Consider the following 72,089-nt stretch of genomic DNA (forward strand, 5'->3'; position numbering starts at 1 on the left):
AAAAAATATTATAGTACAAATATGAGTCAACTAATAATGTAAATAATGTTGTCTTATAGCTTTAAAAACGCTTTGCCAACATGCAAGCTCATAGACCAAGTCCGGACTCGAGTATTTCAGCTCTAACTTTAGTAAAAATTATGCCTTCAAATGGGCGCTCTACAATTTGATACTTTTTAAATGACTGATTATAGGAAGAAATCGTGAAGAGGACCAATTGCTGATACAAGCCTAGTATAAAACATATAAATATTGTCTTTATTTTAAATGCTTTATTTGACAATCAATGGATGATGTCGATTAAATGAACAATATGACTAGGATTACAACCGCGTCATTGAATTATTATTTGCTACTTAAAGCAAATTGGTACTAAAAACGTCAAAACATGGGTATTTACAATGATGTAACAATGGTTATTACTGGATCTTTGTATACACTACACGTCCTGTCATATCAAATAAAGTAATTTTTTTTTTATTACTTATTTGAAAATATCAAATATATTAGTGGTGTCTAAAACATTATGCAAATATGTTTTGATGATTTGGTTGTCATAGTCACAAAATCATATTTATGGCTAGATATCTTACTAAAGTGTGGTATAAATTAAAAATAAATAAACATATGTTACGTTTCAAAACACAAAAGGCCATTAGAATAACTTTTTTTTTAAATTGAGTGTGGATTGCATATTTTGTATTTTGAGTCCGTTTATAGGGACAATTCATCTGATTAATCTATTGGATACGCAAAAAAAACACTTAAAGTAGCACACATTCCTCATCAAAATCAAATAAATATAAACATTGTATTTGAAAGATCATATCAGGGTCAAATTGACTTTATTATACTTCAAATAAAAGTATCTTAATTCATCCCAGAAATTAAGAAAAAAGATCAAATTTGCCTATATAAATCTACTTTTAAAAATATCACCCTTTAAAAAAAATGTATTGGAATTTTTTCATTGTCTTGATTTTTGCTCAAGATTGTTTTTGTGTTCACTCACCCCATAGCAATGTAATAATATGTGTAAGAAAGCTTAAAACAAAATGTACAAAATATCTTTAGTTCCATTGCAAAAGGAATATATCTAAACACTAGTGTTAGGCTTTATATTTGGATATCTTAGACCAGTCTGAAACTACTTTAGTTTTTATAGAAAGAACTAATTCAATCCCTTTAATAAGTTGGTGTTGATTGATCATGTATAATAATTTGGTCTAAATAGATCTGTTCTATAAAAAAACCCGGTCTTGATCAGACTTATTTAAAATTTGCTATAAAAAAACTTTATAGATGAATTTTTAATTATCTCAAGAGGGTTTCCAAATTGTAAACATGATTAAAATGATGTCATATGAACTTTCAAGTTTTTCATATTTGTACGAGTCCTTTAATTTGGATGGGGAAAAATCAGTCCACGATTGTAATACCAATTAATTAGGTAATAGTCGGTCATAGTCTAGTATGACAAAGTCCGTTCTTTTTTCCGGAGAGGTTTACTCTTTAGATCTTCTCCAAAGCCTCTGGTTACATTTTAAAAACTCATTAAATGCTTATTCTTATGACAAATAAATGATTCATGTTAAAAATACACTTGAATAGAAAATAATATTGATATAAAAAAGAATATTAAAGTCCAAAATATTTTTTAAAAGAACCTTTTGTCAAAAAAATCAAAACATTTTTATTTAAGCAATATCTTTTCTTATTCTTAAATTTACTTATGTTAAAATATTTACACTCTCCCCCAGAGGCAAATGTCCTCTTCTTTGGAAATAAAAAATGATCGATCAACTTACCTTGTCGGTCCAGAAAAAACAAAACACTTAAGACAGAACTAAAATACTAAATATTAATGTAGGGAACAAAAACATATATAGTGCATTTTGTTCAAAGCCGTCGATGTTTCTGCTTTGTCCCTCCTAATCACTGTTCTGAACATTGATTGGTTGAACTAGTACTAGCTAAATTGTTAAGTTGTTAACAATTCACAACAAGTTTTGTATCATAACTCCACAGTTAGGAAGAATTTATTGTCTAACTAATATCAACTTTTTTTCTATATATTTTTGGAGGAAAGGTTGCAAGATACAATAAATGTAACATCAGGCTATGAGAAATATATATTACTTAAGCCCGAATCGAACTCGGACCAAGTAGCAACACTATTATATATATAATACATATATTTTAGCCCATATTGTGTAAAAAAATACATTCTACTTTTTGAAGGTCAAATCATAAGAATTCAAACTTAGCCCCAATATTAATAAGAAAAAGAAAAATTGCAATGTCCATACGCCCATCATCACAAACTTACTTACTCGTTAATTCTTCTCTCTCTCTCTTTCTTTCCTTCTCTTTCTCTCTCGGTTAAGTATTTTTCTTTCTTCTTCGTCAAGTGGAAGGTCACCACCTCTTTACTTTTCTCTCCTCTCCTTTTTCTTAATAATATTATGTTAAGTGTACATTTCTTATACTAAATAGTATTACTTTTTTGAAGCATTCCATTATGAATGACTTTGTTAAGAGATTCATTAGTAGAATCACCCCCAACCCCCGCTTTAATCCCCCCCATCCATAATCCTCTATCTCTCAGCTCTTTTTAGTGACCTTTTCAACGTGGCTTTTAACCCCTTATTTAGATCTTATTCAAGTTTCATTACATTACAATTATTAGTGATGTGTATATAGCAGAAACAAAAACTCGGTTTGGGTTCTATATAATTAAGAATAAACGTAAAAAACCCTGGTGGTTTCCATTCAGTATATTCGGATCTCGAATAGTGTTGTGTAGGTCCTTATCTATTCGGTACAAATCAGTCTTAAGACCGGTCATATCGGTCCTTGGGACTTTGGGTCCTTGAGACCGGTCTTTAGGACTGTCAGTCCTTGGGACGGATCCTTAATGGTCTCTCCTTGAAATTTTATATAAAAATATCGATGATATATAAACTCAAATAAGATATATGAGATATATATTAAGAACATTGTACATATCCTGCAAAAAATATTCAGTTTTTCATTATAATGCAAAATACAAAGAATATATTATACTTTTACTTAGTCATATAGTTTATTTTATTATATATCAGAGTAATAAAATATAAAGAACACCATAACGACATCACGAGAGATCAATTTTCTATTCTTTAATGATAGTCAAGTGGTACTGAACTGGATGGGATTAGAACAGACACAACATTAATCTGCACCTGAAAAATGGAAAGAACAGTTTAAAATAAAAAACTTTGCTCCAAGTTGTGAGCTTACGTAGAGTTTTTAAGGTGAGTACCGAGTTAGAGTCGACATTCTTAAGTCTAGTCTTTGTCGATTTACTGATACTTAACACGAGTCAATTAGGAAAAGGAACCTAAGATTAGAACCAAGAATATAAATGAAAATATTATTTTATCGATCCTGGCTCTGCTAACCGAAAAAAGATAAAAATTACATGAATAAATATTAAAGAAGAACCAAAATGTCCTTGTTCTCAAATTCAATTTCAAAATCCATCAAAAATATTTATATAAGTGAGCAATCAATACAAAATCAAGCTAGAATAAATTTTTCCTCAAATTGAGTACGGATTTCATTTGTACTCTTGGACGAATATTCGTCAATTTCTATCAACAAAATTATTCTGATTAACCCTTTAGGTGGGTTACAAATTGTAGTCTAAGTAGCCAAAATTGACCATCACACAAAAAAAGAATGATAACTTGAAAGATGTTATTTGAAAAAAGGTAATATCGGGGACTATATAAGTATCTTAAATCAAATAAAGGTTTTAATCTATACCTAAAGTACTTGGATACCTTAAATCATCCCACCAATTTGAATATAATCTCTATAATTGACTCGAATATGTTTATTAAATATTGTCCTGTATGTAAATATGAATTCAAAGAGTAAATTGGGGGTCTCTCTTTTTCTTGATTTTTGTACAAGATTGTTTTGATGTTGATGCATCACATATATACTAATAATACATTCATAAAAGAGGATACTTTAAGCCGATTTGGGCCACCCGGTAAAGACGCATGATGATGCCCAAAGTAGCGCCCTTTCAGTAAAAGAGAGCGCCCGTTGTGTCTGTGTGTGAATGTTTAAGTGTGTGTGTGTTTGCTTTGAAATATATGTACATGCAGCAGTTAAGATCCAAAGATTGGGAACAATAAACTGAAGAAAAGGAAATACATAATATCAAGACACTCTTGGAGTACAAGAAGAAGATAAAAAATATATCATTACACTCAATACATTTGTCTTGAGAGAGAAGGAATAGTACAGATTCATTGTGAAATCTTTGCAAAGGTGTTTGATTCTGTTAGGCAGCTGTGACATCATTTGACAATTGGTTGAACAAAAAAAAATGCAAACTTGAAGACACGGTAAGTTAAAAGTTGTAAATAATATTTCATTGTTTTTTTTTTAAATGTATAACATTTTAATACAATATAAACTTATTTACGGACTGCCAAGAAATTTAATCTTTGGCATCGTTGCCCATCAAATAAGTCCAAATATATTATTTGATATTTCTGTACCTAGATACTACTTTAACTTTTCTTAGTTATAGAACATTTCTTTGTGCATTATTAATTTTTCAAAAATCAGTAATTATAAATTTAATACATATTTCAAATCTCATTATAAATCTAAAATATCACCTCATAAGGGAGTCTAAGTTTATAAGCTATGCTTGCTATTTTTATCAGGGTAAAATTAGTTATTAGTCTTAATGAGGGTCAATATATTTATTTCGTATACAATATCTCTGACACTCTTTAAGCCTTTCAGCACCCTTACATTTTGAGAAAAAATGGTCAAGGATCTCTTTTTTAATTTTACAGAAGAACATTGCCTCTTTCTTTCAGAGTTTTTCCATAAATGTTTCCAAAAGGATAAATATTTGTTATGGTTTGCAAAATGAACCTATGTCAAAAATCTAGTCTTGTACAATATTTTCGTACTAAAACCTTATTCAAATAAATTTTACTAATAATAGTTTCTAAAAACTGGAAATGATTTTTTTAATATGAGTTAAGGACAGTTAGAGCCCCGGGAATTGAAACACAAATTTGTTCTGGGAGGAACTTTGAAAAGAGATTAATTTTCAATTTTTGAATCAGTTGATTTTTAATAAATTTTCATATGCCTAAAAAATAACAGATTGCAGATTATTAGTCCGTTCTCAACCATAAAACTTTTAACACCTTACATTATTTTTTTTTTGTATATAAAAATCTAAGAAAAATGTGTTTTGAATAAGAGTGTCGCTATTCTTTTTTTTCAAAAACGGGGATATTCGGTCTTATCATTGACGATTGTAGGGGTTCCAAAGGGAAAGGTGTCAATATTTTAACATTTATAAAGTTTAAAAATACCAAAAGTATTGTTTTGCTCCTAATTAATTTTGTATTTGACTTCTATTTTAAATCAGCTAAACCCCTAAAAAATCAAACATGTTTTGAATTTATAAAGGAAGCCTCCAGACGCTCCGGATAGGATGTAAAACTCTGATATTATTGAAGTGATTATTTTAAATTATCTAAATTAATGTTCTAACTCAAACTTCATGTCTGAGAAATGAGCAGGGCCATTATCTAAAATGAGAACACTATTGAGTGGCATATGATTTGTATCCTGATATATTACAATATTTGCAGCTAGTAACATGAGAATAAAGCAGAGATAGGGACTCCAGTTGATTTTTAAGACTTGTGAATTGTACACTTAATTTGTTTGAGATTTGACTTGAACATGAGATTTTATTACTCTTACTTGACTTAAAACCTATATCCAGAGATTTCTTGGGATTTAACCCAAGATCATGTATATTGACGTTACCTAAGGGATGGCTTGTATCAAAATGTGGAAATCTTAGGATTTTATACCTACAAGCAGCTATAATTTATTAATTTCGTTTGATTATATTAATATCCTCAAACCTTGTTTGTCTAAAGGGTTAAGAGTCATTTTCAGCTTCTTTAGAACTCGTTGACGTTTCGTCTGGTTTTAACTGCGACTGAATAATATATTAGAAAGAACGATGTAGCATGTTCAAACTGGAAGCCTCCTATAGCCTTTACAACGAAACTTGAAATGGGGAATGTTCCTCAATAATACAATGGTAGACTTATAACGCATACAAAAAATGATTTTAAACACTTATTAGCAGATTTAAGAGAAGGTGAAGCAAAGAATATGAAATACAACTGATTCAAGGTGAATGACAAATTGTATTGATATTCTGTAAAATATAATCATTTCTTGGGATTTTTTTGTGCTGATTCTTGAGATTTTTAGGGAGAATATACGGATATTATAAGATTCTGAGTTTCATCCACACATACATTCTACAGAGATACACTGGACAGTTATAAGCTTTTTCTCATAAGATTCCGATTAATCGAATTCTTACTTAACCATACTTGTCTAAGAAAATATACTTCCAACTAAAACATGAGTGACTTGGACCATTGTCTGAACCAAAGCACTCTATTTTGCTAACTAAAGTCGAGTGAGTTGTATTTCAAAATTTGGTTTGAGTTCCGATTGAAACTTCTCAAGCAACTTTGCGTCGAACCCCAAATACAGAGTGCTAAGATAAAATCGCTCCATTTTTTCAAAAATCTTAATATTTTGACAAGGTTCAAATTTTTGTTGGACTTACTTGAAAATTAGCTTGAATTGTACATATGAATATAGCTTATTTGATGTATTTGTCTCTAGCATCAATAATATCCTTGATCCTGGCCAGGAAGGAAGAGCAGGTCAATCAGTGAGTCTTTGATGACCTCAGATGTTCAATTTGTTTTAGATTCAACGTATCCCTAGTCGAAATGATCTATTGGATTAAGATCCAGACTGCTGGGGCAATATTTCTTTCCCAATAAAGTTACAGAAGATATTACTCCGCCACTTAATATGACCTGTCTGAGACATGACAAGATGATCAATCTTTTGCACAGTCCAGATTGGGACACCAGTCACATTTGAGACCTCCCCATTTGAAATTTTCAGGTTGTTGTGGATACAAACCATCGTCACGGCAGAATGCCGTTCTTCCACTATAAATTCAATCTTTTTTATATATCTGAAGCAGCTATGATATTCAAAAGTGCAATTGATACAATGAAAGTTGAATGAATGAAAGATACGTTGATACAACAACATTTCTGCCTGAAAAAATGAGACACCATCTGACAACTGCTTCAAGTGCTGATTTGATCTTCAACCCCTGTATATGACAAGTAACTCAAGAGGTCGAGTTCTGGGGTTCTACTGTATATATGAGTATAAATATTTTTTGTACACCATAATTTATACTTACAAAAATTCCCTGAGTTATTTTTAGGTATGTGGCTTATGTCTTTTAAAGGTAAAGTATGTATATAGAAATGCACTAATGATCTTCATAGATAGACTTGTGCAATATATTTACAGCCTTTAATTTGGTGTTGTTCCTTAATTATTAGTATAGAGTAACTCTTTAATAGAGTCTATCCAAAAGTATATTCAAATAGTAATTCCTTGTATTTTTAACATGTAAAATATATTACTTTTCGTAAATTATAATATATTTTATAACTATGGTGACTAATTAACCTTTACCTAGAATTTTACACCTTTATTGTCTGTACGTACATATGAAAGTAGTAAAGTGTTATTTAGTATACTAAAAACCGGGAAACTGACGCATTTAATACTAGAACTAAGAATATATACTAAATAGAAAATTTGTAAGAAATATGGGCACAACTTAAATAAAAAAAGCTTGGCTTTTCCTAAAAAATAGTCATTATAAAAATAAAATAAAGCATTCATTTGATAAAAATTATTTATAAGTTCACTAAAAAGGAGACTATTTCTTCTTTTTTTTTTAGAAAAAAATGTTGTTAAAAAATTATTTATAAATAGTTTCAAAAATCAAATTTAAAAAAAGAAAAGGTCCACTGCACATTTATCCTTACCCCGCTTACTCTAATGCCATATCTACACCCCTCTTCCTCCATCTCAACAAAGTTTTATTGTATACAAACTTCATCAAGTTTCAAAGCTATATCCCTCCATCCTAAACCCTTAGCAACCAATATAAGTCCCTTTATTATGTGTGTGTGAATAAGGCCGGTACCACGGGCGGGCGGTAACAATCCCCATGGATTTAGTAAGTCGAGGAAAAGCAGATCTCAGTTGCAAAATGGGATTATCTATGCATTTAATGTCGATCCTTAAAAAAATTTTTATATTTGAGTGGAACAAAATAAAAAAAAATGGGAAGGCCTTAAAAATTAGTCATAAAATGAAATATTGACACAATTTATTAGAAAAGGTCCCAAAAAGAATTGGTCCTTTAAAAAAAGGCCAATCAAATAAATCATTATTTCCTAAAAAAAAAAAAAAAAAAAAAAAAAAAAAAAAAACAGTCTCTCCGTAATTATTCTGTAAAGGTTAAAGAGCCACAAATTTTATTTTCCAAAAAAAGTCATGTAGTATTAGTGTCTGGAAATTATTTTCATATCAGTCGAATAAGATGGTAATTCCTAGCATCGATTTTCATGTGCACGACAATTTATTTTTAGGAGTAAAAAAGGTAAAAATATCAATTTGAGTACTCGAAAGTGGTACGAGAATAATATTATTACCGCGTCAAAATTAATATGTACGTACTTAATTGACTTTTCTGTTATTATGACTTATTTTTTGATTACATTTTGACATAAATTGTCAAAATAATAACTTTACAAAATGAACTCATCAAAATTACATAGTACAACATATACCTAATAAAAAATATAATAGGTAGACAGTTTAAGATTGGCATTCCCTTCCCATCTCCTGTTTATAACTTATTACATCCATGAAAGGAACCTACAAAAGGTTAAAAGATTATAAGACTATCATCAGTGTATCTTTATTATTTTATTTTTTCTTATAAATGTCATCATCTAATGCCCATAATTGGAGGTGAACCATTGTATGCACAACATACAACGGTTCATAGATGTACAGAAATATGAATAAATTAATTTTTCTTTCTTAGACAGATATAATTAGCAGTTTAAGTGTTGTAAAGCTTAACGTTCAAGGCTCTTTTTCGCACTTGGCTACATAACTTTTCGAAGTAAATCGTGTATATTTTTTAGCTGGGCCGGTTTTTTTTTTAAATTAATAATCTAAAGAAGGAATTTTCTTTTCCTCAGGTATTGTCATTGTTATTTAAGTCCTGAGTAGTGAACTTATTTTCCTAGTAATTCAATTATATTCAAAATTGTATTCCTGGAAGAAAAAGAGTCACACTGAGGATTTGTTGCGTAGTTATACATATGTGAAAGTCCTTATTGGACCCAGAGTAGAATGGAGGATCAACACGGGATAAATTTTTGCGAATGTCTTTGATTATTTCCTTCTTCCCTCGTCCCTTGTGACAGCGGAATACAGCTGATCTAATAAAACGGCATGAGAGCTAAGTTGTTTTCCTCCAAAATATTTTTCAAATTGTTGCTTTTTTTTTTTTTTTTTTTTTTTTTTTTTTTTTTTTTTTTTTTTTTTTTTTTAACACACAAAACAATCTTGATCAAAAATCAAGAAAAGTAGAATGTCTCAATATTTTTTTTACATCTTATGCAGGACCAATACATGGACTTTTTTTGGGGAGATCTTTTAAATATTTTTGTAGAAATTTCCAACTGATATCTCATTTTTCCGGTAGATATTTCATTGAAAAATTCGGATATGATAAAAATACGTTTTTTGTTTACTTTTTATTCATGGATTTTTACTACACAAAATACTTATTATATAAATAAAAAAAATGAAGCAAAAAAGACTCATAAAGTCAATTTTTCTTTCCTTTTTGGTGTCAACTTCATAGGAATGAAGAATTCCAATGATAATTTTTCCCTTTCTCTAGGTACAAATCGTCTGGCCCACATTGGATTACAAATCGTAAAGTAATCCTCAATGATCCTTTAAAACCGAATTTAATTAAATACAGGTTGACTTTAAATGAAGAGCTTCAAAATAACTTAAATTTAGAAAAGTATATAAAAATTATAGTTTTTTATATAATTCAGATATAAGATAAACACAAATTCAGTCAACTTTTCATCTGATAAGTTTCTTTCATACATATTTGACTTTATAAAGGAAGTCCCTTTTCCTAGACTTTGTGTATTTTTAATTTAATGACTTCTTTTTCTAAGAGTAACATTTCTGTCTTTTTCTGAAAAGTCATTTTTCTACTAAAATGTATAACCTTTCAAGAGGCCCTCATTTAATTTTTGTTCTTTTATTCACTACCTAAATCATCAAAATCCCTAGTGAAACCGAATTTTTACGGACTACAAAACGGTCCTCACCCCCTTTGCAACAACTATGACCCTATAGCTAAACTAGGTTAGTATCAGTCCTTAATTAAGGACATAAAATCAGTACCATCCCGTCCTAGTGATTGAGCTTAAAAGTCCTTAATTTTAATGCACCCTCACTAATGCATTCATTTTACTAATTACCTCAGTTTACTAATTAAATTATATATATTTGTGTTTTTAATTTAACCCTAAATCAAGTCTAAATCATTTTCACTAATATATGTGAAATACTTCATTCTACCTATAAAATAAGTTGAGTAAAACTTTAAGTATATTGGATGAACAAAACGTTTCGGTCAGTTATAAGATTATTATTCAAACTTATTAAACTAGTTCAGATACTCAAGAATGACCATTATTGTTTAGAACCTTCATTTATTTTCTGACACTTAATTAAGCTCGGATATGGCTTTTCAATTAGATCAATTTCTATTTATCTTATTACGATTATGTTTGTTTCATACTTTAAGTGCTTTTTCCGGCGCAGTCAGAATAATTTGATTGAAATAAATTTACAATTATTATATTTCTATGAATACGAATATTTTTTTTTAACTTCTGAATGATCCATGTATCTTTATATGACGTCTATCTACGTATATGTATAGGTCATATCACATATTAACACACTAATAAATAAAATATCTTATAAAATAAATTACTTTTTGTATTTAATGATGCACATAATTAAATGATTAGTTTTTGTTGATGATCTAAAAATTATGGGAGAGGTATTTTTAGAAATGTGTTACATTTACTTCCATTTTTGGAAATATTAAATATCTGTTTCTATTGAAAATGCAATATAATTTAAAATCAGGTGTAAATCTAAGATTTACTTTTGTGCCACAATTTAAGCTGAAGAGTAGGGAATTATCTCTATATAAATTTAATGATACATTACTACTTCTAACTGTCAGGATAGTTTGATTCAACAGATTTGACTGACTGTTTGGTGCTATAAATAAACGTATTTTTTATAATTTGGCATTAATAAAACTGTAGATTTAACGAAGTATCTACAAGGGTGGTAAGAATAAAACTTTCGATCTATTATATAGACCAATAGTTTGAAAGAAATTGAGAGGCCCATTGAAGCGAACAAGTGCACGAAAGACACACAGGTCAAGAATCTAGCTAGGAACGGAAACAAGAATCTTACTGTATGTTCAAATTGATATAACACAATTTTTTAAACAACACACAAATATGAAGTCTACAATTGAGCATCTCCATTTCGATTAGTAGTTCAAGACCGTATGACGGTAGTAAATATAAATCTTTATTCTAATGAACACCAGCTATGGCAAAGATTATAAAATTGTATTATAACTTCAACGTCATCTAAAGGAAATAAGTTGATTGGTTAGTTTTTTATTACGTCATGAGAATCAATCAGACTTGAGCATCATTTCCCTTCTACGAAAGGCCGATATTTATATCAATAAATTTCTTAGTCTATTAATCTATGGGGGAAACCCCAAATTTGACATCATATACCCTTTGTATCAGCCAAGGTCTTTGCACATCTACCTATGCATTTGTATCTCTATGGGCATCACTTGAACTCCATAGTGAATTCCCCTTTTGTCAAATGAAATCAAAGCTTTAGTCTTATATGCACCTTGTCTCTTCTTTTGTATTTCGTTCTCTATGATAAAAACTCATAAAAACCCTTGTTAGTTGATCAAAATGCATTTAACGTGAAGTAATAATATTTCATTTATAATACAGAAATGTTGAAAAATGATATCAGTGATAAACGTCGGCCACTCAGTAGAATAAAACTTGAAATACATAAATATGTCGTATTTTGATACGTACTAAGAATACGCCAAGCCTTCAGTTTTTTTTTTTTTTTTTTTTCAACTACATCTACCTTTGTAGTTATGCATCTAATTTTAAAGTAAAACTTTTTCAACATGCATAAACAAGCATAAAAGATAATGAATTTATTCTATGGAAGCAAGAGTATCAAAGATATAAAAAATGGCTAATTATAAACGAACGTGTTGATCAGTGCTTAGTTATAACTTTATTCCAGTCCAGAAGGTGTTAACCTTAGTAATAAGTGCATAGCTAATCTATAACTATCTGTAAATAAGTAATATCTATGTAGGGTTGTGTGAATCCTTTATGTGGGACTTGAAAGCAATGCCCTTCTATCCTTGTCATGAGTCCTGAAAAACGTGATGGATAATTTTGCCTCATTCATTTACACGTCTTAAAGATATAAAGAGTAGTGATGCAAAACTTTAAAGAGCTCTCAATTAAGTTTATATCACCCTTATTTTTTATTATGAGGTAATAATACGCAACCAAACAATAGCTGAAACAAAAACAAACAAGTTTTTTTCTTATCCTATATCTCGAAATCTAAAAAAATTGGGGCATCAACAAAAAATCTAAGTTTGTGCAATCTTCTCGGCGCCAGTGCCAATGCCTAGAAGTCTTCTAATCACCCTTTTATCTGAATTAGTAACAAGGTGAATTCTGAGAAGGGATGAAAAATTTGCATATATTATGAGGGAAAAAGACAGAAAGTGATACATTGAGGTCAACTGTGGGATCATAAAAAGTGACATCTTGGGTGGGGAAAAAAGATATCAGTCAAACATAGAATCTACTTAAGCTAACAGGCCCATTTTGGTTTCAGGTACTTAATAAATTCTATGAAACAAAGTATGAATACATTATTTGAATATAATTTCAATTACATACATGTATGTTAATAGGCGTATTTTCAATTTTTGAAAACAAGTAAATATTATGTAAATCCTTGGTTCATTAGTTAGCAATAAGTTCTATTCTTGAGTCTTTCATTGAAGATGAAGAAAAATAACTCATTTAAATAATAATGTTATACTCTCTCTCTCAAAAAAAAAAAAAAAAAAAAAAATACTGTATTAATTAAAAAGTAAAATTTATATTTACAAAACACACCTAAATCTACACTTCATTTATTTAAAAAAATACCAATAATATAATTGGTAGAAAAACAAACATGGGAGCAATTTTTATGTACAAATTTATTACTATTTATGTTAATGGTGAAGTTTTGCTTAACTTATTAGTTTTACATGGAGTCCAATTGATAGGGATTTTTGGCTCCAATACTAATAAATTATTTAGCAGTCAAATTTTCAAATATTCGGCAGATAGTTTATTCCTCTTCTATTTAATGAAATATGGGCACGTCTAGCAAACTTTTCATCAAAGAGAAACAGAAAAAAAAATCAAAATCAGTTGATAGTAGGTTGGTGTCAGTCCTTGTCTAGGACCAAGGACCGCGGTAAAGTCTAGTCCTACCTTGGTGGTCCTTTTATAATAGATATAAAGATATGTGTTATGCTCTTGTAATTATATAATTATAATTACATGATACATATAAATTATAATAAATATATATCAATCCTGCAAAAATATGCAAATTTTCCCAGCATAAGTTGACCAAGATTGTCAAAAAAATTACAAGAAGTAAAACAATGATACTTTATATTAATAATAAAATCTTAAATTGACCATCCTTGGACTCCACCATGTTCTGAGTCCTAGACTTAAATACCTTGTAAGTCTTCTTTGTATATTCTTCCGATATATCAGCCCATTCCATCTCCACAACAGGCATATTTCTTGGGAGGTGACTCATGCCTTCTTCTCAATAGCGCTCTAGATCCCATAGTCAAGAGGTTTGGAGTCTGGCGAGAACGGAGAGTACATTGAACAGAACCAAATATTCGTCTAATTGTCTTCACGCCACTTTCGCGTTTTTTTGGCCTTGTGGGAGGGGGTAGAGTCTTACAGGAAAACTAATTTGCTCTTCGGGTAGTTGGCTTTCAACTAGGTAAGAACTACTGTCTCGATGACTTCCAGGTCAACGTACGCGCCAATTTTGAGGTCCATTGGAAAACAAAAAGTACAAGAGGTCCGCTGTCTTTTTTCTTTTTGCCCCTTCCCCCCTCCACACACACACACTTCCAGGCTAAAGGCACTGTCACACGATTTATTTTGGTCTCCATTTTGTTTCAGATTAACTATTGATTCGAATTGTTATCCCAGTTAATAATAAAGAAAAAAATCGATACATTTTTTATGTCAATTTTACCATTCCAAAGTTTCATTCATTATTTGCTGGGACACACCGTATTTATAATTATTTAATGACTAGTAGGACCGGTCCTAAAACTGGACTGAATCAATTATGAGCGACACAACGCTAGTTAGTAGTTAGCCAACTATTCATCACAACTATGAACTTTTAATCAATAATGGTTAATAATATTTACAGATTAAAAATAGCTAATTTTAATTTAAGCAATCCACGTTCAAACACTAATTAGATGAAAATTCACTCCGAGCTGCCATCATGACACTGTGATAAATAATGGAAACAACCATTATCGCCAAATTACTGTCAATATGGTCACCGGCGTGTCGAAGCTGTTACTGCTTGCGTAGGAAGGCATATTGAATAAAAAGTATAGCTAAAAATAATTGTTTTTTTCTTGATTCCAACGTTGTTCGTAATTAAATCTTTCTACTGCAAGTTTTGGGTCCCCATTCCATAAATCAAAAATATAAATGTACTTTTGGAACCTTGATCGACAATATATCTTCTGAAAAAGATCACTATACAAGTTTTATTGTCCCTTGCTCCATAATACTTTTGAACAATCGATCAAAATAGGGATAAAAAATTAAAAAGAACAACAATATTTTGGAGGTTAGCAACAAATACTTTTGATCATTTTCAATTCCCTAATGGTTTATTTATCGTAAATTATCCAGTACCCTGGAAGTTGAAAGTAAATTTGATAAAAACAAAGGTGGAGAACGACATATGGCTGTTTAATGGAGACTACTAATCATTTCTTGTGGGATTGTCCTCTTTTAAATATAATATATATACACAGAGACGTTCTTTCAGTTTTAGATAACTCTTCTGGGTGCAATGTCCAGAGTGATGACTTTTTAACCTTTTTTTAGTGGGAGAGACAGTCAAAAGTGTAATGCCGTCCTAACAAAAGCAAAGCATATTATATACGCCCTAAGGTCAAGGAAAGAGAAAGGCACATTTTTAGAAAAACTAAAAATTGTAAAGCTGTAAACGAATGTTTTAAAATATTTATAATAACTAGTATTTTTTTGATATGGTTGTCATTATTACATAAAGGATAATGTACTATCGGTGTATTATTCCATTTGTATGTTGTATTTGTTCGTGTCTCCGTCTTTTTGTTTATAATTTGAAAATATATGAATGCTGAGTAAGGGCCAAGTGAAAAAAAAAATCATATTTGCTCATAATATTCGAGTATTGTTTATATCAACGTAACTGGGTATTACCCAGAGCCATCCCTACTTTCTATCCATATATGTATACATCATATATCCTTAAATCTTGGGGAAAAAACAAATTGGATTAAAAGTATTTAAAATGTAGGATATATTATTTAATCACCGTTTAAATGTGAAAAGATTTTTTGTTATATTTGACACGACACCCAAGTACTCCACCCCATTTTATTGAGACTTCCCTACATAGACACACACATCTAAATACGTACCTATAATAATACCATTGTTTTTATTCCTCGTTTTACTTTCAAGGAAGCATATAAGAAGTTTTTTTATGTACCCCATCTACTTAACGATAAATGGTCATCATATGTATGCTGTAGTAGACTTGATTACATATTTGTACATAGATACATAAATATGTACAAGGAGTTATCAACAGTAGGTACATAGATTTTGAAGGTAAATATATTAGTGGAGTGCTCTGAATGAGCTTGTATTAACGTATTAATATAAAATCTAAACCACTCGTCGTTACCTTCATGGGATTAAAAGTCCTGGCTTGACAAAGAAAACAGCTTGGCCAAACACTACTCAGAATTATCAGCACGTTTTTGCTTTTGTTCAACAGTGAGCAAACGCAGCACAAACTTTGAACAGAGCTTTCTCACGGATATATGATCATGCAATATAAAAAAATACATTATTTTAATATCTTTACAATATCAGCTAACTCATGCAACATCATTTTCAATCATCAAAAACGATCTTATAGATTTTTTTTTCATGTTTTCTGATGTCATTTGGCCATCCACTGCGTTGAGCACTTAAGCTATTTAAAAAAAAATCCTCTCTGAAGCAATAATTCATTTTCATCCTATAAAATCATTTACCAGGTAGCTGATGCTTACAATGGTCTTAATTCAAGCGTATCATAAGTCTCACTACCGCCTACTTCTCAAAATGACCATCTCAACCTTTGTTTATAATTCAAATTTACCTTTATAGTACCTTGCAACCTTTCTCCCAAAAGAAGTAGAAAAAAGGCCCAAAATTAGTTAGTAGAAAGTTGTTCAATTGTTCGTCCCAACGATTAAATTATTATTTTATAAAAAAATTTTAAAAGCTTAACATCACATAATGTCAATTTTTCCATTACTTTTTCCCCCTTTGTTGTTGCTATGCTGTATAAACTATTTGATGAAAAATATTCCCAAAGTTGGGAAGAATTGCTAACTTAATTTTTGTTCCTTTTCTGGTGCCTTCTTTCCCAGTCTGAAGTTTAATTACTCACATCTACCCAGTTAGGAAGAAAAAAAATACTCAAAAAATTATCTTTAAAAAAAAAAGAAGGAATTCCATAAAAATTTTAACTCCAACATTTTTGTAAAAAGTTGGTATCTTCTAAATAAAATAAAAAATACATACATTCTAGTGCCTAAAGTCTCCAATTCTCGATAAAGGTGCCTGATTTGTATTATAAATGTTTTAAGCCATTACTACAATTATTTTTCGACAACTTTGACCCATTGTTTTTTTATATAAATGCCAAATTTGAGAAATAACTTCTTTTTTTTCATTTTAAAGTTAATAATCTTGGTTGAACGAATAATCAAATTTGTTTTTGAAAGTTTTAACATTTCAATTTTTTTAGAGCATTCTATAATTTTATATGGCAGTAGCAATGATTTTTTTGCAAAAGTGGGAGAAGGAGAAATAAGTCTTTTTTTATTTTGTTGTCACTAACAGGTACATAATGTTAACAGGGGTCTTATTTATTAAGTCAATAGAAACCACAGAGTTACGCACAAAAAATTAAATTTCCACTGTGCAATTTTGTTGTCAGCTTTCAACAAGTCCCTTTCTTTTCCTCTCTTGAACTATTCTAAATGTTGATTGTTTGAGATTGAATTAGCTCTTTTTAAGGTGCTTTTAACCATTTCTAACAATTATTGAATATTAATTCCATAGTTGGGCTAATTACCATCTGATTTTGGCCCTTATTTATAGGTTATTTTTTTGTTTTGTTTATTTGAGAAAGGGTCGTAAGTTGGATTTAGTCGGCTATATCTATAGCCACTTAGACGACTACTTTTTTCAGGTCGATTATGAGCACTAATGCACATACCAATTGATTTCTCTAATTTTGTTGTTGAGAATAACCTTGAAAATATTTAATATTATGCGTGAAGGTAAATAATATCTTTGTATGCATTTTAATGATAAAGGTTCACTACAACTCAAACCATACAATTTGACATGGTAAGGTGGGAGAGGGAGAAGTGATAAGAGTTGACCTCTTCATTACAACAATATAGCCTTGAAATGATGTTGGGTATTTTTCTATATACATAGAAATGCATCATCCTCTTATATATTCATAAAACTAATAATTAACCATGGTACGAAGGGAACGATGGCTCAAGTTAATTAAATTATTATTGTTGTAAAATAGTCCTTTTCATCTACGTCGTGTTGGTGGATCATTTCATTTACATAATATTCAAATTTATAATAATTAATAATCATCATTTGATTTGTAAACTAGGTGGAGTTTCAATTGGCTATGAATGTTGTTTGTTTACTAGGCTCCGATCCTCTGCACCATCTTGTAGCTATACACAAATAGTTTTTTTAGTTTGCTCAAAGCTATAAAACATAGTGACTGAACATGACAGTTAGCTTGAGTAGATTTCTATTATTATTCGTTTCATTGAACAACGCAATACGTCGCTTATTATAATGATACACATAACATCAATTTTCCGTCATGCATGTATGAATTTTTTTACTCCCTTAGGAGGATTTACCTCTTAAAATTCCGATAAAAGTTTGAAATCATGGAGGTTGCATAGTCAGTCATGTGTAAAGCAGTGGCTCACAACCTCTATGCCTGGACCCTAATCCTATGGGGTAGTTAATTGATTTTGAGACGAATGTGAATATTATATACATAAAACACGGTGAAAAACATATGAAGAGATGACAGTAAATGTAACAGTTTCCTAAATCACTCAACACAGCATCGGAGCGAGCTTTCATTTTAAGGATAAGGGTCGTTTCTTGATTGTTTGTTTTAAAAAATGTCGCTATATTTGAAAGGTTAGGAACCACTGATGTAGAGTAATATTCAACTATACTCGACACCCCTAGTGATTAAAAAAGTTATCGTGTAGCAACTATATTTGGACAAATATAGATCACGTGGTCTTCGTTTCGAAAATTGGATGTAGTTTTGGGTCTACCTCTAAGGATGTTCCACTTATTTCTTTATTTACTAGACTCAGGATCTATGTGTCAACTTGTGGTTTGGAATATCTTGTTAGTGTGTTCCTTTCTTATTAGGGTATGAACGTTGTTTGCTTAGTTATTAGTTGACTGGACTCAGAATCTGGGCACCATCTTGTGGCTACTAATACTTTGTTAGTTTGTTAATGTCTTATTGTTATTTGGTTGTTTGATTGCTGGACTCCGATTCTTTCTCTAATCTTGAGACTATGAATATTTTGTTTGTCTGCTTTATTGATGTCCATGTATTTTGATACCGATATTGCAATACGTTTCGAGACTTTTTAAACTAAAAATATAAAACAAAAACGTAATTAAGAACAATTCATATTCACTTACAAAGAACCTTGTCGATATTTTGTTTGGATTTGGTCTAACTCAATTTTTTTGTGGTTAAGTCATCAGTGGGCCAACTTTTTTGTTCGATAATGGTGCAAGATATACCGGATGTTTTTTTATTTTGGTCCAGTTCTACCTATACTCTAATGACGGTTTAGTTATTGGGGGTCTGACTCACCAATAATTGATCGATAATTATAACTGCTAAAATAATTATTGACCTTGTTATTTTGCTCATGGTGTATTAATAGGGCATTAGTGTTGTTTGCGGGGTTATTTGTTGATTTTAATGGGGTTCTCCATGCTATCATGTGCTTTGAATTTTATATTAGCTTGTCCAGACCCTATTTAATAACTAGGGAACTGAAAGTTGTCGAAATTCTCTCGTTGATAACTTGCAAAATATTAGTATTCTTTATAAACTTACTCTCGTTATTTTTGAAAGCTAAAACGTATTAGCGAAAAAGGAGTACAGTTAGTGTTGTGCTGGACTGCCCCAATTTAGAACTAAGGACCGTGATCCAGTTCATGCCACTTGTCGGGCATTAAAGAAGGTAAAATAAAATAATATGCTCGTATTATGATGAAAGAAATAATATTTTTACAAAATTTATCCAATAATCTTAATACATATTTCATATATCATTTTTGGCATAATAAACCATCGATATTTTTATGATAAATTCCTAGGCCGACATTTAAGGACCGGTCCCAAGGACTGACTGTCTTAAGGTTAGATCCTATAATCTACAGTCTTAAGACTGGACTGGACTAGACCGCATAAATAAGGACCCACACAACAATAAGAACTTTAGTTTTTTATAATGATCTTATCAGCAGCTATGTCGTCTATCAATGTATACTTTTCTTTTTGATTTACATTCTAAAAGATTTACACAATTTTCAAATCCCTATTCATAACACTGTTCTACGTAGGAATCGACGTACATAAATAATAATAATAATAAAACACCTTCACACAGGGCGTTTTTTTTTTTTTGGGGGGGAGGGGGCAATAATTGTTTTAAGGTTATGTAGTAAAAATAATTACGTTTCTGTAGAATTATTTTGAGGCTTTAATTATTTATCATCAACATAGCTAGGGTGGGAGTCCCCTTGTTAAGTAAGTACGAGATCGTATCAATAAAATAAAATGTTAAACGCCTCCAACCTGCTTATTATATATATTTCCAATGTGAATCTGGACATATTTAAAAAAATATTTTTTTCCCTCCCTCTACCCACAAAAAAGTTGAAGAGAGTTTGAATAATGATATTGACTATTAGATATATATTTTTGACATATAGTTGGAACTCAATTAATAAATATATTTAAATATACAAGCAACTTATTCAAAAACAAATATTATACTGTCTGGTCCATTGAAATCTGAACACTACCTAATTCAATAAGGTTGAGCGATTGAACTTAATTCATATTTCGATATATCAAACATAAACAATTAGTTAGAATGCAAAATAAACTTGAGCCCTTTAGTTTAGGTGCAGGTCGACAAAATGACAATTGAGCGTGATCAACGAATTTCCATTCACGCACTCAGAACACTTGGGCATCTCTTGAACAACCGTCTATGCCATTAGCAAGTCTGAAATGTTGGAAAGGAAGAAAGGCTATGTCGAAAAGGCCAAACTGTGCCCTAAGAGTTAAAGAAAACAGGCCAGAGCAATCCCCTCAAGTCCATGATGGTCCATGCAAGAGATAATGGGGTTGTACACCAGATTGTCCAGAGAGCCATCATTAAAGTGGGTGGAAATATTCTTGTGAGGGGGAAGTGGCCATTTTCGACACCATCAATAAAAAAAAACCTTCTCCTTTGTTCAAAACTCTTTTGATCCCTTATGCCAACGCCCTCGACAACACCTTTTGAAGGGAAGGCCTGCAGTTTCTGTCATTCAATCATCGAGGCCCTCTAAGCCTCTATCAGCCACCACTGGGACGCCATGACAGAGGACTACAGCCGCAGCAGGTACCAGGCCTTCCACCACCGCCTGGAATCCATCATTGTCGCTAAAAGTAGTCACATTAATGATTATGAGAGCTCAGATCATATATATTTATACTATTAATTCTTATAAAATTCTATTGTTAATTAATACATTATATTTTGTGGAAGTTTAAAATTCAAATTTTTCCAATTTTTAATGGATCACTCGATAAATGAAAATATATGTACAAAGGGTTGTACATCTTACATATAAAACTTCCATTTGCCAGTGTTTCTGTTTAACATTTTTATCTTTTAAAGCTGTTATAATTTTACTTTCATTCTTGAGGAGAGAACATCTAATTATAATGTTATCATTAGTACATGTGTTTATGAAAATAGAGAGTAACTCTGAGGGATTGCTCGAGGAGTATAAGAATATGTTCGTGTTGGAAACAGGGTAAAAATTGAGGATACTCACTGCAACAATTCCTAAATATTATCCCAAAAAAATCGAATAAAAACGCTTATAGTCAACCTTCAATCAAACACCATTTTCTTTAATATATAAAATACTTTATATAGAAGATACACAAAGTAAAAAATCTGCATAAAGTCAACTTTTACACTATCAACTGTATTAAGAATTCCCATGAGGACTTCCCCGTTTTATAGGTACGAATCGTGAGCTAGCACCAACTTTTTATTTCTTCCTAAATTCATTTCATATTACTTTTCACTCAATATAGATAAATTGCATGAGTGGCCCTCGAAAAATACTTTTGTTGAAAAAAAACCTTAAAATCCTCTATGATTTGTCAACAGTAGGAGGCCCTAATCAAACCCAGATTGAGTTGAAATGGGAAGTTTCAATATTATTTATTTCCATAAGCATTAAAAAATGGTGGTTTTTTCTAAAAAAATCCGGATATTGTAAACTTTTCATTTAAAAAATAACAGTTTATTTTATCCGGATTAAGCGGTATATTCTTGTTCGATACCGAGGAAATTTGTACTTATTTTCTCCCTTTTAAAGATGCTTACGGCTAATATAATGATACGTCATAAATTTGAAAGTTTATCTACAAAATTGTCCATAAATTATTGCTCACATGTTGCTAATATTTTCGTAATTAAGTAGCTTTTGATACATTTATGAATAAAAAGTATAGCACCATTTTTTTATTATAGCAATTCACATTTATTTACAACTATGCCCAAAGTTATTTGGATTTGGTGGGAGGTAATTCAGAAGTTTGAGGACTAAAATTAAAATTCTTGCTCGTTTTATAATGTTCCATTTATTTTTATTTTGCAATGAGAGAGAGGGTCTAAAATTTGATATGACGTTGTGGTGCTGTAAGTACCAGTTTTTGTGTCAATGAAATGCCTCAGTACTCCGGTACCACTGTAGGGAGTATGACTTATGTAAATTTCATTCTTTTTTAGCGTACCGGCAGATCATATAGGTTATAAAACTCTAAACATACACTTATATCTATGGAAAGATTTGATACGCATATTTCTCCTTCAGTCTTTGTTCAAATCCCCCCATACTCGTATTTAAATATGAATTAACATTAATATGTAACTCTTTTTTTTTTCCTTTTTTACAAAAGAGTTTAATATAATCTCTTTTGTTGACATGACTACAATTGTCTTTTTTTGAAAGATAGGGAATTAAATCAAAACCTGCTCAATTAAGTTGCAGCGTATACAATTTGTAGATTTTTATGTACATAATTACAAAAACTAATGAGATTGTACACAAAATGAAATCTAAAGAAGAAAAACTTCCTTTCAATAGAAACACTCACTCTACAGGTTGGTAAGTTGAGTCAATTATAGGCTTTGTATTTAAATTTGTGAGATGGATGGAGATACCCAAGAACAATAAATCGAGCAAATGCAAATCGAGTTGATTGACATGCAATCAAATTATGAATTAAAGAGTGTGTTCAAGTCATCATCTTTTACTGAAGTATTATGGAATACTATTTAGGAGTGCAAAATGAATTAAATAGAATGGAAAATATTATAAATAAGAATAACTTAATTTTGAATTTATCTCGAATTTGTATGATTTAATCAAATTCTTTCAATATCTAGGGCAACATTTTACCCAGTTGACTAACTCCATAAAAAAAAGGATGTTCACTAACGGAGAAGTAAGATACTTTTTTGGACGCTCCACACTGACTTTTCCCTGTTCTTCTGTCAACAGAGGGCGCTGAAAACGATGCAAAGTCTTTCCTCCTGCCTGTTTTAGAGCCTTGGACCCCCCTGATGGTACTTGTTCATCTGCTCTAGGCTCCAGTCTGCTCCCAGGTGGCCTTCTGGGACAATTCTGCGCGGAGGAGCGATGAGATATCATTCTTCTACTCGTACTGTGTGTTCATGGTGGTGACTAGGACAATGTTTTTCTTAGCATTTGACAGCTAATTATGTGATCTACAACATTTCTCATAAGAACATTGTAAAAAAAATCACTATGAACCTCTCAAAATTTGCATAATAAGAATGAGTATATAATAATGGTTGACCTGGTATATTAGGCCTAATATCCCTTTTAAAATAAAATCCATATTCAACTGTGACAATCAATTTTGTCTACTACAAGTGCAATTTGTGTCACACTCAATGGGGTAATAAGCATAATTTGTTGATGAAATAAAGAATAATTCGTCGAAGAATTTTAATGTAATGAACAGTCAATTTTGATAAGAAAAAAACAAAAAAAACTAGCTTGCTTTTTTGTATACAGGCCGCATATTTATTTTGAAGTGCCGCCCGATCGGTAAAAGAGAGGAACTTAAAAGATAACATAAATTGCAAGCTGTGCAATGGATTAATTCAAGCATTTACAACAAGTGTGCATTATGCATTTTAACAAGGATATCAAATTTATATTGTGATTATAAGGATAGTTCTAGGTTTTATTATGTACCTTTAATAAAAAATATAACTTGAATATCTTACAAAAGGAGTGAATAAGAGATTAACCAAATTAAGTAACTTCTTCTATTAAGTTGCATGTATTCCAAAGGAGTTATTGACATTATTAACATAACATAATATTATATATATGTTGGATGCAAGGCGTCCCTTGGATTTTTCTTCGGAGTAGTAAAAACTTTTGAAATAGATAGGTTTTGTTGAGAATATCTGAGATGACATAAATTAGTGAAAGACATATTTATTTGAATGACTTTTTTATATATTGTATATTTCCTAATGTACATTTTTTATGAAAATCATACTAATGATCTTTTTTTCAAAAGAATATTTTTCTTTGAATTACATTTTTTGTAGAAAAATTATATGACCTTTTATCTAAAAAAAAAACTTAGTTTTCTATGATTTTTTGTAATAAAAAGTCACAGTTTTCGATGATCTTTTTTTATAAAAAGGCATAGTTTTTTTGAAAAACACTTCTTTTCGTTTTCTAGTATTAAATTTTCTAAATTTTAGCAACAACCTTGGGTATTTTTGAGCTTATTTCAAGTCCATAATTAATCAATAATTTCCATTGTGTTTAAACATTTTTTGATTTGGCATTAAATACTCATCAGTTCAAAGTAACGAGTTTCAAGTCATAGCTATCCATTCCAACTCAAGTCTAGTGAACTTGATTTTGAAATCAAGTGGATTCACAAGTCTTAAAAATATGTCCTAGTTTGAGTTGTAACTTTTTTCTTAAATGTTCAAGTCTATTCTAAGTCCTAGAACTTTTTATATCAAATGCAAATATTTTATTTCGAGTTCAGCTCAAGTCCATAATTATAATATAGAATATTGAGTCTTTTTTCTAGTTAAGAATAAAATAGTTTTTGATTCAAAAGCTAGAGTTCCGATTCATAGCTATTGATTCCAAGTCAAGTCTTGACGACTTGATTTTGAGATATACTTGTTTCGTAAGTCCACAAAAAAATGGGCTCATGTCCAACTCGAGTTGCAGTCTTAGCTACTCGATCAAATCTAGTCGAAGTCCTTGTATATTTTTATTGAATGCTCAGATTAATTTTGACTCCCTAATTATAATATAGGATCCATAATCTTAATGCTTTACTTGAGTTCAGTATTTATATTATATAATAATATAGAAAAGACAAACCAAATCCAAATGCGCTATCACGCACCTTTTTTGTTACTGATTTAACATTTAATTTTTTGAACATGACCGCCCTGAACTATTGCAAAGCCCTTTGCAAACTGGTTTTCAACAGAGCCCAAATGCAAATCTAGGTATGGATAACGATAATATAATCCAAGTTAGTTTCAATGTTAGCAGTCATGGAGAAATTTTGTTTTGTTATGGAAATAAAATGAAAGGCCCCTTATTATGAATATATAATAAACTTTTTATATGGGTAATACTAAAAAACCTAATATTCACATAGGTTGCCTTTAATCGAAAATGGTAGAAGGGTTTTGCAATCAGAGCATACAATGCATTTCTTTGTCCTTACACTTGCTTAGTTATATGTGAATGACCATACCTTGATTTCCAAAAATCCCAAAACTTAGCCTGATCAGTGATCAGCGTTGTTCGAAAGGGCTATTTGGGGGGGATATTGTGAATTTTAACAAATTTGTATTGCTTTTTGAGATAAAAAAATTATGGAGAGACGTAGTCGAATGGACTTAGCCATTGGGTTAAATAATTCTCATGAACTCAATGTACTTTGAATTGAAGGAAAAATATGTACTTTATGTATATGGATAGTGATGAAAATCTAAATGAAAAATAAATCCTTAAAAAATGTACCTCTGTTTTTTCATGATTATAATTCAAGATTTTTTTTTGTTTAGCACTCGCTACATTTTGTTTTTTTAATTATATTATATATATATAAATATATTTATCCTGATTCAAAGTTAATCCCAATGCTAAAAATGATGGATAACTTCCCAATAAAAAAACAGCAACTGAAAAAGTAATGACTTAAGAATTATTGCTTATAAAAATGTGTTTTAAATATTTAGCTATCAAACTTTATTGATAGTTTAGTGTTGGATCGGTTTAAACAAACAAAAAAAATTGAAAAGACTGCCGTCCTAATAGTCAGTCCTAAAAAAAGATGTCAGTTAATGGGTCGGCTTTATGAGTCTTTTATGGTAATTAAAACTGTTAAAGTGACGTAGTTACTAACTACGTAATTTCAGCTATTGAATTTTATCATAACCACTTTCAAAGAGACAAGATACCTGAAGTTTAATCTAGAAGATGTTTGGCTAGAATGCATTTTACTCAAGTATGATACGTTCTAGCTATTATTCATTATTTTATATGTATATAAATATTTAACGACAATTGTCTTAGTAAATATATATAGACCCACACTTACAACAAATAAGTAATAATAAAATTTCCAAAATAACAAAATGGGACAAATTTGTTTGATTTATTTAAATTCATTGATATAGTAAACAATTGCATTGTTATTCATAATATCGTTTTCGTTTCTATAAATAAGTGTTACTCATTAGGAGCACCTTCTATAAATATGTTCAGAAGTAAATGCATAGATGAATTGAAGTTATTTTGAAGCAGATATTGAGAGTTAGGAGCATATGTAATAGTGTTAGATTCTGGTCTGAAAATACTTCACCAGTCTGAGACAGTTATATTTTTTAGCAGATCGAAGTAATCCATTTCTTTCAAAAATTTCGGTCCAGATCAGTGTCAAAAGATTAAAACAATCATGATTGGTGCTACAACAAAATTGGTACAGAGTGGTTCCAATTAAAATTTGGTCTAGACGGATTCTATAGATGAATTGTTGATGATGTCAGTTATGGTTCAACATTGGCACTATAACGTCATATGATGTTAAATGTTGCCATATTTAGGAACTGATTCGTGTGCAAGAATAGTCAATAGGGGGCTCTCTAGGCAGTCAAAGCATGATATCATATTAAAAACACTCAGCACAAGAAATCAAATTTCTGCCGAAAAAATCAAATTAAGCCGTAGCCTCATTTTTGTATATAAAACTTGCTTTGAGCTAAATTTTTCACATTTAATAATGATTTCAGTTATATTTATCGTAAAAACATATCTTGAGTTTTGCCGGGATACTATCCCCGAGCACATTAAAAAGTCCCTATACTATTTGTAGATCTCATCAAGGACTATTACAGATCAGGACTGAAGACTTAGTTGAGACAGATGTTGACTGCAGTTCTCAAATTCAATTCATCGGTTAGGTTTTTTCATTGATAATTTTTGTTGTTACTTTAATTTGATGACGTCACAAATAATAATGAACAATCAAGCAATATAGATTAAGTCAACAATAGACCCAATTGTCTCTCCTTGTAGTTTTTGAACTCATTACTCACGATAGCGGAGAAAAACGGTCTATAAATATAGACCCAAAAAAGCGGTGCACGATTTGAAAAAGGTTAAATAATTTCGATCTACCATCTAAAACCACAATTTTGAACAAAATATTGTTAAAAAAATTAGGTCTCAAAATAAGTCTCAACACTTATAATCAAGGTTGTGCACAATTCAGCGGTTCTATCGGCCTCGGTTCTTTCATTTCAACGGTTTCGGTCTCAGTTTTGGTTCTGCTCTTTGGTATCCGTTCTTTTGTATACAGACTCAGTTTGGTAACAGGCTAGCAGGCACTTAGAACAAGGGTTTCGCTGTAAAATTTGGGCCTAGGAAATGATATTAGATACAAACAGGGATGCAACTACCCTATACGCTGGGTGTGTAGTGCCCCAAGATTCAGCAGGGGCCCTAAAAACTAAGGTTGCTTAAGACAATGGTTTTCAAAGTGAGGGCCGTGAGGCAAGGCTATTGGGGGGGGGGGGGCAGGAAGGGGGAGGATTGGCAGGAAGATGGAGAATGGAGGATTGCTATAGTTATCATATTATAGGGCCCGACATGCTTAGTGGCTGACTTGGATCCATAGTCTACCGTACCCCTACCCTCTTTTATTTAGACCGTCTGGTGCCTAACACCACTTTTTCAGATCTATAAGAAGCCCTTAGTTATTTGGAACTCAGATACAACTGCATCACCCTGGAGAAGTAAAACAATCATTGGAAAAAGCTGCAAATTTTACAAAAATAATCTAAGAAAATTGATTTATTAATTAAAGCTAATTTATTTTTTTAATATATATTGTATTTTGTTTATATATTATCTATAGGAACAAAAGTACAAAAACCGAGGCCGATAAGCAATATACTGTGGTTTCAGTTTGGCTTTGTCGGTTCCGGCTCTAGCAGTTCAAGAACCGAAACTGCTTGCACCGTTAGAACTGGTAGACCGATATAGCCTTTCTTATCATTATTGTTGTGTCCTTTCTAATTTAGGACTGACGGGACGGGGCGTACAGGTCAGTCTCAATCCGGTCCAGCTCAGTCCTGCACATCAATCCTAAAACTTTATTTCACTCAACTTTATAATTATTTTTTTTCAATCAGTTCTAGTACTGATAGTCCGAAAGGCAAGTCCTAAGACTGGACTGCCCTATACTGAACAAATAAAGACTGGCACATCATTACTAATACTAAATATTGAATAATTGTTCATTGATACTCCCCTTCAAATAAAATATATTTTCTATAGAGAACTTACAAAATGTAATATTGTGTGCAATGATAAAAAATAGATCTTAAATATATATTTGCAAACGTCATTGATTAAAAATAACCCCATGGACTCAAACTACACAATTTGTAAGAAAGATATCAATAATGTGTCTAGTTGTTCAACTTAATAATATTATAAATGTTAAATCTTTTTAACAAACATAATAACTAATATTTTGCTCTCCTCTCCGCCTCTATGCATGTACTCTTCCTCTCATGCGTCTTTTAAAACCAGTTTATGCGTCAGAAGCTACCTTCTTCAACATCATCACCATTGGGATATCTTCTATCACATTCAAACATTGTAGGCACTTATTAATACCATGTATGTTGTTGATACTTGAATGATGATTAACTTATGTTTCTTATCTAGTTATTATTAATAATGGATGCTTTGATATTATTATTGATTTTGGAAGTGTATAAACAAAATGTCGAAGATAAGATCAGTGATGCTAGACTAGCTAATTTTCGGCTAGATATAACGGATTTTTCACCTGTATAGATGGAAAAAATATTATCAAGTTAATAGCTAAAAAACTTGCATTATTTTTTAATAATTTAGACGATTTTTAGTAATGTATGTTTCAATGTAATAACTCATCGTACAACCAGATTGAATCAACATTTTAGCAGGCTAATGAGTGTGTGCTTCATGTATACAATGTATACTTCATGTCATTAACTAGACTTGAACTCAGAAAGTGTTTACTAGAATACAGCTGTTCTACACATGGTTTTGAGTTAGATTCAAGTCAAAGTCCATCATGTTTCGAATCAAAGTGAACCCTATAAAAAGTGGCTCGATTCCAGACATGAACTCTAGTTAAACTCAAGAATTGAATCTTTTTTTTTTTTTTTATACCTCAGACTTTGATTGGTAATTTGCCTCTTATTTTTGCAACTTTGCAATATTTTTTCACTTAAAAGTAGATAACTCTTAATAGTTTAATAAGAACCAATTCGAGTTTAACAATCAAAATTAGTCAACACTAATTTAAGAAGCAGAAGTACCTCGGACAAAAAAATCATAAGTTATTTTGTTAGTGAATTCAAAGATTGTGAAGTTAATGTTTATTCTTCCAAACGCCGGGTGGTCCATTGAAATAGGAACACTTATTAATTCAATAATTATTAAAGTCATATTCTGATATAATAAAGCATAAATAACTATTTAAATAAATAAAAAACTTGAGCTGTCTAGTTTACTTACAAGTCGAGAAAATGACATTTGAACATGATCGACAAATTTCCATTCGCGCACTCCAAGCAGTTGAGTTTCTCTAGAACTACCCGTCTAGCCATCAGCAAGTCCAAAACTTTGGAGAGGAAGAAGGGCTCTATCAAAAAGACCAAACTGGATCTGAAGGAGTTATAGCAAACAGTCAAGGCAAGTCCCCTCAAGTCCATGAGAGACTATGCAAGAGATCTCGAGATTTCACACCAGATTGTCCAGAGTGGTATGAAAAAAGTGAACCTTGTGAGGGTGGAGAGGCCCCTTTTGAAGCCAGCAATGAAAACCCCACATCTCTTCCATTGCAAGACGCTTTTGAACTCTTTTTTTTGACAATTTTGCCACACACCCTAAAGCCCTGATGTGAAAGTCCCCTCGACTAGACCTTTCGGGTGTATGTCGAGGTAAAAGCCTACAGTGTCCTTCATTTAAACAAAGAGGCCCTCAAAGCCACTGTCTACGAGCTCTGGGCCACTATGTTAGAGTACTACATTCGTAGCGGGTGCAAGGTCTTCTGCCACCGCCTGGAAGCCATTATTGCTGCTATAAGCGGCTACATCAATGATTAAGAGAGATACGCATAGATATTTAGATTATTAATTTTGTTAAAATTCTATCGTTAATAAATATATTATATCTTGTTGAAGTTTAAAATTCAAAGTATTCAGATTTTTATAAACCACTCGGTACAAGCAAAACTTATATTGTAATTTTAGTTTGATTAATTTCTTATGGGATGCATTGCTTTGACTGACTAGCTTCAACCAGCATTGATATTAATTCGTAATTCAAGGTATCATTCTGTATTATGCATTTGTTAGCAGTCAATGTTCATGTATAACACCTCACTAAAAATATTTGTTTTTGTGAAGTTAATCACTTTTAACGCAAAAACAAAATACTATCCCGACAGTAATATATTAGAATTGGCGTGTACAGTCATTTTAATTTCAGCAATAATAGTAAAGCCCTATTGTTTATTTACAATTTACCTACAATAGCAGATGTATTTAAAACATAATAACCCAAGCTCTTTTTTTCTTTTTTTGCAAAACAACCTTAAAATCGGCAAAATAATATCTTTATTTTTAAATATATACAAATATATAAAATAAAACAACGTAGTTTTTTTCAAATTTTTGAAGATATGCAAAAATGCATAAAAATATTATCATGAATAAGCATTGTTATGCCTATTTTTACATTTCTTGATTACAATGAATCGTGAATTCTCCGTCAGGTTTACATCCTCGTGAGTTTACTTAAAAAACTGTACATTTTTAAGCAAAGGTTTTGGTTTCTATCTCCTACTAATTAAAAAAAAAATCAGCTATAGTTTTTTTCAATTTTACAGGGCGAAAAATAAGTCCATGCAGATATTATTTAGTTTATGAATTCAATATAAGGTCACTAAAGTTTATGCACAACCCGTGTGGTCCATTGAAATCTAAGCACTTATTAATTCAATAATGAATGAAGTTTGAGTAATTGAAATTAATGCATATTTCCAAATATTGAAGCATAAACAATTAGTTACAAAACGAAACAAACTTGAGCTCTCTATCCTATGTACAAGTCGAGAAAGTGACACTTGTACGTGGTTGATTTATTCGTCACTCCGCAGAAATTACTCGGATGTCAATCATCTATTATACTCCAAGTCCAACAAGGATATACACTTTTAACTCCCTAAGAAATACTCCGTTTTACTTTTCGTTTTTTATGCACTTGTGATTACTTTATACATATTGTTTTCTTTTGAAGAATAGAAGAATAAAGACAACAACTTTAGAAAATATACTTGCTAGTGCTAAAACGCAGGCAGAGATGAATAACTAGTGCTGAAAAAAATATAATAATAGAAGAGTTTTTTTTTATTATTGTTGTTGATTTTTTTTTCAGATTATTGATTTTTGATCAGCGTTTTAACACCAGTATGTACATATCTAAAAATCCCCTTTCAAAAGCTTGCCATAATTTACCCTAGCTATATTCTAGCGTTGAGTATTGTCAATACTGTTGAGTAAATGCAAGGATTGTAAGTGCACAGATTTTGATTCTAATAAATATACAGACAATTACACAAGTCTTATAACTTTTGTATCAGATATATTGATAAACCCAGGTGGTAACACTGAGAAAGACCCAAAATTCACGTAATGGTAAAAACATAAATAGAATAATAAGGTTAATTTTACCATTAGAAGTCATTCTTTGCAAATTAATAATTACTTTTGCAAACTAAATCACCTCCTCAAAGAATTGGTTCTGTGGTTTTTTGCCACTTGTATATAAGTACAGAATATATTTGCAATAATGTATCTATTTTAAACGTTTGCATCAAAATACATCAGTTTTTTAAATATTTGTTAAGCCCCATTATTTTTGTATGTACCTAAAATATAATTATAACCATATCTATATAGTTCTTATAATCAAGATTAGTTCCGTTTAAACAGACATATTATAGTTATATATATATATTCAATTAATAAATGGTTACAAGAAGGGAAAAACATAACCTTAGGTTTGCCTATAATTAAAAAAATTAATAAGTTGATGTTGTTTTCTTGGTTTTTTCTCAAACCTAATTACAATTTATTAAATAATATAATGAATATTCTTGAAAAACAAAATATTTATATAGTATATTGTATTTTTAATTAAATTGGAATCATTTCAATCTTAATCATTGTTTTTCTAAACTTGTATAAGTTATAAATAGGATAAGTTAACATATTATCTTTAGTTTATAAAAATAATTTCTCTAAAACAGAAATGAAAATGAATAAACATATGCTTCAAAAATTTTTGTAACAATTAAATCTGACATAAAAAAAGTCATTTAGAACTACACTAAAGTATACAGAGTCGATAACTTGCTGTAGCATTTAATTACGACCATAGACGTCTGAAACAAAAAAAAAACAGTTATATTTTCATCCCATGTATCTAAGTTTAAAAATGTGGGAGCAACAACAAAAAAAAACACGCGTGTGCGATCTACTCTGCGCCATTGTCAGTACCGAGGAGGCTCGAGAGACCGTTTGCATCTCCATCCGGAATTCTTACAACATCAAGAAGTCCACTAAGGATTGGAATGGTAATATAATTATTTACATTTCTGAAAGCAACAATATGGCAGATTTCTGACCTGCCACCATGTGGCCATCCTCCATCCTTCCACTCAAACCTCCGGACTTTGCAGTTTGGAGTGTCTTGTAAAACAATGTCTGCCTCACCTATCATCCAAATTTGGAATATCTCCGAGCTGACATCATGACAGTGTGGTACACCATGATTGTTACCTTCATCGTCAATCTATTCGCTGGCGTATTGAGGTCGTGATTTCTTGTGAAAAAGGGCACATTGAATAAGAAAATATAGCTTAATATAGTATTTAAAGATCTGTCAAATTAGTTTTGAATTGTCTTTTCCTGATTCCATACAAATAACGTTTTTAGAAATGACGTCATGCTGATGCAAGTTATGGGTCCCTACTCTATAAATATATAAGAAGGAACCCCTCATAAGAAATCAATCATGAAGTATAAAAAGGCAATCACTACCAAAGTAACTTATTTAAAAAAAAAAAAAAATTAAGTTTGAAGTAAGGGCTGTCTGTTTTTTCTAACGTTTCCCAAAATAATAAACCCTCGTTTTAAGATTTTTTCCCATATGCACTGGAATCGGAACCTGATCGATAGCGTTTGGCAGAATAAATGATTTTTTCAATTTGACTGATTATGGTATACTTTTAAGATATTCCGAGAATTGGAACGGGTTCATATGATGTATTTAACTTCTGTTATCTTGGCTTTCAGGCGGTTTTTGTATTTTTAAACTGCAAAATTATATTACAAGGGTCACTTTAAGACTGCAATACTTAAGTATATGGAAGTTTAAGTCCTATTTTGGCATAGGTATTATGTTTGGCTTCTCTTTTTTGTTTGTTTTTTTGTTAAAGGTTTGTTAGTAAATAGATACAATGTTACAATACGATAACGCCGCTACTTATGTTTTGTTTTTGTAAACAGATCTTTAATAATACGTGGTAATAGCTGAGGTGTTGAATCATTTAAAATGTGTTTTGAAGAGATAACACTTTCTATTACCAGATCATTTCTATTAGACCACCTTATTTTCGGATTAACTTTTTTTCCGCTGCACAAAGATATTTTTGCTAGGACAATTAAAAAATCTTACTTGGGTAAGATTTGAGGCCTTTTAAGCCATTTTTGGTATAGTCTAGGCCATATTAATTTATAAAAATGGGATTTTTTGGTCGAAATTAGACATTAATATCGCTCTTGTACGGTTTCCCTGTTTTAACATAGATAGCTAGAGATGTGAATCTTGAATTTCTTAGGTTGGATGGATTAATTGATATACAAAATCATCTCTACTTAATATGTAACTAATTAGTGTAACTCCATCGGACCAATCGTGGGGGAGGGGGGTAGTGTTTTGCGGGAGGGAAAAGAATAGGTCGAAAACGGAGCAGTCTATAGTTCATAAGTACATAATATTAATCACATCTGATTAATATTTGATTGTATTTATTCAAATTGATTAATGCTCAAATACTTGTACATACATAAATACAAATTTGGTAAATTCGCCCACATCAATATCTAGACTTTGATTGTACAATATACACACACATGTTAACACAGGAAAGATTTCGCTTCCTGATGTATGTAGGAAAATCAGCCATTTAGTTATTTATAAAATAATATATTTTTGTTCACCCTCAGGAACATCAAAAAGTAAATATTATGTTCGCTTATAATTTCCTTTTATACAGTAGTCATGTCAGTATATTTGTCAATCCTTGAATCAAGAGTCAAGTTAATTATTATGCATCAAGTGGTTATTAACTCCGTCATCAAAGTTGACGGAGTTAATGTTTTCACTTCGGTTTATTTTTTTGCTGTAAACCAATATTATGAATTTGGTAAAACTTTATAGGAAGCTTATAAACGTTAACAACCATTCAATTTGGAGAGTTCAAGTCACCATTAAAAACACATAATCACCAATATATATATATATTTTTTTTAAATAGAGAAAAATCATTGAATGCAGTGTCAGTTTATAGCTAAAATAATGTTTCTACATATTTTTTCCTTATGACTGTTTTAACGTTGATTAGTCAAAAATGAATTATTTCATACTTAAGATGTCAAAAATTTATTGAATAGTTATCACGTTGTTGGGAAGAGTTAGCGAACTATATTCTTTTGAGAGAAAAAGTAGTGTTGGATTTGGGGTCAAAATTTTCAAAGTTGGTCAAATTCAAAATTTTGAATTTGACGTCGAGTCAAGTTTGTGTTAGGAATGTATACCAATTTTCGAGTTTGGTCGAATTTGAGCTCTTGAATTTTTTAAAGGCAGGAAAAGTTCAGAAAATAAATATAATTAAATAAATTATTTACTTATTTCTAAACAATAAATAATAATAAAATACATTGGATATGAAAAATAATTATATAGGGCTTAATTTTCATCCCTTTAGAATATTAATTCCATATCAAAATTAGTCAAATAGTCGACTTATTCATATTCAAATTCGATACATTGTCGCATAACGTTATTTTGCTTATACAGTAAATACTCTATAAGAAAATTAAAAGTAAAAATGAAAAGATCAATAAAAATTGAAGCTTTTTTGACGGCAAATCTTTTGAAGTTGTAAGTCTTTGGTTTTAGCAATAATATAAAGCAATTGAAGAAAAAAAATATTTGATCTTTCATTTTACTGGGGTTTTGTATGAATAGTTGATCTTTCGAATGCTGGAATTTTGTATAAATTGTTAATTATTTTAAAGTTGCATCTATTTGATATTATTGCTCATTTCAAAATATGTCTCTGAATCGAAGTTATACTCAAAAACGTGTTAAAAAAAAAAAAGACTTGAAATGCCAAACTTACTGCAATTTTGTTCATTTTCGTGTTCTACAGCTTAAATAACACTAGTATATGAGGGTTTTATGCAGCAGGCGAAAATGATGTTGTATAGTGATTTATCAAGTCTTTATCAATTAAAATGAAACATCTTCAGTTTCTTATTATCCTTTTGAGCAATGATACAAGAAATTTGACTCATCAATAGTCAATTTAAATGAATGGATTTCAAATGCAGTGTAATATCTCTAAAAGTATTTTGATCGAGTTCAACTAATTTTTATCAAAATTTTGTACGTTTATCAAGTTTGTTCAATACTCGAATCCAAAACTACCAACTTAGAACTGATTTTGGGAGATTTCCTATCAGTTTCTTTTACAAAAAAGGTTGTGAGATACAATCAATGCAACGAAATATAAGTAAATCATTTATTCATTCCTTCGATACATTTTTAAACATATGCATATTATAAAAACAAACAATATCTTTCAAAATATGAAAATCATATTCATTTCTAGATAAGACATGGCCAAATAAACGCTAAGAGTCATATTAGTCCATTGATGGAAGGGGAAAAAAAGCCATTGTTCTCCTCTATTTAATATGTAAAACTTCTTTATATTATCATAATTTGCCTCCAACCAACACATTATTTAAATGTGAAAAAGGATTTATATTTTTAAAGAATCATTTTACACGCTTCATTAAAAGCTTATATTAAAATAAGTTTGAATGTATTGGTAATAAGTAGATAATCATTATAATCCCTCCTTCTCAGCTGTTGTCTTAAATAAAGGAAATAAATCATATCATGACTTTGGAATCTATACACATGAATAAATTAACAAATTCAAGGTAAATTACTCATACAAGCGTTTCTAACTTAAGAGCCCCGTCATATTGCTTGTGGGTGTTGTGTGGTCCTGGCAGGGAAATGAGTCTTAAAAACAAGGAATATGATAAATGTTTGTTGGCTCCTGCTACATGGATTTGTAGAAGACATAAAACATATAGCCAAGGGTAAAAAAAAGTATTCAGATGTACATAGATCTCTCTCTCTTTGTGTGAATAAATATTTTTAATTATATTTGAGTATTTATTTATTTATAAGAATTTTAATTAATAAATGTCTTTTAAAAAACAATGGAATAAACGTAGCTCAATGGACAACACGCTCAGGAAAAATTATTCTCTTGAACTCAATGTGCGTAGGTCCGCGCCCCAGACATTCATAGAAAAAGAAATATTCTTTATGTACCGGGTGTCCCGAAAGTCTTGACCGGTACCTTTGATGGCTTTTTTCGAGGTTTCAGAGACTTTTTACGTAAATGTTGCGTATATAAAAGTTAAAGACCGGCTTCAGATTAACAAGTTTTGTTTCAATAACATTTCGAAATTCATAATTGTTTTTGACATGAAGGCTAAAAGACATGAAGTAGCTGCTCTGCTTCGTGCAAGAATCAGCCACAAGGAGATCTCTGAGGCCACCAGCATGTCCGCCAGCACCATTGGCAGGATCAAGAGGACGTTGGACAAGGGGGAAGGCCTTGAAGACAAGCCTCGAAGTAGGAGACCTGTCTTAAAGGCTACCAAGGCCACTAAGATGAGGATCAGGGCCCAGATCAAGATAAACCCTCTTCTGAGCATCAGAACAATTGCCAAGAAGAACAACATGGGTAAGACTACTGCTGCCAACATTGTCAAGGACATTGGGGGCAAGTCCTTGGTCCGCACCACCCGTCCCATGTTGTCCATGGCCAATATGGAGGCCAGATACATCCGATGCAAGAAGATTTTGAACAACATGAAAAGCAATGGGGACAGAATTCTCATTTTTTCCGATGAGAAAACTTTTACAGTGGATCCAGTCTTCAACCGCAAAAATGATCGCTACATTAGCCTTAATGGTTATGTGGGATCTGAGAAATATGTGTCCATGACCAAGCAGCCAGCCAGCATCATGATGCTTGGAGTTATTGGCTCAGATGGTAAAGCCATGCCTCCAGTCTTCTTCCGAGAGGGATACAAGCTCACCTCAGAGGACTACATCAAGTTGCTCAAGACCAAGGTGGTCCCATGGATCAGGAAGGAGTATCCTGGCAAGAGGGTGTGTTTCCAGCAGGACGGGGCACCCGCACACACAGCCAAGAACACCCAGAAGTGGTTGAAGGAGAATGTGGAATTCTGGCCTAAGGACTTCTGGCCCCCTCCTCCCCCGACCGGAAGCTCTTGGATTTCAGCATCTGGGCGCACATTGAGAGGCAGGCTGGCAAAAAACGCCACAGCAGTACCAAAGCTCTCAAGGCCAGTATCACCAAGGCCTGGGCCAAGATGGACCCCACCTACATCAAGAAAACCTGCTCCTCCTTCCGTCCCCGTGTTGTGGCTGTTATGGAAGCTAAAGGCCAAATTGTTAAAAACATATTATAGATTATAACCAAGCAAAGTTTTTTTATTAAAAACATTTCTCTGTATCTCTACTTTTAGTCCTTGTAGATCTTAATGAAGTTGGAAGTTAGAAATCAGTCAGGACTTTCCGGACACCCGGTATATGGATTTCACAAAAGATTCCTAAGTCAGATTGAGTAAATGTAGTCTATAATGTTTACTTATACTTAATCAGTGCAACTCTATCTGACCAATTAAAGGAACATTTAAAAAAAAAAAAAATATTTCATGCATTAGGTCCAGGATTTAACCACATCATACTTTTCCCGTTCGTTTATTCCTCCGTTTTGGTTAAAAACCAAAACAATGAGCAAGGGATCAATTTTTGAACAAACATTTTTCTTTTTATGAATTAGTGGAGGTTCCATAAGTAGTTATTGTAGAGTGATGAAACATCCACTCTTTTTGAAAAAAAACAGTCGAACATCGTCTTTAAAAATCTAATCAAAGTTTGATTTATGAAAAGGGTAAACAATATCAAAAATAATAAGCATTTAACAACATTTTATTATTAAATTTTGAATATCTTTAGATTAGTGTTGAACTAGTCTAGTTATAGAATACTACCCTTAGCGCCCCCCCCCCCCGGGTACAAATAGTATTTTCGTACACAACTAAATTTGTTTGTACAATTCATGATATTTTTCGTCACTTGGTTTATCTTTAGATAACAATAAATTCCTTAAAATTTTAACGATTAAGAAATAAACAACTAAATATATGCCGTTCCGTTGTATGAAAACTGAGCGGAAATCAAAAACGGCACAAATTTTCACGATCAATCTCTATCACGTCATTACTTTTACTGTATCACGGAACTTTTTATCTAAAAAGAAACGGACATAAAACCCCAAATCATTTTGTAATTCCCCAAATAAGTCAATCATACCAATTTCTATTTATCTGTTAAGTACTCTCGGACTATCATTGACTTACTAATTCTCCACAACTATTAAAATGAATTAGTTATATATTTATTTCCTAATATTTAAATCCTAAATGGTATTTTATTCGACTCTGCATTATTATCAGAGTTGGCAATGAAAAAGTTACCTTTGAAAATTAAAAAAGGAGAATTGTTTGTTTTCTGTGCTATTTCTTTTTCTTTGTTCATTATTTAATCGGTCGTCGTGGTGTTAACTTCTCCCTCTGAGATCAGTATTCTCTCCCATCTTTGGTGTAAACTGTTTTAAAGATCCATAAGCAATTATATATATATATAAACTTTAATACAATTCTCCACTTTAAAGTAGTAATTTATGTTTTCCCTCCAACATCATAAAACAGAGAGCTGATATTAACAAGGGTCATTATTCAGGTGTAGCATATGCCTCGCTCCCGCCTTCTCCTTGAACTTCCTTTGTCCTTACAAAGGTATCAACTCTAATTATAGTATTGCTTAGAAATATTTTATTAAAAACATGGCTATACAATAGTATATGATAGCCAAAATTTATATATATATATATGCAACAAGGGATCAACAAGAAGTTTGATTCCTTACTTATTAATTCATTTATTTTGAAAACGAATAAACTATGACACTGCCGTTATGTTTCAAGCGAAACGAGGAAATAAATGCCTGACAAAAAAAGATACTGGGTATTTTATTGTCAGGAGGTAACGCTATGCTATGTTTGATCATTCACTCATGTTTTAAAAAAATCGTTCCTATAAGTTTTATATAACAATTACTTGTATTATTCATTAGTATACATATGGATACCACATTTTTAAAATAAATTAATTATTATTGTTTGATAAGAAGCCAATTGAACTTATGTATTAAACTATTATACTTATTAGAAAACCCTTTGGCTCTAACAATTCATAATTAATCAATCAATGTTCTTTATCAATATAACCACATATACATATATAAACCTTTAATATATGCTCATAACGCATAATATAATGAGGTTTATACATGATAAATTACATTGGCTCTCATCTTAGATACCATATAACTTACATATATTATTTAATTTATAATTTAAATTACAGATATTGAATTACCAAATACATTCTGAGGTTGATTCAAGGTTTACAATTCGAGTATTTTGTGAAATAAATCAACGGAAGTATAAAAATGAGTCGAAGAGCGAGTGTATTTGCAAAAAAGAATCCAGGAAAACCCCGTGTTCGTTTCCCAGATGAAGTTATATTTGAAAATGAAATCAAGGAACAGGATGGAGACGCTGTCATGAACATGCTCCGAAGAGCTAGTATTGATATTGATATCAATCGCATAAACAGTGCTGGTAATTTTTTGACATTCAATGTGTTCTGTAGTTCTGATTTTGTATATCTTCTTTATATGAAAATTGTATTAATTGCAAACCAAAACAGGGGCATTCGCAGGATTATAAATGTAAAAAGTAAATTTAAAAAAAAAAATGTAAAAAGTAAATTTTTGAAAAAAAATTATTGAAATCCAAAGCTTTTCAGATAATATAAAAATTTTTGGAAAAAAAAAATCAAATATTAATTTTTTTGCTCTGCGGAATAATTTTCCCGAATGACGAAAAATAATTTCAGCTGAAATTAAAAATTCCTTAATTTGGGAGGGGGAGGCTACAGCCCTTCCATGCCTTCCTCTGCAGACACACTTCAAAAACGAGATGAATTATTTTTTAGAGTACTTTTGAAAGGGATAATTCAAAAATTGTATATATTGGTAGTCGCTAATTTAAGAATGTAATCTTTGAGTTTGTTAATTAAAATTACTAAAGGTGGGTTGCTACATTTATTATACGTGTCCACATAATTTGTTTCCAACAACTTGGTTTTTTTGTAATCCTCAAACCTCAACAATTTATCCTTTTAAAATGAAAAAAATATATGATTTTAACATACATAGAGTGATGATAAGTGGTTGGGTAAGACAGTAATTTAATATTTTTTGTTTAAATTCAATGCTTCATAAGAAGTGTTACAATCATCCGATTGAAGCCAAATATGCCTTGTTCAGTTTGATAGCTTATAAACAAATTAAAATCCAAATTCATAATGCCCTTCTCGTCGAAGCCCTTGTCCCTATTGACAAAAAACTCGGACATCAAATTTTCGAAGGCCTCTACTGAGACCGAATTTGTAACCCAAACACGTTGCCCATACACAGGAACAGGTGGTAGTAAGAACTCTATGTATTTTATCTCCAAGACTTTAAAATGTTTATTGTTTGGGGGAGAGAAAATTTTACGTTTGTTTTAATATATTCTGACAATTTTAATCTTACAAGCCAGGCATTCTTTAAACCCAAAAACTTCTTTATTTTGAAAGGCAATATTGTTGAGGCTTATAGATTATAATATGCAAAGTCTTAGAAACAAATTGTTCTGTTACAAGGCTATGGAAAATTATTTCTGCGCCACATACAAATGCCACTGTTTATATTACTCATCAAATGATTGACTTATACAATCTACAAATACAAGTTGCAACTTGTTCATAAATGTCAACTGGTATACAATATGTACAATAAGTATATTCATTTTGCTCGATTTTGCAGGACTGACAGCACTTCATCAAGCGGTTCTTGATAATAACCTTCCTGTAGTCAAAATCCTATTAAATCATGGTTCTAAAATCAATATGCAAGACGCGGACTATTGGACACCTCTTCATGCCGCTTGTGCAAATGGTTTACATGAAATAGCAAAGTATATTGCATTCATATTATATTACATATCTATTTATTTTACAGCCAAGGCTATTGCAGAATAATAATTAATTTAAATTTGATAGTATTGTATTATTCTCAAATAACGTATCTTTTAACATATTTGATTTAGATATCTTGTGGATAGAGGAGCTCGAACAAGTATACTTACGGATCGAAAGGAAAGACCCCTGGATTTGGTGGACCCCGGGGACAGCAAAACTTTGGCTGTCATGTTGGCCCATCTTGAAAGGAAACGATGAACTCAATGTCATACTCTTCAATTTCTTATCTCTCTTATCATTGTCTCATTTTTTTATTATTTTGCAAAGAACTAATTGTTGTCCACTCTTTGACAAATGTGATATCAGAAGCTCACACATTCTCAGTCAATATCTAATTTTTTTAAATTCAAGATAGCTAACTTCAATTTAGATTTAAATATATACAGCTATTAGCTTCAATTACGCAACATTATTTTAAATCCAAAATTAGAAGGTTTTTTTTAAATTAAAATATTTTTTGAAAGAGTTATTTTTTCAGGGTTTTACCATTTTTTTTTTTAAATGAGAGAGTCAAAAGTGTTCAAAGATTAGCTAAAAAAAAAATTATTTTTTTTTTTGGTGGGAACTGACACATGAACTATCTATCACAGTCTCATTTTGAATTTCACCATTCCATTTTGAATTGGACTATTTCCATTTTGAATTAGACTATTCCATTTTGAATTTCACTAATACCATTTTGAATTGGACTATTCCATTTTTAGGTTGACTTTTTTGGACTAAATTATTTCATGTTGAATATTAATATTCTCATTTTGAACTTGATTATTCCATTTTGAATAGGATTGTTCTATTTTGAAAAGGTATATTCTCATTTATAATTGGATGATACCATTTAGAATTGAACTATACCCATTTTGAATAGTATTATACTCATTTTAGCCTAGACTATTCCATTTTTAACTGGACTATTCTCAATTTGAATTAGAAATGATATAAACGATAAGGAATGACATTTTGGAATCTTAAAACATTCATTTACAAAAAAGTATAACTTTTTATCTTTATTTCAAGTAAAAATTACTCTTGAATATGATAAATAATTCAAATTTGCACAATTTAAAAAAATTGGAAATATCCAAAAATGAAGTGTAATGGGAGTTAGAATTAAAAACAGATTTAGATTTTAAGAAAAGTTAGAATTGGTCGTCTCTGAAGAAAGTTAGTTATTTTGTTATTCATTCTTAATTTTTCATTCATTGATGAATTTTAATACAAATAAAATATATATCTTTAACTCTTTCTAAATATGTACAATGTTTTAATCCTATCCAACAAATTTTTGTTTAAAAAAATATTAAAATTGCCAAAAGTATGAATTAGGATTGATTGATTTGTTTGAAGTCTACGATAAAAAGATGTTAGTCAAATCAGAAATTATGAGGATATTTTTATGTTTTATTTTTTTATCTCTCCGAATAAAAAGGTAAATATCTATTTTATTGAACTAAATTTTCCGGTCAGAAAGACTTACAAAGTAATACTGAGGTCACTTCAGGTTGAAGATACTCCATTTAAAAGGATGGGAACCACTTTGCAACCATTTGCATATTTAAGTACATGGTTATGATTGTATTCATATGATAGTTTTTGTATTTATGATGTGTAGATATTAACCAAAGACTGAGTATTTATTGTTTTTTATTTATTCATAAGCTAAAATTTTAAGATAAAATGTGTTTGTAAATTTAATGTAATTTTGTTGAAAATAATTATATATTTTTGAAAAAAATGAATAAAGTCTTAGTGTATTCTAAATTGTTTTATATCATTTTAATTAGCTAACCACAAGCATTTGTTTTTAAATTAATCTACTGTCAATATTTCGACCTTTCTTCTGTCGATTTCTAGGCATTTTTGAGGTTGTGTTATGAGGTTCAAATTTTGCCATGGTACGGGATACAGTGACTTCAAATAGCAAAAGAGCACCTCTTTGGAGTCATTCACAATGTACGTAACGGAAAAAAGATACAATTTTGAAACCCCGTTATAACGTTTAACAGGATGGATCCAATAAACATAAAAATTAGAACAAAAACAGCATTGCCAACAGTTCAGATGAATTGGCAGATTTCTTCTATAGTACATTAAGCAGCTGAAATCCAAGTCTACAACTGTTTTTAAAGGATGAATAAATCTACCAAAATATCTACTTTTACGTTTATAATTTCTTCTTTTTTATGTTGCTCGTCATTCAGCTGACGCCTTCCTCATCAAGTTCTATATATATTAGGTTGATTAAAAATATATTCATTATTTTTCCAATTGATAGCTTTCGTTAAATTTCATCTCGTCTTGTATAAATTGCGATCGGTTTAATTAGATTTGAATATCTACATATATCCTGATTTACTAATGCTGATCTTTAAGGATTATTTAGTGTCCATAAGGATAATACTTTGATGAAATATGTTCAACAACCATATACTGACCTCAGAGACTGTCCTAATGTGCAAAGAATTTACTTTCTACTTAATCCCTTATTTAAATTTAATTTCATGATGATTATCTTTTTTCGTCGTTGCAGGCCCTTAGCGCCTTTGTAATCCGACATAGAAACAGAAGTAGAAGTACGAGTTTCCATATCGACGGATTCCATAGATTTTCCAAAGGGCATACCTTCGTCGAGGTTACGGAGACCTTTCTAGAACCTGAGCACCATGTCATCTTCGTAAGACGCTTCACAACTACGACTCAAAAATTTACAGAAGTGGGACTGCTTCCGAGGATGAGTAATGAAGTCATCAGGGACTCACCCGAACTTGGCTTGAGTTCAGACAGACAATGACGTTCACCAAGAATTGACTCGACTACAGTGAAGAGATCGGTAATACCCTTACCAGAGTAGAATTAGAGTCCTCGTTTAATTATCAGAAGGCTCCTTTTGACGGGGTCGATGGATAAGGAATGATCAAGATCTTCATATTAACGATATCAAAAGGTTAGCTGTAGAGAAAGCGTTAAGTTTGTTTTCATATCATTCCCAGATATTAGTCCACGTTTTGCTGCCCAACACTGTATATCCATAATCATAGTTACGATATGTATTTACCCAACTGTTTTCAAATTATATCATATAAAAAAAATCTATGATACTATTCGAAAAATCTTCAATTTATGGACAGAAATCGTAGCTCCATCCTTCGTTGCAGCAATAACATCAATTCAATTCCAAACTTCATAAAATGTTCAGTCATGGCAACAACTGCTTTAGTAGCTACCATGAAACCATGAACTCCCACAATTCCTAGATTGAAGTGTTTTTCTTCCCTACATAAAGATCTTTAGTCATGTACCGTGAATATAAATCCCAATCCAAAGTAAAAATTAAAAAAATCGTATTACAAACTTTTTGTGGTTTTTAGTTCCCTTCTGCAGAAAAAAAAACCAGATTCTCTCTCGATAAGTCTTGTCGTATATACTTCCAAGTGAGAGTAGCAATGTTCTTAATGCCCCTTGTTATACTAACGAACTTTCCATTATCTACTCAGGCAATGAACAATAAATTACAAGATCTAAAAATAGCATATTAACTATCTGAAAAGAATTTTAGCCAAATTTGGGCTCTAAATAAACTAAGGAAATACTCAGGTCATACCTCTATCGAATCGATTGAAAAAAAAACTTCCTAGAAATAATGATAAGACCTCATGCAACTCTTATAGGTATATATATATATTAACAAAAATGGCGAAAAGTCCGCTATAAATCTAAATATAAAAGATTAATCTTCTCTATATATATATATAAAAGAGATTGTGTGTGTGTGTGTGTAGATGTCTTTATACATTCCCACAACATTGAACATAGGATACATTTTGCATGGGTCCCTCTTTTGAGCTGGGACAGGCTATGACGGGGGTGTCGATTTTTGGGGATGTTATCTAAGGGGGGCTTATGTTGTACCTGAAAACCCAAAAGCCGTTTTTTGCAGCTCAAGGAAACTAGATAAGGGCCTTGAGTTATTTATCAATAAATTATTGGCGTTTCGAAAACAACTATACGAATTACTACTTTTTTTATGTTTATTCAAAATCAAAAAAGTTATAGGGTAAAAACGAAATCGGTGAAAATTGCAATTTCGTTTATTTCAGGTAAAAAAAAAAGAACGTCCAATGGAATATGGGATTAGTAAATGGCATAAAGTTTGTAGAAATTTGTCTGGAGAATCGTTTGCATATAAATTTTCCAGATATAAATCAATGTTTAACTAAAATATCTGTCATTTTCTGATTTATTTTTATATTTTTTTTCCATTTTTTCATAAAACGACAATTTTCAATTTTATAAGAAAAATGACACAAGACGATGCTTTTTGTATAAAAAATGTAATATTTACAAAAATTAACCATTTATTGAGTGTTCTTTTTTGACAAAATAATTCTTCATAACTTTTTTTTTTTTGCAAGTACAAAAAAGTATTAGTAGGTTTTGTTTCTCTTTCAAGTTCAATAAGCGCTATTAATTATTTTGCTGCAAAATTAGTGCAAAAAAGTTATTTTTGCAATTTTCTTCGCAAATTTTGATTTGAAATTTTTTTGAAGAAATAAAAATGTAGTTCTGATTTAGATACTATTTTGGATACATATTTATGTTACTTCAAGCTAATAATGCATTTTTTTTTTCCGGATTGATATAGTGTGAAGAATTCAAGGGAATTAGAATTATTAGCATCTTTTTCGACAACAACGAAACATTCATATTATAATTATATTAAGAAAAGTGAACGTTAACTGTGCTCTTTGTTTACATTCATACGCCTGAAAAATTTCATTTATACGACCACATTATAACTTTTTATGTCAAAAATATATATATCACATTAAAACTATTCTAAAATATAAATTTTGTTATGTTTTTACATTTTTCCCCATTCTCTAAGATGTGAGAAGCTCGACAATCCTTTTTTATAGATCAAAATATGTTGTTTACCCTTCCTCAATGCCTTTAAGTTTTTTTTTTTTTTTTAAATGTCCTTTTTGATGATTTTGGGTAGTTTTTGGACAAAAAGTATAAATAAAACACAAAATAGAATGCAAAAAACAAAAAATAGAATGCAGAAAAAAAACAAAAAACATTAATCTATATTATGATTATTTTCTAATAATACTTCTTATATATTTAGTTTTTATTAGAAAAAATAACTGCCCACAGGGCAGTACTAAAACTGTATATCTCCATCTATTGAAATTTTCGATAGAATATACAAATTACCTCAACTTCTTATTTTAGAATTTTTTTTTTTCATACAACTTTAAAAATCAGAATTACGAACCTTTTATATTAATTTATATATTTTCTTTGAGTAACTAAAAACATAAAATATACACAATAAGTCATTGGATTAAGTTGAATAAATCCTATGGGCCATCTGGCTTTACGTTCGAATTTTACAAAATAGACATTCACCTCTTGATCCATATTCTTCTCTCCTTTTACGAGAGAGTAATATCTCTTTTGTTTTTTCTTTAATTTGTATCTAAAGGACGGATCTCTCACAAGGATCCTGGATACCTGAAGAACTACGGACCGTTAAACATACATAATATATACAAAATTTTATCTGATGTAATGACTAACAGAATAAGTAGTATGGCAGAGTTCACATATACAACCAGGTTCCTATTTTATAACTATAATGGTCAGAATAATCTTTTCATCCTTTTTAAGGGAATCAAGAGTCATTTTTTGAGAATAGAAGAGAAGTAAAGGATTGTGTCCCGTATCTACATTGCTGTTCAACGTAGGGTTTGACATATTCAATGACAACTTTGGCCTTGGGTGTGGGCCCTTTCGAAACAATGAAGTCAATCAGAAGAATTATAACATTATTCCAAAAGTTCCTATTAATTTTTGGATTAAATATTAATAGAGGAAAAACAGAGATATATTGAGCTCTTATGGAGAACTGATAGAAAAAGGATGGCCTAGCTTCTAGCTTTGTATTAAATATTACATTGTTCAAGAAGTCCAGAGGCTTTGTCACAGATAGCAACACTATTGCTAAATCTGTTTTTTTACGTAATACCAGCCTTCAAACGAAAATATTAAATTTTTATGACGATCAGACTATTTGTTTACAAAATAAAGTGCTTGAAGTCACGCTACTTCTGGCGTTTGTAAAATATGGATTCAAAATTTTTGTGTCCTGATATATCACTGTTTCTTGATTGGAAAAAAGTTTGGCTTAACAAGTGTTATTCTACCTATGCTCCATCGAAAGGGACTCTGGAATGTTGGTTTGCTGAGTTTAAATATGGATGTAGAGACACCGATGATGCAGAACGCTCAAATTCTGCAGTTGTTCCCAAAAACATACAAAAAGTCCACAAAATGGTGTGTATGATTGTAAATGAAGGTGCACGAGATAGCTGACATCCTAATGGCATTTAATGGCAGTGTGTTGACTATTTTGCATGAAAAAGGTATTCTCATATTGTGTGCTGCATTTGCTCACAGTAGACCAAAACCTACAATGTGTCGAGGAATTGGAGATATTTTGCCGTAATAAACCATCCATATGTCACAATGGACAAAATATTTTATAAAAAGATAAAAATTTGTATCATTTGATGGAGACTATATTGATGAATAAAGATAAATTTTGCTAAAATATTGAGTTTTACTTAGATTACCTCGGGATTTATTGAAGGATGTGTTATTCTTGTCAATAGTGCACACAATCCGGGCTATTTTTAGTTCTTCCCACCATAAAAGATATTCCTTGCTCTAAGAGGAGATTTGCATTTCTGAATTAAAAGGGTAATCTAAATTTGCCTCAAACGCTGGTTTTTTTTATTTAAGATAAACCCTAACAAATCCTTGGTGTTAGCCTGGTTTTTCATGAGCACACTCACACGTAGCTATTCATTCAATACTTAAACATTCATACCCAAAGAATATGATTTGAGGATCCAGGGAGTACTTCAGCTCTTTGCTAAACCGCACATTTATTTTTTTAAATGGAATGTGAATGTACTTCCCGTTTTTTTTTCTTTTTAATATGAGTTGAACTATACGCCTTCGAGATTTCATTTATTTTATACAGTGATTTCATTTATTTTATACAGTGCTCCCTGTACATTAAATTCTCTTTTTTTCTTTATATTGTATTAGTATATGAATCAGGGAACACTATGTACGGTGCACCGGGTGACATGATTTAATTCATAAATATATAAATAAATTTTGTTTTACTCGCTAGATGGGGCTTAAACTGAATCAATTTTACTTTTAAAATCCTTTTTACGACAATTAGCAAGATTTTTAGGGAAAAAAATTATTTTTTGCTCAGTTCTGTAAAATTGTATTAAGTCACTGGTTACTCCAATTCTATATCATGGTCACATTGTCAATCCCCCAATTCCCTTCATTGCACATTCTTCTAGATTGAAGGAATAAAAATAATTACATAACCTTTTCGTTCATAAAGTCATTATTCCAAACATTTTTTTTTTTCTCGGCCTTTATTGGGATACATTCTTGATGTAATTAAAAATTATTCAAAAATATTAAAAACAAACATAGAGAGTCCAAAATTCTTACTTCCTGAGTCATTTTGAAGTCTGGCCACTATTTTTCAATTAAGCCGTGATAGGGATTTTTCAACCTTCTTCAGAATTTATTGCTAGTCCTGTTTTTGTGGAAAATAAACTTAACACATCCAAGTTCTTCTTAATCGATTTCAAAGTTTAAAAAGCTATTCCAGAATAGACTATTGTTAAATCATCGGCGTAGCACAAGCTCTTCAGTTGGAACTGATTCAAGTTGAAACCTTTGATTAGGGACTCATTATGCAAAGTATGCAGGACCTCATCAATACATTTAATAAAAAGCAATGAGGAGACAGGATCACCTTGACGAACTCCCCTCTTAGTTTCAAAATATTCGAGAATATTTTTGTACTGAATTAAGGTTCACGATTTTGATAAGATAACACCAACCATGCGAATCATGTAATTACCTAATCCTTTTGTGTAGAGGGTGTATTTATATGTTGATGCGATAGAGTATCAAAAGCGTTAGTGAAATCAATGGCCATAACTGAAGTGTTGGAGACCGATTCTAAGGGAGTAATTATCAACTTCTTGAGGTAAATCATCGTCACCGATCCATTCTTCAAGCACTTCTATGACATTTTTGATTGGAGGGAATGCTAATGCACTTAAGCATCGTATTTTCAACTTGAATGTATCATCATTGTCGTATCGATCCCTTAGTCCCCGTTCACATACTTTACTATAAACATTTTAGGATAAGTGGAATAGACAGCATGATAAGTTTTCATTCGGAAAACACTTATTGAGGGCATTGATTTGAGCCTTTTGAAGTCAATCATGATATTTTCTGGTTCCGGCAAAGTTTTTTTGTTGTTTCCCAAACAGTCTATTATAAGTCTCCTGTTTTTTGCTGGGGAGTAACGCAAATAGTCTGTGAATCTGAGAGAATGTATTTGAACGTGGAGAGTACACACTTCATAAAAACAATCAGGAAATATGTCAAACGTTCCATCGCTTGCTCAAGACTTCACTATTCTCAAATCTTGCAATCCCTTTGTTGTAGAAAAGATAAGAATCCTATCAATATCTTTTTACCTCTGTCATATTGCAAGAATAAATCTCCGAATAATGTTGATTGATATTCCTCAGGAATTTCAAACCCATATCTTCGTGATGGAATTTCAGGGTTCTCTTTATTTTCTTGCTTCCACCTTCTTATGTTGAGTTATATCCCGATATGGGAGGCAAATAACCCATTTCGTAGGGCGTAAACCCCCATGCATGCCCATAATGAGGAATCGAGAATCGAAAAGCTAAATCAATAATTAAATTTACGATAACTGATGTGATTTTGGTGGGTAATTTTAAAATATCCCTATTCAACCATTCACGTAACTAAATTCATAAATTAAATTATTTTTTATTAACTACCTTCGTGAATGGTTGAATAGGGATTTTTTTAACTACCCGTCAATTTAAAATGTTACAGAGTATGTCTGGTTATTATAAATTAAATTGGCGGGTAATTTAAAAAAATATGTTTCAAAAGTTTCAGTCTTCAACAGCCGTTTTTATGACTTATCTAGCTATTTGAAAATGATTTTTTTTTAATTGAATTTATCTATTTATAATGGGTGTGAGAAGTTTTAATTTTAAAGAGATAATACGGAATTATAAATTTTCATTAAAGTTTCTTCCTCAAGTGATACTAATTGATATCAATATAATCCTCAATTTCCATTTTGAGGAAAAACAAATAGTTCCCCAACGAACTATTTGAGATACTTAAACGATCATAAAATTGCATTGACCTCCAAACCGAATCAAATGAGTATTGGAGAAGGTGTACAATACACATGGATAGGGTGTCATAAGCCCCCCTGTATTGTATATTACAGTAAATTGTGATATTTTTAACCTTTGCTTTGCTTTTAAAAGAAGCTGTATTAAATCATTGTAAGTAAATCGCTCAATATAATCAATTTCTTAGAATATATAAGTTGAGGCATGATTCAGAATCAGTCATTGTTTGTAGTTGATTTATATATTTAATTCTGAGTATCCCGGGTAAAGATAGTATCAAACAAGAGTTGTCATTTCATGATAATTTCCTTATTGTATGATATATTGAAATCACCATCAAGGATCTTTCAAATTGTATTTCATGAAGCTCCTTCTAATGGATCATGTAATACATTTCTGAACTTATTTTGGTTCGATATGCTTAATTTGCTGTTCTCATAAAATATACATCATCCCTTTGTGGATAAAATCTTTTTTACTTTTACAATTGTGTCTAAATTAATTGAAAGACTGGCTAGGATATTTCTAGCAATTAAATATTAGTGGCATGCTCATATTTTGAGTGAAATGAAATTTATTACTATTAGTTATTTCGAAAAAAAATTATCATTACTTTATAAATTGCAAATGTTTATCCAATGAATTAAGACTTCTATTTTTAGTCATTGTCCCCAGCAGTCTTTGTTACTCACCATAATCTAAAAGAACTTATACCAAAATGAAAAAGTACATCATACAACTGATTTAATACTTAAGGTTATGACAAAAAAGATTCCCATGTAATAAAGTGATACGAAACGTTGTGTCCAAACCTAAGTATACTTTTGGTATTAATTAAAAGATGCTCATAAATATAATTTAGTAGAACCCTTAAAAGTATACATATGTATCTACTAAAATAGCTATTAGTTTTTAAAAATCTTAAGTCTGTCAAGGTTTTAATAAATTTATTTATTCGACTAATTTCAATTGACATACAAAAATAATAAATACAGAAGGGAAATAAAATTAATTTACTTTGGATAAATATACACAAGAATGATTTCATTTGAAAAAATTAAAAAGGTATATAAAATGGATTCGAGTACTTTAACTCGACAAAATATATAATTAGTCAATCATTAAATAAATTTACGGTGATATCACTGCAAATCATCTAAAAACATCAAAAACTAAAGACCAAATGAGATATCTTAAAGAGATATGATAATAAATATAATTATGATATCAAATGATATTGTACGATACAAGTTTATAAATTTTGCCCATGAGAGATATCTCCACTTCTAACATCCCGCAGAGAAGATTCTAGTGATGTATTAGTAAGGTTAGCCAACTAATTGACGATTTTCTTAAGTTCCTTAGAATTTCATAGTTACCAATGTTCAATATCCCATCGTAGGCATGATATTGATGAATGATATTCCAAGTTTAAGCCTCAAACAGTGAAGATATCCTTATCCTATTCAATCCTCAAAGCTCGACAACTCAACATATCAATCGATTTCTTGTATTTATCAACCACTCAAAAAGATGCTTTATTTCGGCAGGTCTTGTAACATGTTTTTCTTTCATTCGTTAGGGTCCAAAATCCTCGCAGTAATAGGAGGATGGTTAATTCCACAAAGAAACGAGTTGGTTCACACAATAGAATCAAAAAGTATGCATAACTCATAAGATATAAACACACAAGATTTCAAGATAATTTATTGCCCAGGCACAGGGAAAGAAGCACATGTGAAGGGCCGAAGCGAATTGGGACTAGTTAATGAAGTATTTTAATATACTTAATACTATACTTCATATTCAGAAATGCATGCAGCCTTTCATGGACGAGGTAAGTCTACATCAAAGCAACATTTTCGTTTGTATCAAAGAGATATTTTAATCTAGATTTATTTATACAATTTGATAAATAAAGCATAAAGTCGTTTGATGTGTTGGTAAGGAGTTAATTAGAAAAATAAATATACCGCCTCCTTTACCAAAATTTTCTTCATATTCTTTAGTAGTACCAATTGATCTTTGATAGATGTCAAATCTCAATTAATAACAATCTGGAGAATTAATACTCCATACTTTATATCCAAAACTTATGAGGCTGTTCATTATGCATTGCTTGCAAACTATGTTTACCAAATTATTTTATCATTTCCTGTCCAAATCGATAGTTTCATTTATTGGATAGGCTTCACAAAATTTTATATTTAAATAATCCATAAGTGGGCGAGTTTTGGCAAGTTTGTCATTTTGATCAATTCTTGTGTTGTCTACTAAATGAAAAAATCTTAAGATTTCCTCAAATCGATTTTTTGACATAGATTTTGTAAAAAAAAAAATATGTTACGGAGATCTTCATCGGCACTCCAATAAGAATGCCTCGATGGCAAAACATTATATCCAGATAAATGTTGATTCTAATAACAGCTCTTATTTCTTGTGCATTTATTTTAACTTATCCCGCATTATTAGCAGGAGGAGTGATAAAAATTCCTTCTACATCTTCTATGCCTACCTCTAGAATATCTAATATTTCTTGTACTGCCAACCTAGAAAAAATCAATTTTCCTCAAAACTTTTAGTTAAAAATAGTTTAGCTATAAAATTGGGAATAATGTTTCGAATATTTGATAATTTTTCAGCATAACTAAATATGAAATAATAAAAATGATTAAAAATTTTAAAAATAATGGTATTTATCCTTACTTTTTTATACAGGTACTTTTGAAAATTCCCAACACGATAAAAGAATGTCAAAAAATGAGATCATTAACATCTAAAAACAAAAAATTTTTTAATCCAATCTGATGAATAGAGTATTATGATATATCTTTTCGACAAAGGAACAAAGGATATTTTATCTGTTCACTACGTCTATAACATTTATTACTATATATAGTAGGTTGGACAGATATGGGCATTTACATACTAATTACAATTTATAGAAATTTACAGATTATACTAAAAACATTTCAAGTTCAATGGCCACAATTATCACATTTGTTATAAGTACATATATATTCATCAATATCTGAAACTATGGTAAGTGGTGATACATCCAGATAATCAAAGTCATTTAAAGAAATCATAGAATGAAGGTTCAAAACAAAAAATCACTTTTCTTCAGTACTAGGATCATCCGCATCTACACATCCATTCATTATGTCTTGATTTCATAGATCCATCCACTCATAGATCCTTCTTTCAAGCTACATAGATACAAAATGATTCGTTGCATACCTCTAGTGAGTGAGGGATTCCAAGAGACAGACTTTCGACGTTGTCTTTCGAGCAGACCCTCACAAAATAAAGTCCTAAGAGCCAGAGACAGTTCACAAGGAATTTCATAATGCATATGCACACTTCTTCATTGATGAACACTGATCCCAAATTCGGAATCCTACTCTCAAGAGTGATTTTATTTTAACTTTTCAAGTTAAAATATTTTAAAATCGCCTTGTTATTTTTTTTTTTTTTCTCTCTCTCTTTCTCTTTTTCTTTTCCGGCTTAGGCCTACAAATATATTGACTTTTCTTATGAGATCAATTCAAAAATTTATTTAATCTTTGAAATATTGTCGTGGCCTTATCTCAAACTGACAACGATATATGTAGAGCGTTTTGGAGAAGCACTTTTTTAAATTAATGTTTAAAAAGCTATAAAGAATTCTTATTCACTTGTATTGTCCTCTCTGTAATGTTTTGAAACGATAGCTTCCCAAATGTTAAGCCGTTGTAACATGGCAATTTGTCTGGATTTATGGGTAGTAAAGCATCTGGAAGTTTTCGGCACTCTTATTTAGCAACTCTGTCGCTGAACAGAGCATTTACTATCATTTTTGACAATAAATATTACAGGTGTCTATCAAAAGCTTTCAATGAAACTTTGGAAAAAGTTGTATTTACTCGATTAAAACAAATAAGAGTATGTTATGTAAAAACAAAAATCAGACCATGGAGCGGTTGACACAGACTGTGAAGGAAGTCTTCATTTACATTATGTATAAACAACAAAAACAGCAAACTTGTTCAGTTGTTCCCGTTGATGCGATGTTGTAGCAGTTTCTTGAAGTAGTGATGCATTTAACGTTCAAGAACGCAAATTTTAATCGAGTTAATATTTTTCGACATCCCTCTGGCCTTATTTATTGTTCCAGGTTTATAAAGTAAGTCCTGTTTAGTAGTATCACCATTAAGAACAACTCCGCAAAGTTGAACCATTTCCTTGTAATATTTCCAACAGTAAATTTTTTTATGTAAAGACTAATTTCGCTATTAAATAAAAAAAAAATGTAAGTCATTGGTGGGCCTTACAGAACACCTCCGATTTGGCTCATTTTTTACATAAACACTCATAGTCCCACATATAAGGGTAATAAAATTCTTGATCCTTTAGCTATTTGATCTACCCTATAAGACATTCATCAATAATAAATACACAATTAATCTTCTTTGTGGGATGTAATTAAACTTGAAAATGAAATTTTATTATAATGACAATTACATAAAATTTATGTATGAACCTTCAAATCCAGGTTTTTTTTTTTTTTTTTTTTGTATAATTCATTTCACATTGTTATCAATAAATACGGATACTCATCATGAGTGACCCTCTAAAAAAGCTTTGGCTCAAAGATAGCTAAAAATCAGGTATGAGATGTCAAAAACAGGATTTAATCGCACACTGAAGGATTCGAGATGTAGAGTTTTAATTTTTTGTTTTATAAGTATCCAAAAATTGTAGTTATCTCAAATACTTTTGATTTTTTTTTAAATCTGGATAAAGTCACTTTTCATCTGAAAGGTAGCAGTTTACTTTATCTACATTTGACTTTATATAATGTTGTTTTTTTTTCCTTAAACAAATCATATGTATTACAACTAAGGTAATACCAAGATATTGGAAAAAAATTCGCTATAACTCTAAATGGAAAGGTTTAATAAAGATATAAAAAAAGAAAACTGTGACTTCTGCAGATAGTTATTGTAATGAAATAAATAAAATTATTATTATGAAAAAAAACTGTACATTCCCATATTCTTCTTCGTAATAATCTTTTGTGCTTCTTTCATCATCCTTTCAAAAATAATATTCTCTGTTAGGATAAAAAACAAGGATTGCAATTTTTGCTTTTTTCAAAAGTAAATGAGAAAGATTTAAAACTACACGTACACTGTAATTGGGCAATACTACCTAAAAAAAACACCCTATGAGTTCCATGATTTATAGATTTTATAATAATGAATTGAATTACGTCTCCAAAAGTATTTATTTACTCTCAGTAGTATCTGACATTACCTGGTGTAATTAGGAGTCCCCTTAAAGACAAATTTTGTATTTATCATATAGAAGATAAAACCCCAAGAAATCATCTGTGTTACTTTTAGTTTTTCATGGGCACACTCACACGTAACTACTCAATCCTTGCATCAATTCATATATGTTTGTCCTTAAGAATGAACGGATAATAATAAGAGCTTGAGAAGAAAAAAAAGGTAATTTGTTGAGCTGATTGATGAGTTCTGAAAAGCGCTGAGTAGAAACTACATAAAAAAAAATCTCATTTAATAAAGTACCATCATCAATACGTCAATGAACGAACAGGATATTTGAATTCCCTACATCAAATTGTCAACTCAATTACCTACACCTTTTCAATATAGGACTTTGGAATTAATTGACTAACTTTATTATTTCACCTTCAGAACAGAATCTGGAATTTCCTGCATCCAATTGAATATTAAATAGTACATTTTGATATATGTACTATTTATACTATGATTTTCAAGAGAGATATATATATTAGTATTGTGGTTCAGTCTGGTCATCATAGACCGGTCTGAGACAAATTATATTTTCTGTTGGACCAAATTAGTTCGATCCAACAAAAAGATCAGTCTAGACCGGTCTCATATAAAAATTCGGTCAAGATCGGTCCAAAGGAAAAATTCGGTCTTGTTCGGTTCCAAAAAAATCGATCTAGACCGATTTTACAAATAAATTTGTCTACTTTTGAGATTTAAAAGAAAAATGAATGACAATTGATCCGAAATAATAATAATTGGCTCCTAAAATATATGAGACCGAAAAAAATAGGTCCATAAATTGAGACCGGAAAAAAATAGGTCCATTCAGTGAGACAGAAATAAAATCGGACATTTTGCAAAATAACCAGGCAATCTATAAAATTTCCAATAGAGTGGGCATTTAACGTTCATTCACATTGTCAGGTAAAATGGCTGTGCGTACTTTGATGATTAAACAATTCCTTGCCAGCAATTTGATCATTATGGATTTGATTAAAATAAAATTTCATTGTAAACAATGTCCAACTTGTGGATGGTGCACCAAATTGCACCCCCCCCCCTAATTTTTAAGTGTAGGGCACACTACTCATTCTCAGTTAAAGTAGTATTTTTTTTAGCAATATTGTTGCAATATCATCAAAATGCATAGAAAACTCATAATACGTGAAAACATTGAAAAATATTTGACGTAATCTTGTATTTTCTGACACTCTAACTAGGTTGAAAGATTGGCTTTTTAAACAGTTTGGCCATGAAAAAATGGATTTGCCCTTTTTTATATTTGCCCTAAAATTGAAATATATTTGTTTAATAGTTATTTTTATGTAGCCATTTTCATGAAATTTAACTTCAGAGCTTCTGCGGCCCAATAAAATATTTTAAGAAGAAATGAAGCCCATTTTATTAAAAGGTTTAACATCCCTGATCTAGTGCATTTCCATTAAGTATAATACCGGAAAAAAATCAAATCATTAAGTTGTGTGAGTAACGAGGGTCCTTAGTGCGCAGGGAAGTGGTGGCGATGCGTAATGATTCATGTGAGCAATGTGAAAAACAGGACATTTTAAAAAATAACCGATTTTAAACATTACCTGTATGTTACTTAGTTCTGATAAAACATGGCACAATGCGTAACAACGTGCGTTGGTGCTACAATCGTGCACGAGCTGTTTCGCTTGCTCAATGACAGGCCGTGCTCATCGAACTAATGCGATTATTTGGCGAAAACTTTGGAGAAGGTGGATGCATCTTCTATCGTTTCTGCGATGAAGGGAAATATCTGTGTTCGGATCTGTGCTGGTTACACCCAATCTGTATCTCCAATCATCAGCAAACAGGTTCGTTCCTTGCCTCATCCTGAGGAATTGTTTCCGGACCTCTCTGATTCTCTTCAATGCAAGCTCGATTTTATACGTTGCTTTGAACAGTACAAATTGATTAAGCTTCAAATGTCCAACTCAATATAAATACTCATCTTGGTCTCTTAAGGTATACAGTTTTACCTAATGGATTAGCTTTTTCTATTGTGCAGACGGCAAAACATAAATTGTTCAAAGGTATCCGTAGTGTCAAAACAGTGCTATATTTCGCCCAAAAAGTAGCCAAAACAATAAAAATTGATTTTATATATTTATTTTTATAATTCCAGTTTAATTTAAGTTTTATATAAACTTATTTATCAAAAAGATTTAACTTCAACTAATTTCATCCGGTGAATCTGATCTGTAAGGGTGTGAATTATTTTAATTTTCTTGAAGCATTAGATGAAATTATGTACAAATTATATATAATTATTGTTTGGCTGGCTAAAGAAGGGTAACATACTCATTATAGAGACAAAACAAAAAATAGCAAGGCTCTATAATAAAATTGAACCTAGATAAATATAATTTCCCCCCAAGAGCCCAAATAACTATATATTTTTATGATTTTGAGCCAATTGCGGTATTTATTAAAATTAAATCATTAATTTTTTAGCATTAGAAAAATATATGATGACATATAAAGTCTGCAGGATCCTATTTGGGGGAATGAAGGTGGATTTTTTTTTTTTTTAATTTCAAAATCTTTAGCTGTTTACAAAAAATTATGATTTTTTTTAATAATCCACTGCTGATTACAAAAAAATTTAATTATTGGGAAAAAAAAAATAAAAACTCTATTTGAAATATTAAATTTTGTAGAATAAAAATTTTAAAGATCCACAGCTGTTGACAAAAAATAATCAAAAAATAAATTTTTTGTAAAAAAATTCCATAAGTCCACTCCTGTTTAAAAAAAAAAGGATTAAAAGATTCATAATTATAAACTCTTTTTTTTTCTTCATTTAATACACATTTTAGTATACTTTTAAAAACAAATATACATTCAAATTTTCATAAAGGAAACTGCTAATTTTCTAATAAAAAGTTGAATATATCCAGTTTATTTATATATATGAAGTATGTATATTATCATAAGGTCTTTTTTAATTAGATATGTAAATAAGTAATTTTAAAACCCCTTATTTTGAGGCAAACACTGTTTGATTAGGTAAATCTTGTTTTAGACAGATGAGGGCACTCACGACATATATCCATATTGATAGAAAACCCCTATGAAATTATTTTAAAAAGAAACATACAGAACAAAAATGCTGGCATCATTATACAATTGGTATCTATAAAAACGAAAAATCCTCCTGGAATAATTAAAGAAATAAAGAAAAAAATTATACATCTTTTGAGAAATCCATAAAAAATTATTGAAAAAAACTCAAAAATGAAATTTTAAATATAAAATTTGTTGAGAAAAATTTCAAAAATGCACAGGTTTTCACAAAAAACTAAATTAATTGGAAAAAAATTTCAAAAATGAAATATTTTTGGAAATTTTTTTCAAAAACTAATGGCTATTTACAAAAAATTTTATTCTGGGGAAAAAAAATTTCAAATAATTATTTTTTACTCTGCTGCATAATTTGCCTGAATGCCGAAAAAAATGTTTAGCAAAAAGCCAAAAATTCCTTTTTTTTAATTATTATTATTATTGGGTTGGGGAAAGGCTATAGCTCCTCCAGACTACTCCCTGCGGACGCCTTTGTTCCTTAATATCCATTTCTCTCCGTTTAGACCACCTAAGGTCACATTCAGTACTGGGATCTACTATTGTAGTATTAATATCGAGGGAGATATTTGTTTGGATATACTCAAAGATAGTAGAAGTTCTACTCTAACCGTCTTCAATGTCATTTTATCTGAATGCTCACTCTTAACCAACTGTATACCAGTTGATCATTGGGTAGGGGTTATTACAACTCAATACTTAAAAAATCGAAAGGAACATGATCGGATAGCTAGGGTGTGGACAAAACGATACACAAAATAATAATTTAGTATTTATCTATTTCTTTGAAGATGAAGCTGCGAAATTGACATGTGTATAATATTCTAATGTTGATAATAAAATAAAATGGCTTTTGTTAAAAAAAATATTAATTCATATAGAGATCATTTAAATAACTAGTCAGCAGCTTCATAAGAATAATTTTGCTAAAATGCTCTATTTAAAAAAAAAAAAAAACAATTTGTTGATATTTACCTTTTAAAGAAGATATAATTATTTCGTATTCAAGTATATATTGAAGTATGAGTAAAAAGAAAGTGCTTTCTAATTCTACTACGTGTATATTTTTACCTATATGTCCTCCTTTCTATCTTTGTCCTTCTTTATTCTGAGTGAAAGCCCCACAATGCTTGTGGACAAGTTATATTCAAGAAACCATTAAAAAAAATGAATATTCTCTTGCTTTGCTTATATATTGAAATATACCTAAAACTAAATTTTAAATGACTTAGCAAAACAAAAGCTAAGTACAAAAATTTTTATTCTCAAAATTGAGTCAAGATGACATATTTTTAATCACTGAATTATCGTTAAAATGAACGTTAATTTATTTGCTATTTTTATATATATATAGCGTGCCCTTTCAATACAAAAGCAAGCTAGGATAAATACTTAATTATCGTTCAAAAACTATTATAATACCCTCACAAAAAATAAAGTTTGTCTAGAATATGCCTACATTAAGACTAAATAGATCTGCCTTTGTAATAAGAATTTAGAATCATTGATTAAAGAAGGTTCTTCTGTCCATGGACATTAAGTATTATAACTTTAGGTAACGGAAGCATGACGGCTGTGTTGTGTTGGTCCTTATTTATTCGATTCAATTCAATTTTGTCTAAGGATCGGTCCTTAAAAACTGTTGGTTCTCAGGACTGTCAGTGTTAGAACGGAGTAAGAAAATAATAAATAAAATTTTTTTAGGATTTATATGCAGCCATGAATTAAACTGGACCAATATTCAACCGAAGCGGACGGCAGTCTTCTGTCCTAAATAAGGACACATACAACACAGGTAACAATAATTAAGTATTTACTCTATAATAATTTTTCGCAAAATTTAGACTAGATAACGTTTCTATTCTTTAACAAAAATAGTCGTCCATTTCTATGAATCCTTTGGAGGCGTCGTAATTTGTACTTAAAGCAGCGAAAATTCATCGTCTAAATCTCATAAATCAAATGAAATTAACATGCTTGGCTATTTCAACTTTTATAAGAAATTTGAATAGAGAGCTTAGAATGGACCCAAAAATGCCTATGAAATTTTGATTTGTATTGTACACGTTGCAATTTTGTACAAGGTATAACTTGTATGAGAAAATTGTTTTCAAATGAAGAATTTAGAATAATTATGTATTATCATGGCGACAATACAATAATAGGTCATAACCAAACTAAATCTATATATACTTTACACTTTTTAATTTATTAAAAAGAAAGAAAAACTACGTTTATTATTAATTATAATAAAAAAGGAGACAAAGGATATTTTAATTTTTATTATTTTTCAAATATTCAAAAATCTGCATCAATACAGAGCCCCAGGCGGGTTCGAAACTTACGACATACTTTCCTGTGTATGTCTGCCGGAGAATAGAGCCTTTCCTCCTCCACCTTGGCCTGCATCACCTCCACGCTGCTGTGGTTGTGAGTGTTGGCCCTCTTCTCTACAGCACTCCACATGTACTAGTCATGTGGGGTCAGGTTGGGAGAGTTGAGTGGCAACATCTGCTTGGTCCAAGATCAATCCGTCCCTATTTTTTTGGTAAAATACTTTTGAGTGATCTTGGAAGTGTGGCACGGTGCTCCATCTTATGTCCATACCCAATTTCCAATGCCGTAGGTTTCGTAGGGGACAGGAAACATATTCTTGGCCAACATAACTTTATATTCATTGGCCTTCAAGGTCCTTTTTATTCACGCCGGTGTAAACGCCTTATCGTCTGAACCAATGATACCGGGCATCATAGCATTGGCTGGGTGTTGTGTATGCTCGTTGAATTAACCACAGGAGGGCGTCTTTGGGGGTCTTGATAATTTACCAAAGGCTGCAGAGTTGCTGACTGGGTATACTATGAAAAAAATTTCATCCAAAAAAATGACGACTCTCCTATTGTGTTTCTTCAATTTATAAGGAAGATCTTCGATCCAGCCACATTGCTGTGTAAAGCCGTCAAACCGTGAACTTTTTTAACAACCCTAGACTTGAAGCCCAAGTCCTCTTTAACGATGCGCCGGACAGCTATTTTGTGAACCCTGAGGTCCCTGTCCATTGGCCGGATGCTGTCACGAGGGTTTGTGTCCATCTCCGCCTTAACACACATTATGGGCCTCTTTGTACGGACTGTTTTTGGTCTTTTCGTCCTGTGACGATCGACAAAGGATTTAGTTTCGCTATAGAGCTTTGGCGTTCTATACAGTAGCCCTACTGATCTGGAAGCTATCACCGAGTCCAGTTATATTTGTCTCAATATTGATATGTTACTTAAATATTTCCCAGAAATATTACTTATTTAAAAAATAATTTCAGTATAAAAACTTATTATGTATCATCAGCCATTTTGAGGCCTAAAAAACAAAGTTTAAAAAAAAAAAACTTGTTTTAGTGAACTGTATGTATTTTGATGTCAAAATGGGATCAACATATATAAGGAATTATCACTGTTAATTATTGACATTAAGTAATATTCAATGTCTTTTTATTTTTATTTTCAGACCCATTTGATGAAGTGTTATCAAGAATTGTTCATAAATTGCATCATAATTGAAGGAGACCATATTTTGGTTCTCAATATTGATAGTTGTAATACATCAAATGAACGAATTTCTAATAAATCTTCAGGAAATTTCATCAAATGGCATTTAGAAAAAAAAAATGGTATTTAATACTTTATGGGTATTATAAACGATGATACTTGAATAAAATCTATTTTTTTATAGAATTTAAGGTCAAATATACAAACAGAAAACCCCAAGTAGGCGCTGTCCTTAATTATAATTAAATTTATTTTATGAATGACAAGGCTCCATAAAATCTTTACTTTGTGTGGACATTTTGGGGCCTTAAACAACCTAGTTTTAAAACAAAAAAAAATAGTGAAAGATTTGATGTCAAAATCAGACCAACAAATTTAAGAATTTAATCTTGACACTCAATTACCTAGTACTGTTATGGATATATTTGACCTTAAAATATATGTTTAAAAGATTATATTCAAATATCATCGTTTATCGTAGGCATTTCATGAATTTTTATTGGAAATTTGTTCATTGTATGTATTAACAATATCAACGTTGAGCCCCCAAGATGGCGTCACCTTCAATTATGATGCAATTTATAACGTCAAGGAAGCCCCATCAATTATCGGAACGTTTCAACTATAGTTAATAGCGCAACCTCTTACAAGAGCAACTCCTTACGTCGTCCTAAGTAGGAATATATAACACAACATAATACTTCATTCTACTTATTTATCAATATAACTACGTCTGTGTGTATATTTTAATAATGTATTTGATGACAAAGTAAAAATATACACATCGGAAGCTAGCCCTAGCCCCATTGATTTGCTTAGTACGTACATACATATATTTTTATTAAAAAAATATTATCTATGTCAGTGTGTGTGTTATACTTAAAATAAGGAAACTTGAGCGAACAGAGAGTCAGTGTTAATTACAATTAAGTAATATAATTAAATTCTATTTAGTAATACATAAAATGAATTTTACTAAATGAACCACCATTTCTATTATGGGCCTCTTTTTAATATAATGTAGAAACATTTGTGAGGAAGTATTACTATACATAGGGATGTGAAGATCCGCTAAATTGAGGTTAGCCTAAAAACCTGGTCGAGAGAATGTAATAAAAATATGATGACTTTAAGACACGACATATTGTTTCACAGAGATCAGTGATCACTATAAACTAGGCATAAGAGCTATTTAACGTCCGGCACGACTTGTGTGCAAATGCACGTAATGTTGTGTCAGTTCTTATTTAGGATTGAAAACTGCAGTCCCGTTCATTTCAGTCTCGGTCTGGTTCAAGAACTGGTTCTTGAATATAAGTCTAAAAACCTATAAAGTTTGGTATTTGATGACTTAAATCAACTTTATTCCTTCTTTTTTCAATTAATTATAGTACTGAGAATCCAAACGAGAGTCCCAAGGACTGATAGGATCTGGCCTTAGACTGGACTGGACCTAATAAATCAAGACTGACATAACCCTAAATTCACGGTGGTAAAACTAATTAACAGTTTTTAACAAAAATTATGACTGAAAACATAATAGAGTTGGAGCTAGAATGAGCACTTGGTAGCGCAAAACCTCAGAGTATAATCAAATTAAGTTATTTATCCCAATTTGTTCAGAAATTATGGTCGATTATGCACTTTTAAGTATTTTGATATCTTTAACTTAACCTCTTAAAATTTGATTGCTTCTTAATGTGACCATATACAATCTTCGTACCATGTTTGATCAAAATCGATTTGTAACTTTTGCTGTAATCAAACAAGCAAACTAACTAACTCCATTCAACATCTGTGAAGAGGTAGTTATGGAATATGAAAACTTCAAGCTCAAAGCAAAGTTTATATCACAAAACGATGATGTCATGGATTAATTTGAATTTTTGTTGGAAATTCAACTTCCTCATAGTAATTAAAATTTGATGGGATAGAGGGCGTTCTAGTGGTTATTCTTGTACATAAAACAGTCTCTACTCCCCCCTTGTTTTTGTATACATATACATATTTTGTATAAAATATGACCTAGACAGTGTGCCAGACTTTTTGCAGTTGCAACCAGGGATGCCGGGTTGGTGTAGCAGAGTAGAATCAGTAATTTTGGTGGAGTTGGAGTCACGAATTGTAAAATTTGTATTCTCTACAAAAATTGCTATAATTGATCTAAATAAATATACTTATTATCTAAGGCTTACATTGAGATTCTTTAAGTTTTTTTTTTTTTTTTCCTAAATGGTTATAAATTATAGTTATTTAGTACAATTAATTTATGAAACTTGGGAGTAAGCTCATTTATAATTTGACGTCAAAAATTTCTAACGTCCTCTAGAGTTATGAAATCACAATTCCTAAATATCTCTAAAGTATAAATTATTAGGTAGTGTTGTTCCTCGATTACGAGTACATAAATTCGGTTTTTGTAATCGAGGAACTTATGAATGTATTAGCAATAGATAAATTTGATTCATTTCATTTGTTATTCATGTTGTTAAATATTTTATATTCCAAATATTTTTTTTGATACATGGCACAATTGTTTACTACGTATAGCTTAAAATTAGATCTATATTTATAGTCTCTAGACTCAAATGACTCATTAGTAAATATATAGGCCATTCATATACTATTAAAAAATTGGTGTTGGTGTTGATAGTTACAATGAGGGTTTGCTCGGAACTTATAAATATAAGTCCTCGTTGGATTAATGGATTTAGAGAAGAATTGGGGATCGGCATCAAAGTTATTTCAGCCTACATTTCCTTTCTATATACATAGAAGCTGAATTTGTGTGATTTTCTTCTCTTTCACTACTGCTTGGAGCGGATCTAATCAAACGTCATGACAGTCAAGCTGCTTTCCTCCAAAACATTCTTCAAATTGACATAGTCCTCACCTTCATTTTCAGTCTCTTTTATTTTTACAAACCAACAGTTCATACTTTGTGCAACTCTACTGATATCATAGAACTTTAAAAATAGGGAGAACTAATATTGTATATCTTGTTCTTTCCATATGTTTTTTCCCTATAATTACGCTCATTGCAACTTAAAGAATATTACCATCCTTAATTATAAACAAACTTGAGTGAACAGTGTTGTCAGAATACAAATATTTTCATATCGGTTCGATTGCCCATATAGGTATCAGTATTTAAGTACTTTTATGACAAACAGTATACCACGTGGTATATTGAAGTCTGAGTACTTTGAATTTTAAACTACAACAAGAAATAAACTAATAGTATTTCAGCAAAGTTAATACTATAAATATATGTGTGGCTGAGCTTTCTTAATCATTAATGTTGCCGCCCTTAGCCGTAATGAGGGCTTGCAGGCGGCAGAAGGTCTAGCACCGACTGCAGATGTAGTCTTATGTCATAGCGTCCCAGTTCTGGTTGACAGTTACTTTAAGGTCCTGAATATTTAGATGAAGGACACTGCATGCCTTCCCCTCAACATGAACCCAAAATATGTAGTCAAGTTGGTTGACATAAGATCTGTATGGGTGGGAAGGGGGCAAAAGTGTCAAAAATGAGTTAAAAGAACTCAAAAGACTGATTCGAAACAGTATAGTAACGGAGGAGATGGATTTCTTCCATTGGTGTTGTCAAAAGAGGTATCTTTATCTTAACAAGGCTCATTCCACGCATTTTTTTTATAGCTCTCTGGACAGTCTGGTGTAAAACTCCAAGATCTTTTACGTGAGGCCTCATGGACTTGAAGGGATTGGCCTGGTATATTTTTTAACTCCTCTGGGTCCAGTTTGGTCTTTTTGACAGAGCCCCTCTTCCTCTCCAACATTTTGGAATTGCTCTCGGTGTCGAAGGTGGTTCTGGAGACACCCATCTGCTTGGAGTGCGCGAATGGAAATTCGTCGATCACGTTCAACTGGGAACTTCCACTACCAGTTTTGTATAGTACCGTTTTAAAAACGTCAGTATCCGGTACCATTTAATGTAGTATTGTAAGCCAAAAAACACCCGGTTTCATTAGTGAATAGATCGATTGTTGGAGGGAATTGAAATTAGTGTTATTCATCACACGTAAGAGAAAATATAAAATAACCTTATACATGTAATTTTCAAACAAAATACCATATAGTGACGACCTCGTTTTTTTCCCCCTCCTTCGTTCCTAATTTTTTGCTTGGAGTAAAGAGACAAATGTATTCATATTTAAAATATTATGCACACATTACAAAATCTTATTTTTTAATCATTCATTGCATACTAATTTAAGAAATTAAAATACTCGATTCGTAAAAACTATGAATCATTTTTTTTTTCATCATTTTTTAATGGAATAGTTATTAATTACATATATGTAACTTAGCTACGGAGTTGTTTTTTTAGGACATTAAGGATGGGGGTATAAAATTTAGGACACAAAAAAGCACTTTAACAAACAATCAAAATATATTATAGGATCATTCCATGTCAAATTGACCAAGGCATGTTACCCGACCCTCTCAGATTTGGTTAATTTTTAGGACACTAGCTCAAATTCATGAATAAATTAATTGTGCCAAATTTCACACATAATTCTGAGTCGTTCAGGAGATATAGATACTCGTTTCAGTGTCTTTTTGGATCAAAAATATTTAACCCCGCTCCAATGTTTGATTACCGGACGTTACTGTTTCTTGTATAGTTTTTTATTCAAAATAGCTTACCTTTTGAAATGTGAGACTGTACTTTTTTGACGTTTGAGGATTCCCAAAAGGAAGTTTAGAGTAAAATATTTAAATTTCTTATGTTGAAAGGTACTAAGCCCCTCAAAAGGGCTAACGATAGCATTGTGATAACAGCAGCAACAAGAGCGAAAGGAAGACAGTTCTTAGTCTCAAAAAAGAGTGAACAAAATATTTTTAAGTTATATCCAACTATAAAAACAAGTAATATACTTTAAAAGGTTCATAATGTTTTTTAATTCGTTAATTTCTTTTCATGATTATGAATAACTATTGTTCAGTTTTCTGTTTTCATTCTATTTAAATCATAAAATATGTTTAAGCTATAAACACGAACGTAAAATTGACCAAATTTTCGGAAAATAGTCACCTAACTTTAAGATTCTACCCTAGAAGCTATGATCCCAAGCCAACACGATTTTTTGCACAATAATGGAAATATATAAAATATACTGCCAAAGTTTCATATTTCAAGTCTCTATTTTTTATTCTTGATCAAGTCTATTTCAGATTTATTTTTTTAAATCAAAATTGAGGTTATAAGAAGTGTAAATATTCTACTTTATTTTTAATTTTAGAAAGCCTCACAATTCAAAATACTTTAGTACCAAATTTCCAGAGTTAAGCTATTGTGTACTAGTAGCGTTCAGTATTAAGACATCAAAGGAACGTCGAAAGTTTTGGTCCAAAAATACACTGGGGCGAGTATCTATAGCTCCTGAACGACTCAAAATTATGAACTGAAATTTGGCACACATAATCTACTCATGAATTTTAGCTTATGCTTCAAAAATCATGAGGGTCCGTTGACATTTTATTTTTATTTTGGTCGATTTAACCCAATAAAGTATTTTTTTTTTAAATTATTTTATTGGTTTCCTTTCATTTTTCATTCTTTTATTGTTTTTTTTAATTTATTCAAAAACATTTTTAGGGTATGAGAATACAGTTGTTGTACTTTGGTGGGGAAAAAACAACAACTTGTTTCTTCCGGCTAATGTTGTAATTATAATACACCTAACTTCCAATCAAAGCACTTTGTTGCCTATATTTAAAAAAAAATATTTACACTTCTTTTTTGCCACATAAAGTAAGGTTTTTGTAAATGTGGTAATATTGCTCTGGTCAAATAATAAAAATAAACAAAAAACTAGATATTCCTATGTGTCTCAGAAGCCGAGAAAATGCCATCTGAACATGACCAACGAATTTCGGTCTGCGCACTTTTGGACGCTGGCAAGAAAACAACTGAGAAGAAGTAGCTAGACTGGGTCAGACCAACTACCCGGACATGAACATGGTGTTCTAGTAAGTTCAAAAGCCCAAAACGTGGACAACTTGCCTTACTGGTCAAAGAAAGTATGCCCCCCCCCTACTCACTAGATGCCAACTCAATAGACTTCTGTTTTTGGGTGCATGTTGAGTCCAAGGCCTCCACCGTCCATCACCCAAATATCAACACATGGAATCGCCGTAGGTCATGAACAACGCGCTCGGGAGAAGTTATTCTCTTGAATACAATATATGTTCGCACCCAGATGATTCCTAGAGAAAGAAATATACTTTATGTATATGGATTTCCCCAAAGAGATTCCAAGTATGGAGGAAATGTAAGACGATAATGTTAACTTATACTTAATCAGTGCAACTCCATGTAACCAATTACAGGAAGACAAAAAAAAAATATCAACAACTTCAAGGCACAGTCAACCACTACTGTGATGCTATGTCTGAGGACTACATTTGCAATAGGTACAAGCCCTTCTGTGGCCACCTGGAATCCATCATTGCTTCCAAGGAGGGATACATCGATGATTACGGTAGCCAAGACATCATATGAGTTTATTTTATTTAAATGGCATACCCTATTACAATTGTTGGCAGAAATACATCTTGATAAATTTATAGATTGAAAGAGGAAATACTTTTTCGCCGCACACGGTATGTAAGATATTTTTGTGTTAGCGAGTTAACCCTGTACAACACTCATATCCTAAGAAAAAGAAGCATTCAATCTCGGTAGCTGTTGTGGAGATCCTGAGCCTAGTCAACAACAGCATTAGTTACAGAGTTATAAGTATAGATACTTGTTCGACTCAAAGTAGAATGGAGGATTGATATTAGGGTAATTCCGAGTGGTATTTCTGTTATTCTCATTCATCTTCTATCTACTTGCAGCTAATATAATGAAACATTATGATAGCTGGCTGCTCTTTTTCAAAACATTATTAAGGATCACGATATTCAATCTTGGTTTCTTTAGACGTAATTCTAAATATCTATAAGTATAAAATTTAACGTTTATGTCGAGAGTAAAACTAGAAGGGATCAACAAAAAACACTGTTACTCCGAATTTTATTTATTTAATAATCAAGGCAGTGCTTATTTTATACAAAAATATAGAGACATTCCAGACACATTATTCAAAAATAAAAATAAAACATGAAGAAAAAGGAAATGAATCATGGATTATTTCAAATTGCATTTTTGCATTATAAACAGAACTTCACCATCACTTTCATCTCATAAATATTATTCATGGACTAATATAGTCAATGCTATATTTACATCGTGAGCCAATAAATGAATTAATATTATTTTTATTTTTCTACTTATATATTTGTAGGTATGACTAGTGTTGTGTCGGACATAATTTCCGTCCAGTCAAAATCGGTCTTGAAGCACAACTAAATGGTATGAATTTATAAGAAAGAAACACGTCACGAGGAGCCTTTTTTTCAAGACTAAAAATATGGAGGTTGTTAAAATCAAATTCAATTTTAGCCCAATTTTTCGGATGCAAAATGATTTTTTAAGTACTTTGGGAATAAAAATCAAAGTTCCGCCCAAACTCCCTCCCTTTCTACAGCCAAAATTACTTTTTCACCTATGAATGCTGATTTTTTCAAAGTATTAAGAAGAAACTTGCAAATGTTGTGATCATTAAAGTCTTTTTATGCTTAAAGTAATATCTATATAACAATTTAAGTTTATAACGTCACAAAACTTCTTTTAATATAGTAGTTTAATTATATTCATTTGTAAATAAAGCGATAGAGAGAGGCACTGTCAATACTTAGATGTTCCCTCCTTAAGACAAAAAGAATAATAATAAAAGCTTGAGATTATTTTTAAATGGCATTTGTCGTGCCAGTGAATATTATTTTTGTCTGATTTTAAGAACATATCTATCAAAATAATATGTGTAATAATAACCCAAAATGAACCGCTAAGATAAAAGGATTAACATTTTAACGAATAAAGTGTTCGTTGGTTCCCTCCAAATTCTAACGAGAGTACTTGAATGGGGGGGGAGTTTAGTCACTACAATAATTAAATGGGTATTTATGTAATATGTAATTAAAATCATTATTATTTGCCGTTTGGAGTTACAACACATGATGCAAATGACCAAATTGAATACATTTTATTATTATATTTCCTCCTGTTAATTTATGTTCTAAAATATTAGTTAGAGAAAAAGTCTAAGTTTTGTATTTTCTAAATCAGTGATGGCAAACCTATGACACGCGTCTCACTTGTGGCACAAATAGAGATTATGTATAATACGCTGGTGAAAAGCTATTAAAAAATTGTATAATATTGGAAAAAAATTACGCTCAAAGAATTGAAAAAATATAGATGAGAAAATTTTTAAAAACTCTTGCGCGTAGAAGAAATGAGGGGCACTTAGTGACGTCACCTATCTGAAGATACCTTGCTGTTTGTGAATAATCATTTCTCAGTTAAGCTTGGGTTGATTGATAGTGGGATATTTTGCTTCCTGTCTTTCAAAACTTAATTTTTCTTCCACGACCCGTGTTAATTGTGACATATTTCCATTGCTATTAATCATTATCTCTTTGTTTTTCTATTCTATTTATCATAATGAAAAGCAAGGAAATTTATGTATCTGAAAAAAAATGCAATAGGAATTTGTAAGCATTATTGACTAATCAA

The 72,089-nt window shown here is 30.9% G+C and overlaps 1 protein-coding gene across 1 annotated transcript; it reads left to right on the forward strand.

The window, feature by feature from the left end:
• The first annotated feature begins 4,100 nt into the window (after positions 1-4,100).
• Positions 4,101-43,945, forward strand: LOC121122773 (protein phosphatase 1 regulatory subunit 27). Its single transcript, XM_040717813.2, has 4 exons — positions 4,101-4,403; positions 40,466-40,722; positions 41,973-42,123; positions 42,256-43,945. Exons 2-4 carry the CDS (start codon positions 40,551-40,553, stop codon positions 42,383-42,385), a joined length of 453 nt encoding a protein of 150 aa, XP_040573747.1. The 5' UTR covers positions 4,101-4,403; positions 40,466-40,550; the 3' UTR covers positions 42,386-43,945.
• The last annotated feature ends 28,144 nt before the right edge of the window (positions 43,946-72,089 follow it).

Source organism: Lepeophtheirus salmonis, chromosome 8 (assembly GCF_016086655.4).
Source record: "Lepeophtheirus salmonis chromosome 8, UVic_Lsal_1.4, whole genome shotgun sequence".
NCBI classification, from domain to species: domain Eukaryota; kingdom Metazoa; phylum Arthropoda; class Copepoda; order Siphonostomatoida; family Caligidae; genus Lepeophtheirus; species Lepeophtheirus salmonis.

Bases quoted from the DNA above. Each gene is read 5' to 3' on its own strand.
- LOC121122773 (XM_040717813.2), top strand. From the start codon at position 40,551: ATGAGTCGAAGAGCGAGTGTATTTGCAAAAAAGAATCCAGGAAAACCC. The intron at 40,723-41,972 runs GTAATTTTTTGA...TCGATTTTGCAG, and splicing joins CAATCGCATAAACAGTGCTG to GACTGACAGCACTTCATCAA. The intron at 42,124-42,255 runs GTATATTGCATT...TATTTGATTTAG, and splicing joins GGTTTACATGAAATAGCAAA to ATATCTTGTGGATAGAGGAG.